Source organism: Quercus lobata, chromosome 2 (assembly GCF_001633185.2).
Source record: "Quercus lobata isolate SW786 chromosome 2, ValleyOak3.0 Primary Assembly, whole genome shotgun sequence".
Taxonomy (NCBI): Eukaryota; Viridiplantae; Streptophyta; class Magnoliopsida; order Fagales; family Fagaceae; genus Quercus; species Quercus lobata.
The window spans coordinates 10268000-10327373 of record NC_044905.1 but is presented as its reverse complement, the minus strand read 5'-3'; the positions used below and the strand labels follow the sequence as shown (position 1 = coordinate 10327373).

Sequence of the window (59374 nt, the reverse complement as noted above, 5' to 3'; positions counted from 1 at the left end):
GGGCGGGGAAAAATGGCCAAGAAACGAGAGCCTCCCAGCCCACCTCCAGGAGAAAGACTCCAGGGGTGTAGGAAAACTTAAACTGGTACGAACACCGTGAAAAACCCACCGCCTATCAACCAAGGCCTAGCCTTCCAAACCCACGCTCTACAAATGATATTGTTAGGGGCCTTTTCACGTGCGAACCCAACACTGTTACGGTCCGCCACGAAACGCGTCCTTACAATATAGATTTTAAAATAGTTTTTGACAATTTTAAAATACTAATAAATATAAAATATTTTCCTGCCCTATCTCCGCTTAAAAGCCACTTCTTATAAATTTAATTCCACCATAGAGCCCAAACCCAAAACCTTTTCAATTAAAACCCTTTTTGAAACTCTGTTTTCACGGTTGCAACTTTCATTCCTCTCTCCCACATTCTGTTTCAGTTTCACCGTTTCATATTTTGTTCCTTCCCTTTCTCCGTCTTTTGTTCTATGGTTTCACACTTATTTCACGCCAGCCTCTCTCCCTTCTAACGACAGCCTCTTTGTCTCCCTTCCTTCCTGTCTTACTCTCCTCACAGTATATAAATATTGACAGAATCAGGATGATTGAGTTGAGGTATCTCTAAATCCCTGTTTCTTTTGTGCTTTGTTCTTTTGCTTGATTTTTTTTTTTCCTTTCACTTTCTAAATCGTTTTTCTTAGGGTGTTGAATTTTTTATTGGTGGGTTTTTTAATTGGAGCTCTTACCTCTTTTGGGTTTGTTCATTTTGAGTTTTTTGATTGTGTCTTATCCTGTGAAAATTTTCTACTTATTGTTAGGTATTGTACATGGTAGATGAAGTGCATTTGTTTTTGGTAAAAAATTGAAGCTGGAAGAGGAAAGCATGGTGGAGAAAAGAAATCGAATATCTTTTATCCATGATTTATTAAAAGAAGGAACAAATATGGAGGTGATAAATATGTTCACAACCTGTGTAATTTTGACCATGTTAATTTCCTCTCAAATGTTTTTTTTTTTCTTTTATGATTTGATCCTCTCAATTTTTTTCTTTTTCTTTTATGATCTGATAGATAACAGTAACTCAGCAAAGATTGGTATATTGCTAAGTTCGTGTTGACTAGTAATGTATAAAAGATGAGTTTATGAATTGAATGGTAAATAACAACTGATTAGCATGAATATTGGTATGCATGTTAAGGCTTAAGAATATATAAAACATGTAATCCAAAATTTTAAAATACAAATTCAATAACAAATTATTAGATAGTGTAACATTATTTAGAGTTATACCAGTCATATATATATATATATATATATATTTTGTAGGACCTATTTGAAAAATAGGTAGCTAAAATCAAAGGGATTTTATTTATTTATTTATTTATTTCGTTTTTGGTGGAAAGGGCTTATATATCTCATTTTATACCCTTATAGCACTCTCATCAAGTGTGCTAAATGTGCTAAATGCTATAATATTTGGCATTTGGCACATCAAACTCCAAAATATGAGCTTCATCAGGTGTTCTATATGTGCCATTTTTTTGAAACATGCTACAATACGCTCTCAAATTTGAGAGCATACTGTTCACCTTTACTATAATTTATATTACTTTTTTATTCTTGCTGGGCCCACTGCCTCTATCTCCTCATCTCCTCTTTCTTCCCCCTGTCTCCTCATTCCTTCATCGAAATGTATCTGCTCTCTCTCTCACTTCATTTCTTTGCTCTCTCTTTCTCTCTCTACTCCACGTCACTGCCTCCCTCTCCAACGAAACTCAGGCCGGAGCATCAAGCCACGCCACGCCACACGAACCCGATCTACACTCTTAGATCGCCGTCCACCAACACAGCCACACAACCCGATGAAACTCAGGCCGGAACATCAAGCCACGCCACGCCACACCACACGAACCCGATCTACACTCTCAAATCGCCATCCACCAACACAGCCACATAATCCGACGAAACTCAGGCCGGAGCATCAAGCCACGCCACGCCACGCCACATGAACCCAATCTACACTCTCAGATCGCTATCCACCAACACAGCCACACAAACCAGATCGCCGTCCACCAACACAGCCACATAAACCTGATCCACACTCTCAGATCGCCATCCACCAACACGGCCACACAAACCCGACCCACCACATCCACAACAACCCATGGCCTGATCACCACGCCACGCCGCCGAGCTTGTCGTGCCATCCACCATGTCATCGGAACCTCCCACCATCAGATTTCTCTTAATCGGCCTGAAGTGGTGGGTTTTTGGGTTTGTTTGATTTAGGATATGGGTTTGTTTGATTTGGTTGTGTTTTTTGTCGTGCCGATCTCTCTGGTTGTGTTTTTATTTTTATTTATTTTTTTATTTTTTATTAATTGAGGTGGCGTTGGTGGATGTGGGTTTGTGCCGGTGGTGGTTGTCGGTGTTGTTGCAGTAGTGGTGGTTGTGCTGTTGTTGTTGACGATGAGGATGAGGATGATAGGGAGTAATTAATATATTATTTTAATGTGTAGTAAATATTATTTTAATGTATAGAATTGAAGTATAGAACATCTAATAAATGGCATATTGTAAAATAATGTGTTAAAATGATAAAGTAAATTTTTAATGTGTTAAAATGATATTTTTTATGAGAGAGCTGATAGAAATGCTCTTAACTGGCTGCAAAAGGCCACTAAAGTAGAGGTCTCTTGGGCCCTCTCCGGTACAAGAAAAGTTATCTAAATTATTAATGATTGCCCACTCTCTTTTTCAGTTTGTCAATATATACATCCCAAGTCTCTGTGGAAGGACAGCAGAAGTAAATTCCAATATTGACCAATAAAGTGGAAGATGAAAGAACATGAAACATAAGGCTAAAGTAACGAGTAAGGAATTTATCAAAAAAAAAAAAAAACAGTAACGAGTAAGGAAGGCATTATTGTATGGGCCAGCCAGGCCCCAAAGCTCCTATTTAGTATTGACAAACGGAAAGGATACTCAGTTTCACTCTAGGATGGCCCATGTGATAGCAGTAAAGAGGACTGGATAATGGATAATGATAAGGAAAATGCTAGGGACGCAAGTCACACAACAGGTCCTATAACTATTGTCACAACTCAATTATTGTATAATAGATCACAACTCGCTACATGTGAATTGTGACAAAAGTTGTGAGACTTTATATATCTCTAGCATTACTCTTATGATAAATGCTAATAGAAATAAATAATGTTCAGGAACACACATTTCTTTACCAAACTAATTGCAAGTTTGTAACCCAAGCTAGTTGCATTAGGGAAGGCCATCATTTTAGTGTCCCTATGATATTCCAATTTGATTGATTGTGTGATATGTGTGAATGTGTAATGAGTCCCACATCGAGTAGTTTTTAGGTAGATTTGGGTTTTATTAACAACTACAAGGAGCCTTAATTGTAACTAATCTTTTTGAAGTATAGCACAGATGTGGCTAATACTTTTCCTTGGGTTGTTACATATGGTATTAGAGCCGACCCAGTAATCACAATTTGATTGATTATATAATATGTGTGAGAGTGTGATGAGTCCCACATCAGGTATTCACTAGGTAAATCTAAGGACATTAGGGATTTAAGTGGGAGAGATTGTGATGCCCCAATTTGATTGATTGTGTGAATGTGTGATGAGTCCCACATTGAGTATTTACTGAGTAGATCTAGCGTTTTTACTTAGGTCATTATATATGGTATCAGAGCCATGCTCTAGCCGAAAGTATGGGCCCCACATGCGAGGACGTGTGTGCCCATAAAGGCATGCCCTAGCCGGAAGTATGGGCCCCACATGCGAGGACGTGTGTGCCCATAAGGGAGGTAGGAGGTCTTGCATTTCATGAAATCTCACATCATCTAAGGAAGCACATGTGGATGTACTTATAAAGAATGACCTTTCTTTAATATGCAGATGCCTTTTCCAACAGTGAGAGAGAACAAAACTGTGAGGGGTATAGGTCCCAAAGCGGACAATATCTACACAGTTGGGGCGAAGTCATTACAGTCCCACTTCTATTCTCAATGTAAGAAGAAAAAGACATTACAGGCAGGGCCTCCCTATGCTAGTTACAGTTGGATTTAAGAGGGCTTAAGATTGCTACAGTACACAAATCTCTTAATGGAGCTGAAGACTTCAACTGGGTTATATTATAATTCTGTATTGAACAACTAGTTATTAAAGCATTTTGAATATATTTATTTGATGAGAAAATAGGCTGGATGTGGCTGAATTGGGCTTGAAAGTAAGCCACAAACCTATTTAGATGTCAAGATTTTGGGGTTGTGCCTGACATACTGTTGTTAATATCTTTGTAGATATATCATATCAGGCCATCCATGATCCAACACAAAATTTCAGCAACCAAATCAGATTGTCTATTAGTTAAGTCCATGTTCGGCAAAAGGCAGTTGCTAAGGAGCAGCGGTGAAATGGCAATTTCCCCCTATTTCCATTGAAGTAGTAAGGAAAAAGATGTTTTGTTAATAGGAAGGAGAGTGTTTACTAGTACAAATCTTTAAGATGGCAATGTAGTATCATACATTAATAAGTGAAATGTAACTTACAATTCAGTGGAAGCGCTTGTGTCTTTACACAATAATCGCTCTTGAAGCATATATTTTACTAATACTCAATACCAATTGTGCTTAACTATTACCTTTTACTACCCATAAATAATTTCTTATATCGCCAAAGAATCACAGATTATTTGTAGCTTGGCATAAAACAAGGAATAATTTTTGGTCACCAATCCCTTACTGAACCTTGCCCATCCACCACAAAGTACTTGCAGAAGCATATTTTCCAGAAAAAGGAAAAATATTGCCTAGATGAGATACCCCTATCTATATGTAACTCGTTGAATCCCGCATTAATCATGATATTGAAAGTTCTTCTCCTGTAATATTACCATTCTTGTTCTTCATTTCACGCTTAATTGCTTCTTGTCATATGCAGGCTATGATAATTTCACCAGAAAGTTTCTACCTGCTTTTTACAGTGTTCTCATCTCCTTGAATTGGTTTCGGTGCCTGTACTCGCTGAAGAACAAGTAGCTTCCACTGATAATCGCTTCAACATGGCAGGACATGGATCCGCCCCAAAGGTAGTATTTGATATGGTAACCAAGCAACTCTCCTGCCCCATGCATTTCTGTGAAATACATGACGTTAAGAGATGTTAGTACAATTTTTTTTAACAGAAGATTTGCAAGTTTATAAAACCACAACTAGATCACATATATTACAGAAAAAAATAAAGATTGCAGTTGAGGAAGTGCCTTTTTTACAACTTCAAGAGAGTTTGGTGCATGGCAGGTTCCCTTTTGGAAACTTCCACAAGTTCCGGAAGGAGTCCCAAAACTTGCAAATTTAATAGTTGAAATGGACTCTCCTGCTGCACAGCGCAAGTGAACCTTGGCCTGGTGAAGCATTTTTGGTTCACCATGGCCCTCAGTACTAAAATTCTCAATAGTTGGGTGGTGCTCAGATGTATCAGCACAAACACGTGTCACTGATCTCCGCACAAGAGAAATCTTTGATACATCCCCACCAAGTTCCTCAAAAACTACCAACAAATTTTGTGTTGGCTTTAACCAGGACCTTGGAACATGATACCTGAATAATACATAACGTAAGTTAAAGAAGTATGAAGAAATGTCTAATGAACCAAGCTCAGCTTGCCTTTTGCCCAAATTGCGATCTTTGAGGGCAGGTATAAAGATTTAATTGCTATGTTAAATGTTTTGATAAGCAGCAACTAAGAATCTAATACCATCTTTGGGTTGGTTGGTCACAACCAAGTTGGCATTTTGTGGGCCTGAATGTCCCAGAGTAGCTACAAGTATTGCAATCGCCTTTTGCATACGCCATCCAGTATCTTCCTATGCTCTGTCCATTGATCCACACTTGACCCTTTCCCATGCTCCGCATGTCTAAAGCCAGTGGCTCATTTCCTTTAGGTGCATTGATATAAGCCTGCAATTACCAATTTATTTAGCTTCTAACTGAACTTGTCTGTAAAACTAAATATTTTGTCTTGTTCCTCCTCCTCCCCTCCCCCCACCCCCACCCCCCTTTTTTTTAAATATATATTTTGTTGTTCTCCTACCTTATACCATGTCAGAGGCTGATGGCTTTGCGTAGCTAGTGATCCTCGGATCCAATCAACAGACGAGGCTCCATTAGGAGAGACCAAATTCATTGCCTCTCCTTTTAGGCCAACCTGTATACAGAAGATACTGTGAGACTAAAACTTTTGGGATCAAGACAAAACATTAACAAATAACTGAATAAGATGTTCCTGCATTTGTGTTCATATAACTGCTCTGTCTGACCTGGTAGGACCATTTCTGCCATGATAAGTCTCTTTGCCCCTTGTCAAGACCATGTAGCAACACTGGACCAAGGATTCCTGTTTTCCATGTCTCATAATGGAATCCAACATTCTTCAACAACACAGAAATTTAGAAGTCAGTACCTGAAATAACTTAATGGCTTATGCTTTTGCCATGTTAATGATCTAGTTGGGTCAAGTCCGGAAGAGCTTCTGCAGCCCCATGTTAAATGACCCGAAGATTAGGAGAATGGACCAGTTAACTTGCAGTTTGACAAATGATTAAACTGCCAGATTTGCATTTGGACAAAGTCATGGATGGGGCACTAACCGGTAATCCCACAGCTATACTGAGTAGTGCAATTTTATTTGTTCCAGCATGCAGGTTGACGGATCCAGTAAATGTGAATTGCCTCTGCTCCCTGGTCCCAAAGGTCGACCCTGTAACAAGTTATAACACGACATTACCAAACTAAATTTTCTGGTGTGAGAGTATGCAGGTACTAAATTTGAAGTACTAGTCCACTAGCAAAAGACAATATTTCATTTTGGCTGGGCTTCAAGTCAATTACTAAGGTTAAATTTAACAAACCTGAATATTGCCCATTGATGAATACGTGAACAGCATGCCCAGCTGACTGCACGCTAAGAGTGGGCTTTTGTCCTCGCAGAAATGATTCTGACGGATTAACGTCAACACTGAAATGACATCCAAACTAGAAAATTATACAAAGCTTTTTCAATATTAATTAAAAAAGGCCAAAATCAAGAATAGATCACATTGGCAGTCAGAACATGTGCACTCTAGGTGAATCTCTGTACAGTGTAAAGAGTAAATTGAGTATATGTTAAAGAGTAAATTGAGTATATGTTAGTAGGCCAGAAAGTGTAGGGAAGACTTTTAAATATAAAATTGTTTCTGCAAGCCCTGCAACGCTTGAGCTATCTTCCATTTCATCTCTCTCCCCCGTTCCAACCCTCAATTTCTCACCAATTCCTTATTCATTGTGTTACACAACCAATCTATAGTAATGAAGAGCCAAACTAAACGCACTTATATGGATTGTGGAAGCCACAGTCAGGTCACATTGTAATTTCACAAAATATTAATAAAACTTAGAGATAGGAAATAAATGCCCATTCTCCCTTTTTCTTTTAATTTAAGATGTTCTTTCATGATACCTTGGGAATTTCTTAATTCACTAATGTGAAAACATTATTTAGGGCTTTGAGATCCATTAAACTACTAATTGACAAATTAGGGGATAAGTATTCATGAATTGGATGATGTAGCAGCTCACCTGGTTATGTACCATAGATAGTCACTCGAGTCTCTGGTAACATTTACTTGCTCCAAGAGTCCAACAGTTGTCATTGATGACTGGTCCACTAGAGAAGAAATATCTTCACCATAAGTCTCCCATGAGAGCAATTCAGAATCGGTAGGCAACATTTGCATCTGTGAAGTTTGAACTCCCACCTTTTTGACAGGACAATTGTATCAGTCCTTTGTCCGAAAAAACAAAGCATAAAATAACCTACTCCAACACATTAGTTGTTTTTCCTTCTGACATGGATTGAGATGAAAGCAAGAACTTTACTTACCCTTGCAGTATTAAATACAGCGTTTCTGCAGTCAGGAAGGATGCTAATTGACCAAGGAGGCAAATCGTAATGCATGTTATTGAATAGTATCCTAGCAGCAGAAGTTGTGTGGTAGTTTGCAAGAAAAGCTGCACACCGTCCTCTCCCTGAAGAGAATACATGAGCCTGGGAGATGACCATAATTGAGTTAAGCATTTCCATTGCCAAAGTTAGTATTGACATGGATTTTCCAGCTAAGAGAAATAGCTGACCTGCTGATAGGTTCCTAAAGAAGTAACAACAGGATCTGAAGAAACTAAAGCCTGTTCACATAGCTTAATAGCTCGATGAAGCTCCTTCAAATGACCATATTTTGGTTGCCTGATCAAACCTAAACACAGTCATAGTTAGTTGTGACTAAGAGTTACAAAATATAAATTGACATTACCAAAGTGCTATTTTCACAGGGAAGGAATCAGGATCCAAAAAGTAATGAACTCAAAGCAGGATAGAATATAGAAGTCTTGTTTGAATGCAAGATGTGGCAACATATTCTGAACAATATTTGGAACTCATTTGAATTCTTGGACTAATGTCACAATGAATTTGAGTTCAGGGAAACACATTCATTTGGGAAAACATGAAAAGAATTATTTGGTGTAGTTTGGAAACCTTAGAAATCACTTGCAAAATACATAATTAATCCATGGGTTTGTGGGTCATTAATGAAATTTCTTGCTAGGCATGCCTACATGGTGAATACATTTAAAGCATCACAAAAATCTTAAGAAAATTTATCATGATGAATTTGAGCTCAGCTTTCTCACCATACTCATCAATTGGGGCATCATAGTCATAACTTGTTGTAATGAATGGACCTCCAGCAGTGCGTCCAAAGTTTGTTCCTCCGTGATACTGTCACAAGCCAGAAGTCATTGACTAAGACCTCAAATTTAGTGACAGGAAAAACTAGTCCTTTTTAAAACAGAGAACTGATTCACACAAGATAACAAACCATGTAGTAGTTTATGTATGAGCCACCCTTTTGTATGAAACGAGCAACACCAAATGCCAAATCTTGAACTGGTCGTTGGTGAATTGTGCCACCAAACTCTGTGAACCTAATCATTAAGAGAGGGAGAGCGGGGAAATCAGAGGAGTATGTTTGCATTCATACTGTCAGCTTCAAATGTACCCAAAGCACTTATTTACCAGCCACTCCAAGCCTCAGTCCACATGGTAGGTTTGTAAGCTTTATTGGGAGAGAAAGCATCACAGTAAAAACCGTTACACGCATTTATCTGTAGTCAAGATATGGAGAGACCAAACTCAGAATTTTCAGATGAGTTAAAAGGATTAGTTATGCAAGAAATTTTAACTGCAAGTTAATCTTCAAGATTTAAAACTATTCCAAAAGTCTATAATACTATAGCCAAATTTCAAAGTAACAATGGAATAGGTAGGTCCAGCATGTAAGAAGAAAAGGAGAGCTCACCACAGGGTCTGGGGCATCGTCTTCCTTGCACATCACCCATGGGACTCCTGTATTCAATCCAACAGCCATCTTTGCCGCCCAATTTATATACGCATGGCCAGCAGCTCCAAGTGCCTTGCTTTCAGGCCCATACTCGTTCTCAATCTATGCAAAGCAGAAGAAGAATATACTGCAAATCAGTTCATACAAGAACCATTCACTGCTATCAATGCCAAATCCATTGTTGGCCAAAACTCAAAAGTTGCTACTGCCTACCACACATATCTTGACATCCATCAAAACAGATACACAGGACCTAAAACTTTACAAGGCCATATGTCAAGAAGCCATACCTGCGAAAGGATAATGGGACCGCCTTGCGAAGCAAATAGCCTTTCATTCTTCATCATCTGGACAATCTTCTGGGTGAACCCTTGCATTGCCGTCTTCATGAAAAAACATTTACACAATTTTAATTATTAAACCAACATGAGCGTCATAATTGTTACTATGTTCCTTTCTTCTTCTTTTTTCACTTCAATTTGACATATCAGATTAGGCCTCGAATTTTCAGGAAACAACTGAGGGAAGTAGAGGAAGAAAAACCTTGAAAGGCTCATTATCTGTTCTGAAGCTCATACCAGGAACATACTTCAACCAAACAGGGAATCCCCTATATCAAATAGAAAATGACAGCCAAATCAACCACTCATACAAACTTTGGAAAAAAAAAAAAATCTAACATCAAGCATTTAGTTTGCCATAAAGATAGAAAACATGTTACACATTTAGATCTAGCCAAAACAATAAAATAAAACAAAAGTGGAAGTTAGGTACCCAAAATTCCATTCTGCACAAACATAAGGTCCAATGCGGAGATGAGCATAGAGCCCTACTTTCTGCACTGTCTTAATGAACCGTACCAGATCATTCCTGCCCTCAAAATTATACTAAAAGCCAAGTTCACACAAAAAGGAAAAGGCTTAGAACTAAAAGTTCAAAACATATGAAGTGTAAAGTGAAGAGAAGAGACCAAAACAAAGTGGAAGTAAGAAATGGTGCAGATCAAGAATGGTACATTGCCAGGAGAAGGTTCATGAACATTCCAAAACACATAAGTGTCTATGACATCCAAGCCTCCATCTTTAGCCTTCTGAATAAGGTCTTCCCACATCTAAAAAATTACAAAACCCATTACACAAAAAGTCCAAACAGTCACAAAAATCCACAAACAAACCACTTCTTTTAGATGAATTCAAAGAAAAAAAGAAAGGTTAGGGATATACTTCAGGAGTGCTTCTGGGATAGTGAATGGAACCAGAGATGAGAATTCTTCTTTGGCCATTGATGAGAATAGCCTTCTTATCGTAGGTGACACTGCATTGTGTCAGCTCAGAACCATGATACAAGACCATTAAAAGCAAGATCAGTAGCTTGGAAACCGAGTGAGTTTCCATATCTTCTCTCTTTCTCTCTCTCTTTCAAACTATGTGGATTGAAAATTTTGAAAGCGGAGCTCAGAGTGGCGAAATGTGTGTGGTGTGGGGAACAGAGTGAGATAAAGAAGCTCTGAGACTGAGCTTCTGTGATCTAGCTACTTCTACTGTGCAACAATGGCAACACTTTGGGCTTCTCCTACTTCATTAAATATTACTGCTGTGAGCTCAGTACAAGTAGTGAAGTACAACTTTTAAATGTTAAAGTTTAAAAATAAAATAAGGTAAAATTGAACATTTGTGAGTTGTAACTCAATATATCATTTTTGTTTTAAAATTTCTTCTTTATATTATATTATTATCAAATAAATTTCATGAAACAGATAATGATATGTCATGAATTCTGTTATCACATGAACAAGTTTCCATCTATCATAATGATAAATATATTTTTGAAACAATATAAAATCTAAAGCAAAACATTTTTATGCATAATAATAAGTTTCAAATGAAAGTCAAAATGGGGAACTAAATATATAATTGAACCATAAAATAATGGTTATTTATTAGCCCCTTTTTTTTTTTTCAAAAATAATTACAATATATAGCTAATTTTATAGCTGAACTATTTTCTTCATAAACTCTCAAATCCTTTATGTACGATGAGATGTTAATTCAGACATATAACCCTTGGTAATTGTTATCTATTAATTAAAATTAACAAAAGTGAAATTCGAATCATAAACACCTTGCACCATATGGGACTAATATTATTGGATTATAGCTCTAACTCAACAATTAAAAAGTTCTTAAAAATTGTTGACAAGTGCTAATCACTAGAGATATTTAATGCATGCTTTTTCGCATGGTGCAAAATCATTGAAACTGATGTTTGTATGTGTCCACCTAACAGAGGACAAAATGGGTGACCCAAAAGATGTTTGAGATATTTCATCGTTTGTACATCTATATACACACAATTTTCTTCTAATCAGACTAATTGGAGCCTGGAGGATTAGATTTAAATGTTAGTGGGATAATGACGGCGTGTTTGGAATTGTTGAAAAAAAGTTTTACTTTATGTTTTGTCTTAGCCTTTTATAGATAAACAAATTTTTAGCTTTTTTTTTTTTTTTTATTTAACATAAAAGTTAATAAAACTTATATTTTTTCTACAAACACTTCGCAAATAAATTACAAAAAATAAGTAATTTTCAAATTAACACTAAGAGCATTCGCATCTAGTGCAATTTTTTTTTTTTTGTTTATTTTAGTATAAAAACCTACATTTTTTAATTTATATACTCACTTTTCAAAATATCCAACATTAAATTATTTATTTTACACTATATTTCATTAAAATATTATTTTCTTACCAAAATTTTTTTTTATTATCTCCAGTCATATCTCTCTCTTCCTCACGAGGTGAAGTAAATTTTGCCAATAGATTGATTGATATATGTAGTTTTTAAATTTAAATAGGTAAATTTGACCCCAACATTAAATTATCTATTTTATATTATATTTTATTAAAATATTATTTTCTTTTTTCATTATTATCTCCTGTCATATCTCTCTCTTACTTGAAGTAAATTATGCCAATAGATTAATTGATATATGTAATTTTTAAATTTAAATAGGTAAATTTGACACATTTTTCTATTACATACAGTTTGACGTGACTTTCCTAAAGGTCGTAAACCGGAACCCATTGTGTAAAGTTGTATTGTTTGCATATGCCATCATCCCTATCGTGTAAAATTGTTTTTCGTTATGACAAATTTTTAATCTTTCGTGATCAAGTTTGTCCAGCCTTGTCTGTGCCTCATGGCCATGGGGTTGCTGCCATGTGATGAGTCTTCCACCCTTTTGTTTTTTAACCTCTTCAATCTTCATTCATTCTTGGATCAACGACATCTGGACCTGTCATTCATTCACCACGTTCTGTTGTTTTTTTCTTTTTAGTTTTTTTAAGTGTTCTTTCTCTTTCGGTTTGGAATTAACTGATGGTGTCTCTTGTATTTACACTCACGGGCTTCACTTAGTCTTATATGCTTGGAGATATGTAGGACTATATATATACCGCAAAAATGTTTTAAATTTTTTTCATTATATAAGTGTATTTTTTGGATAATGTGATGGGGGCGTTTTTGTATATATTCACGGGACATGCGGAAGATTTTGGAAAAAATTGGATTTCTAATAACAATTAGGTTAGAGTTGTGATGTGTTTTTGTGTTACAACATCTTTCTCTTTCTCTTGTGTGTTCATTTATTTCTATAAAAAAAAAAAAGTTTAAATGTCGGCTAGAATTTCCTCTATTGCTGAGTAAGGCCGACTAAGATCCTCTAGACCAGGTCACAAAAGAGTTAGCGCACTAAAAAAATCAAGTACCTAATACACAATGATAATGTCCTCTTTAGAGGATAACATAGTGAAAGTGAATTTTTGGAGAGAGAGCCTCACTAGAGGTAGCAAAGTTACAATTGTCTTTGGATTTTAAGCTTACAAAAACTAAAAGAGCATTGGCAGCAAGCTCCTTAAAATAAGGTAAGGAAACAAAATAGTGAAGGAAACCCAAAAATTAATCACCCCACATCAGCTTACATATCTCTTCCATGTTTTGGGGTTTTGTTATAGACTACAGTTGTTCCCTATTTTTAGAGTGCATTACTCAAACCCTATTTCATTTATTTATTGTTTTTGTTTCTTGGTAAACTGTAATAAAGAAAATTTGGTATTTTGAACGGTGAGAGATATAATAAAAAAAAATGCATGACAAATTATATTTTAATACAATAAGAGCATCCACAGCAGCTGTGGCATAATTTATGTCATTTTGCCACACCAAAGACTTACTTTATTATTTTACCACATCATTTTACAACATCTTATCTATCAGATATTTTATCATTCAATTCTATACATTAAAATAATATTTACTACACATTAAAATAATATATTATCTCCTCCCTATCATCACCATCATCAACAACAACCCACACCTGCAGATCAACCACCACAGCCCACAACCACCGGCCACCCCCACAGATCAAAAACCAACCACCAATATCAGCCACTGCTACCACCAAAAAAAAAAACCTCAAACAAACACTACACAGCCACAAATCTCACACCCACAACCCGATCTAAGACCATCCCAAATCTCATACCCATCCCAAATCTCACACCTACAACCCGATCAACCTACCACCATCAACCAAAATCAGCCAACCAACAACAATCAAAACAACCAACCACCAAAAGAGAGAGAGAGATCAGCGAGATTGGAGAGTGATAACGATGACGATGACGTCGTGACGATGACGTCGTGACGATGACAATGGCCCTTCTCGTCTTGGACGTCGGCGATGTCGATGGCTTGTGTGCCGTGAGCGGCAAACTCACAAGCTGTGGCCACCGTGAGCGGCAAACTCGCGAGCCTTGCCCATGCTGCTTGCGCCTCCGGTGATAATGGCCACTGTCAAACTGATCTTAAACTAAAGAAGAAAAAAAATCTCACCAAATGTGAAGAGAAAAGAGGGAATCGGTGAGAGAGAAGAGAAAAGAATAAAGTGAAGAGAGAGGAGAGAGAAAAGAGAATAAAAAATTATTAACCCATATACCATTCTTCGTCCGTATCGTTGCAAATTTGCAATGGTACTACATGTGGCAAATTTTATGAGATTTGGTATATCTGATAAAAGGGGTTTTTGGTATTTGGTGTGCCAAATGTGCCAAATAGTTGGCATTTGGCACATTTAGCACATCTGATGGTGATGCTCTAAAAAATGTCAACCAGTTGAGTTATAAATCCCTTGACCTTGATGTTTTGTTGGAAGCAACAAAATGTGCTAATTAGTTGAATTACATGGCTTTTGGTTTGAGACATACACTTATTCATACATGATTTCACAATTAATTGAGATGATAGACTGCGATTAATATGTAAAAAAAAAAAAAAATACTAGTATTTATAATGGAACCATGTGAAAATGATATTGACCCAATTAATTTCAATTATTATATCAATGAGTGAGAAAGGAGTTTGTGCCTAGGTTAAGTGGGTAACTCTTTTTGTTTTGGACAAATAAACAAGACTAATTCAAAAAGGGACATGATCAATTAACCACATGTACCTCCCTAATTGAAATGAGTTTGTACCTAGGGTGAGTGGGTAACTCTTTTGTTTTGGTTAGGAGTCTGGCGTGAGTGAAAAAGTAAAGTGGTTAGACAGAATAAGAAAAATAGGTTCTTATCATAATAGGGAAACCAATATAGGTCAATTATTTATACGAATACACTAAAAGATGTCAACTAGTTGAATTACAAATTCCTTGACCTTGATGTCTTTGTTAGAAACAACAAAATGTGCCAACCAATTGAGTTACATGATTCTTGGCTAGAGACATACACTTATTTACAAGATTTTACAATTAATTGAAATGATAAATTATAATTAATATGTTAAAAAAAAAAAAAAAATTGTGCTTACGATAGAACCATATGAAAATGATATTGACCCAATTAGTTACAATTGATTATATCAATGAGTGAAAAAAGAGTTTGTACCTTGGGTAAGTAGGTAACTCCCTTTGTTTTGGGCAAATAAACAAAGGCTAATACCAAAAAGGACAAGATGAATCATCCACATGTACCTCCTTAATTGGACGATAATGACCTACCCTCCAAGCCACCTACACCTTACTTGTAGATATCTTTAAAAACACAAAACAAATGTCTGCCTTGTCTCTCTTTAGATCTCCAACAAAGAAAAGGTACACAGGCTGGCCGAAGAGCACAACCCTAAGACAGCGGGGGCCATGCCATTGCTCGAATAATGTGGGATTCTTCTTCTTCTTCTTCGACCGTAGTCCATTATTTGTAGAGCAAACTTCGGATCCTTTTATGTATTTATTACATCTTTCTTTATTTGTCTTCTTTAATTATGAAAGTAAGTTTCTTTACATTTTTTTAGTGCTCTTCCTTCATTCTCACTCCTTTTACTCTCATTCAAGAAATGGTACCCTATGTTAAATTTTTGTCATACTGTAGTCCCTCCTTATCTTTAATTTTTGTCTGATGCGTCATCTAAATTAAATTTGTTTGTTTTTTTTTTTTTAATAGAAATAGGGGTTTATGATATGGATTCATCGACCTAATGCTACGTGACGATAATGAATAATATCACGTTATCACATGTATCATTGGCGTTTTGACGAGGTTATTATCATCGGCAGAATACATTCGTTGAAGTGTCACTATTTGAACTGCTTAACTCCGTCAAGTATCATGTGAAGTAATATAAAGACTCCTACTAGAAAGCCACATTCTTGCGATATGGTGGTAATTAAAATCTCTTTGCTGATTCTTTAAAAAAAAAAAAAAAAACTTTGCCTAAAATTATTGATTTTGGACTATTTTTTATATAATAGTAATGCAATTTTTTAAACAAATTGTATTAGCATAAGAGAGCATTAATTGCAGATTATTTTGCAATTGACCATACCATTGTTTTTGAATTTTAAAATGTCCAGGATCCAGACCATGCCAAGATGACATTGAATTCTATAATTTTTTTTTACTTCACGACAATTCTATAAGGGACTTGTCTTTTTTATTGTTTCATTCAATGCCCAGGAGCAAAAGAAAAAGAAAAAGAAAAGAAAAGATTCCTTCAATTCAAAAAATTAAAATAAGTGACCAAAATCTGAGAGTTGCTGGTCTTTACAACTTGGTGTGTTTTTACGTTTGTGAACACAATGTCGGCATCATTTTTTTAACATGGCATGTACCATTACCAAACCCCTTTTTCAAAAACCAATTAATAGAATTGAAGTGCTTGACAATGAGGCCCATGTACTATCTCTTTCTTTAAATTCTTTACAATATAAAAAATAAAATAAAAGAACAAAACGTGTTGTGAGGGTTTCTTTGAATCTTCCTTTTCCCTTGGTAGTTTGTATTGTGGCCATATTTTTCACCTAATTTTGTTTTGCATGAATGACTTGACTTCCTTTGCTTTATATATCTTTTTCAATCTCATAAAATAAAAAAATAAAAAAAATTCTTTTTCAAGAAGTGAATGACAAAGGAACATGGACAAAGTTTATAGGTGTTAATCAAAAACTTAAAGAATAAATTTACATAAAGTAGATATAAGTACACATCCTCACTTATTATTAGCTGTTGCCCATCACCTAAATGAGTAATTAATGGTGTCAACAAAATTAGCTGGAGCTACTATCTAATATCTATAACTATAAGGTATCTACTGACTACTGGTACCTTCAGTTCACAAAGCAAAAGTAATGCTCAACTTTAAGGACAGCCAATTAATTTGCACTGCAAATCAAATTCATTGACCTTTAAGAAAAAGGAATAATTATTAACAATTTTAGTTATCTAACAACCCTGGAGGTACTTTAATACTGGAATTAATTCATTGACAATGATGTTGGAAAATTTTGCTTTGCTCAGCGATATCTAGAGGCTGTACCTACTAATTAAATCTATGCCATGGCATGTAGAGTAATAATATGAAACAACTCTTTCAAAATAATGTTTACCCAAAAAAAAAAAAAAAAAAAACTCTTTCAAAATAACAAAAATTCTCTAGCAGGCAAACTGGCAAAATCATTATTGACATACATACTTAGTAGTTATAAGACTTGTTTAAATAATTTAATTAATCTTGTGATTTGATACACGTGAAAATGGTCTTCTAAATTGTTTTGACGTCTCTTTTAACTCAATTTGGACGAAATTTTTATCTTTTTTCCCCGACTTGAGGATTCCAACTCCTAAAGTCCTACTAGTTTTTCTAATAGGCCTGTTGTTTTTTCTCTAGTTTTTTGGTTTTGTAAGTTGTAAATTTGTTTTAATAATTAAAAAAAAAAAGGGGGGGGGGGGGGGGAGGAACCTTCTTAATCAAAATTGGGTTTTTTTAAAAAGAAATATTTAACAAAATAAGTGAAAGAAAAATCTATTAGAAAAAAACCCCCAAAAGGTTTGAAAAGATAAATATTTTATAATGTAAACTTGTCAAGGCTACCTGTTTGGGCAATAACGTTTAGAATTTTACGGGTATAAAGTTCAGGGTTTGTTAGGATTTAGGAATTTTAGAGAGTCTTTTTATTTTAGATGAAGGAATAAACTTGAGTAAATTTTGTAATCATTGGCATACAAGAAAAAATTTTATTTTTAATAAAAAATTCTCCTAAAAGGCTTTAAAAGATTTAAAATTTTAGATGTACAGTAAGATATTAAGGCCAAGCTCATTTGTCATCATTGCCCTCCTAATGCCTAAAACTTAAATGGATAAATTTTCTTCTAACCTATTGCTTCTAAAATCATCCATGTATATCACATTACATGATTCATTAAATCATTTAAATAAGTAACTCAACTATTAAGTAGGTTATGTGATTAAATGTATACATGAATAGGCTTTTAAATTGTCGAATTTGGCTTACCTCCATTACTTTTTTAACTGAAAATCTCCTTTTATTTTAAATACACAGTAGTAAGTGAGAGTAAGTTTTAATCTTCACATTTTCTTTAGTTAGTGGGTGATATGACAGTTTCTTATTAAAATAAAAAGATATTTCAGTTAAAAAAGTATTTGAAGTAAACCAAACCCTCAATTGTCCCGTAATGAGTTAAAAGAGAAAATTTTTTCTCTATAATGGTTTAAAAGAAAATCAATCCAATTAAAATTGTTTCCAAGGGTATTTGTTAATTCAGCTTCTGGAGTTGTAAAGTCACCCTTATCATCTTTGCAAATGTTGTGGGGGGTAAAAGACCCGGAAGCCCATGTCAATATTTACATTGGGCCAAGAGTCTAGTCCAAGGAAGAACCCCTCCTCGACCATGGATGTAGTCGAGGACAAAGGGAGCAGCCTACTACTGGTAGTGATACTCCGGGTTATTCCACGAAATAGGGTAAGCACTAAGACAGAAAAGGACAACGGGAAGAATGGAAATATTTAAGGGAAAGCTGCCATTATTACGGTGCTCCGTACCTGACATAGCCATGCCTCTCTGCCTTTACAACCACTCCTAACAACTTTAGGGATGGGCAGATGGGACAAGGAGCAACACAATGAATCTAAAAAGTTAGAGGAGGAAAGGGGGGTATAAAAAGGATGGAAAGGGAGGCAAAGGGGGGACTCTGAAATCCCTACCACTCAATGCGAAATGGAGAAGGCTCCTCGGATTGTGCCGATGACCAATCTTCCTTCATAAACTCAGTTCATTTCAGCTTGATCGTGACAAACACCATATTAACTGTTATACGTGCACTAAAGTCTGGCTCTTCGACCCACTCTCTACAAATTTATTGTACTGGGTTCACTGGTCCAAGATGCAAAACGTGACCCTACAGTCACTATTAAAACTTAAAACTTTGGAAGGTCATAAATTTATCCTCATTTATATGCTTTTTTTTTTTATAAAAAAAATTGGCATTAAATTTGAAAAGCATTCCCTCAATTTATGTCAAAATCAACTGAGTCTTTAACAGGGGCGGAGCCAGAAATTTTGGTTTGGGAGGGCCAAGTTGTGATGTTAATATATTAGTTAAGATAAACCTCTACACACACATATAAATTAATTTACTAAGAAAATTTATCATCTTCTAAATTTTAATGAGTATACAAAAGTTATGTATTCTATTAAACATATACAAAAATTTATTATTTTTTACATGGTTTAATTTGTTAAACCTCTTAAATTATATTATTTTAATATAATTTATCTTTCTTTTAAGAACACCATTGAAATGACTCAAAATTTGGAGAGGCCAACTTCAATTTTTACATGCTACATTTTTTAAAATGTAAATAATATAAATACTATAAAATAATTTTTTAAAATTTTGGGGAGGCCTTGGCCCCCACGGCCCCACCCTTGTGTGTGGCTCCGCCACTGCCCTTTGATGTTCCGATTTGAAATTCTAAATCCTTAGAATTAGGAAAATGTTCCACTTTAGCCTTCTTTCCCACTTTTGTGAGCTGGTCGGGATGGAATTTGCCACGGAATTCACATGACCCAAACACGTGCCCTTATCCATTTTCCACTCATGAAAATAAAGCAAAGGGAAATTCTTGAGTGATATGTCCATTACCAAATGACATTAGAGAAATTGATAAGCCCCACTAAATCGATCAAAGATCAAATTGCACAAGAGGACAAGAACCTTTTGGAGAAAATGGAAGACTAAATCCATTGCTACCAAATTCGAATCAATGAAGGTTATTGCACAATTAGCAACTTAAATATTGTTAGAGAGATAACACCTTAAATAGACTTTAAGTAAAATTTTAATGTAATAGTCTATTGAATTTCCACTCACACGCGTATAATCTCTGCCTCGTGCGAGTTATTAACTAATTATATCTTTGTGAGTTATGAGATAGACTTCTTTGTGGGCCAAAAAACTTTAAAAAAAGAAAAGAAAAAGAAACCTTAAAAAGGCTAGACCAGTTTATTTAGTTTTTTGTTAAAAGTGTAGTAAAATATATTTATACTTTGAAAAATATGGTAAAAAATGAAGTTTTAAAAAGTTATATATAAAAGCTAAAAGTTGAGCTTATAAATTTAAGCCAAACGGACACAGTTTATTTTAATTCAACTTATTTGACTTTTTATATTTATGTGAGCTATAAGTATACTTTGTACTTAAAAAAGTGAAGTTTAAAAAAAAAAGAAAAAAGTGAAGTTAAAAAAAAAATGAATAAACAAAATAAGCTAAAAGATAATAAATAGACACAAAATAAGTCAACTCTAAACTTAAACAAATAGAGTTCTTTTATTTTTAGAAAAACAAATAAAGACTTAAACAAGAGTTTCTCTATATTTAACAATAAAAGACCAAATTAAGAACCCAAAAAAGTATACTACTAACATTTCCCCCCCTTTTTACATGCCTTCTAATATTGAAAATTCAAAATTAAAAAAATCATCTAATTATTTTATTCAAATTAAAATATTTGAATAGTTCATGTTTAGTACATGCAATCAAGATGCCAATAATGAAAATGCAGTCATTCTCTTCTTCAATTGACATTTTGTATGGAATATGGAGGATAGAGGATTGCCTACTTAAAAATTGTTTGAACCCAATAAATTAGTAAAAAAGTTTTATAATCAACTTATTGTGCGACAACTAATAAAACTATTTACGTGAACTTTTATAATCAAATTACCTATTTCTCTTAAAAGTTACCATGGCTTTTGAGTGGAGTTATGGTGTGCCTTTGTGTTAGAACCTCTTTCCCTCTCCCTTGTGTGTGTATGTGTGTTTGTTTCTCAAAATAAAAAAAAGTTACCTATTGAATGCAATATAATTTATTTAATCATACATATGGATGGACTGTTCATATAGCTGAGCTGATCACAAAACTAGACGGCAAGTGAACAAACAGGCCTATGGCATGATTTAATGTTTAAGCAAAAATGTGTCACTCTCCTTTTTAAATAATTTTGTGCCTAAAAGCACAAGCATGAGCATTAGCATCAGAAGATGCTAATGCCATATCTAAGAGCATTTTAGCATAAATGCACCAAATAACCACTGCATCAGAAAATGTCAAAAGGAAGTATTGAAAAAATATTTAGAATTGTGTTACAGTACAATTTTAAAGGTAGAATAGTACTGTAGCACAATTCTAAAACTTATTATATTTGTTTATTCCCTATTTTTTGACTTTCTCTCTCTCCCTTTGTTTCTCTTCTCATTCCTCTCTCCACAACGGCGTCTCTCTCTCATCACATCTCTCTCTCACGGTGGGCTTTTCTGGCGTGGGTCGTGGGTCCGACGTGGAGGTGAGACTGGGAAGTCAGATCGGCGTGGTATGGTGGCGCTGGGTATTTTTGGGTACGTTTTCTGGGTTCATGGGTATGCGGCGACGTGGTATGGTGGTTTGCGGCGGCGTGTTCATGGGTTTCCGATGTGGTTTGCAGCGGCGAGATCGGTTTGTAGCTGGGTTTGTGTAAATTTTGACTTGATTTTTTTTGTGGGTCATCTTTTGGATTCAAAATTTGCTATTTGTTTGATTTGATTTTGGGATGGATTTTTTTTTTGTGGGTTCATGATGGTGGAGTTGGGGGTTGCCGTGGTGGTGGAAGGGGGTGGGGTTTTTATTATGGGTCATATATGGGTTCATGGTGGTGAAGGTGGGGGGTTGCCGTGGGGTGGTGGTGGAAGGGGGTGGGGTTTTTATTATGGGTCATGTGGGTTCATGGTGGTGAAGGTGGGGGGTTGCCGTGGTGATGGTGGTGGCCATGAGTTTCAGGGCTGAGGTTTCTGGGGTTGCCGTGGGGTGGTGGCGTGGTGGAAGGTGGTGGGGTTTTTATTATGGGTCATATGTGGGTTCATGGTGGTGAAGGTGGGGGGTTGCCGTGGTGATGGTGGTGGCCATGGGTTTCGAGGTTGAGGTTTCTAGGGTTGCCGTGAGGTTTCTGGGGTTTATTTGGAAGAGAGCTGAAAATGAGAGAGAGGAGAGAGATGGGAGAGAAAAGATATAATTTTGATATATATTATTTTATTTTGTAAATATATTATTTTAATGAGTAAAAGAGGAAAATAGAAGTTTGGGATGTAGAGGTATTGTAAAATAGGATGGTATAATGGTAAAGTGAGTTTTTAGAATGGTAAAATAGAGTAGCATTAGCATTTTTCAATGCTAATGCTTAAGGGAAAAGCTGGTGGTACACTGGTACATTTTGTTTTTCTTTTTTCTGGGGTTATGTCTGCCTTTTCATTTCCATAAGATTCAAGTGGTGGTGGTGGTTGTTGTTGTTGTTGTTGTTTTTTTTTTTTTTTTTTTTTTTTTTTTTAATTTTAAATATTTTTATTTATTTATGTGGTTTAAGTTGGGACAGGGTGTAACCATGAATTTTTAGGACTAGGAGAGTTAAATTAACTAATTAATTAAGTAAGAAAAAAAAAACTGAACACATTGGAAAAAAGAAAAAAAGAAAAAAAAAGAAGCTAAACAGGCATAGTTTCTAGAAAAGTCTGTGACCGAATTTACCACCAAAATAGTGTATATTTTTGTGTTGTGGTGGTTCTAAATTCCAATGGGATGAGTTTTTTAGCATACATGTGAATTTTTATATGAAAAATTAGATATTTACAATGTCGAACTGTGAATTATGTTATTTCACCTCAAAACCAATTAATGATGATAAATATACACATCTTTTATGACATTTGATGTCACTTTCTTGCTAGTTTTTTTTAAAAATAGTTGTAGAGAGTCAAATCATAGTTACCAAGATATAATTTTTTTTTTTTTTTGCTGAATCCAAGATATAATTATTTTAATTGAATTATTGAAAAGATACGATACCTCCAATTTGATGTTAATCATCACCATTATTTTAAATGAAAAGACAGTGCTTTGCAAAGAAATGATAGATCTAGTATATAGAACAGTGCATTAGAGTTTGAACACTTTTAATTATCAAAGCGAAAAATCAATCAATCCTTTTTATGAAAAAGGAAAATGGGGTCCTCCTAATCTCTATAAGTTACTTTTTTGTTTTGTTTTATGCATAATTTCTTTCTCTCTTCTCCCATATAAAAGGGGTTCAAATTCGAGTTTAGTAATGAGTACTAAATAGTAAGCAATGGTACACCGACACCGTTCATGCGCCGTTTGTTTCTCGTTACTTTCGATGTCTCCCAAGCCCATCAAAAGTCTCCTATTACAATATCTCCGTTCCGTTTACGTCAATACGAACCGTTTCCACTTGTCCAAGACAAGTTTGTTCTTGTTCATTAATTGCTTCATTTCTAAGAATCTCAGGTGTGTCATGTATGAGATCGTCACCAACAACGTAAACAAAATGCCAATTCTCAAATAATATCACAGTCGGTTAAATCACGTGGAATGATTCTTTTCAATTAGGATAGCATACCATATCTTTGGTTTTCTACAGGGTCAATCAGCCTACTGAATTATTCATTATTTGATTAAAGATGGTGACATATATATATATATATATATATATATATATATATATATATATATCTATCCAATCTCCAACATGAAAGATTATGTCTAATTTCTGACGGGAAAGATTATACCATGTAATCGCTACACGTAACCTTTCTCTTATAATGGGTGGACTCTATTGATATGTACGACCCACTTGTTTTGAGAGAGAGGTTACATGTAATGGATGCATAATATATTTTTTTTTTTTTCCAACAACTATGGGTGTGTTTGGATAGAACTTATTTTGCTGAAACTGAAAACGGAAAACTGAAAACACTGTAGCAAAATAATTTTTAAATGTGTGAATAATGCTGTGGGACCCATTTTTAATGAAAAAATTGATAAAAAATGAAATTTGTGGGTCCGTGAACAGTGCATATGTACACTGTTCACTGTAGAAAGTCAACATTTGCGATTACTGTTCATTGAACAGTAACCGCAATACCCAAAACACGTGAAAAAAAAAAAAAAAAAAAGAACAAAACGCAGCTCCGGAAACGCAGAAACTGAATACAAACACACACTATGAGGCCGTTTGGATTCAGCGTTTTCCGCTGAATCCAAGCTGCGTTTTCTGAAATTTTTTTTTTTTTTTTTTTTTTTTTTTTTTTTACTTTAGCCGCACATTTTGACTAAATCAACTGTGAACAGTGTATTTGTGCACTGTTTATGGACCCACAAATTTCACTTTTCAGCAACTTTTCCATTAAAAATGGGTCCCACGATACTATTCACATATTTAAAAATTATTTTGCTACAGTATTTTCAGTTTCAGTAAAAATAAGCTCAATCCAAACGGACCCTATGTCTCATGGCATTGGAATCTTAGTTAGTTGCTTTTTAATTTTTCCCTTTCACACAATTAAACTTCTTTCAGCAAATTAGATTGGGTTACAGATAGACAAGAATTTGCTTATGATCATTGCATAAATTATAAATTTAGGAATGCAAAATTATTAACGATCTATATAATTGTTTTGGTGATATATTGTAGTTAATGTGAACAAAAGTTATGCTATTTCAATCACAATTTATCAAGTCAATATGAGTAAAAAAAATTTGAAATTTTTTTGAGTTAATAACATGGATGTGTTATTTAATAATAAAAAAGTATTAATATAATTTCATGGTATTTCAAATAAGTAGTAAAATTAGTATTGTACACGTGAGCATGTTAGGACTTGTGCTACTCATGATAGTATAGTATATGATAGTATATGGTTTCATGAAACTTGTGTGTTAGGACTACCTCCTACAACCTTCCTAAACATTAACTCTACAAATTTGAAGGAAGGAAAAGATGTAAAAAATTCAAAGGATTTCTCTTATCAATACGTAAAAGGAGGATAATTATGGACCAAAAGACTTCATTTGGAAAAGAAAAAAAGAACAAAAAGATGTGGAAAGAGTATCTGTCTCTTCTTTTATTAGCGGGTTTCGGTTAGTTTAACTTATGATGCCCTTAAATAAGTGACTAAAAATAAAGTTTCGATTACATAAATAAAAAACTCATTGATTTGATTGAAAAGAACAATTATCACAAAGTAGATAACATATGTGCCAATTTTATCATATCTTATATCTATTTGAGAGAGAGAGTCTCCTTGATTAGAAAAAGGCTTACAAGCAAGTCTATTATCTTCTTTTCCATTATTAAATCTCTGAAGACTTGGTGTAATCTAAATACTAAAAGAGTAATGCTACAGACACAAACTATTTTACAACATTTTTACAAACTGCTTATGTGGCTTTAGTAATTTTCAAATAATCATTAACAAACATAAATGTGATGTTAGTGGTGGACTCATATTAGAACTAATAAAAATTTGCCACATCAATAGTTTGTAAAAATGTTGTAAAATAGTTTGTGTCTGTAGCATTACTCATACTAAAATTCATGAGTGCAGATGTTATTGATGTGGTAAAATTCATGATATTATTCAAAAGATTGTCTCGTATGAAACTTGGGGCGGTAATGGAGGGATGCAGTTGATGATAGTTGCTATATATTTACTCTCTCTGCCATAAATATAGATGTGTTATAATTTTTTTTTTTTTTTAATGAACAAAAATGGGTAAGGGGGCAATTAATGTGATAGTCTTACCTGATTGTGACCATAATAGCACCCTACCCGTTGAGTCCAGGGCTCTGCTAGGGTGCAGGGAGACCACAATGAGTTATGGCTTCCCAGCCTCACAAGAGACACAAGTGAACCTTGAGTTGATGAGGGAGATAACCTAAGTGAGTCTATATTCGGACTCGAACCTTAGATCTCACGCTTAGTGCATCTTGTGCATCACCCAAGACCACTAGGCCACACCTCTTAGTGGTTAGATGTGTTATAGTTAGATGTATGGGAATATTGCTAGTTAATTTGATATTCATATATTTAAATGAATAAACTAAAATTAGATAAACCTAGGGGGTTGGCCAAGTTGGTTGGGCTCTTGGTCTCAAAGTGCTTGTATTGGACTCAACTAGGTGTGCTCCTTAGTTTGAGTCCTGCTCCCTACACTTTGAAAAGAATTTCCTAAGTTAGTACTTTACCCCTTCGTGGGCCCACCCGGCACGAACAGTGATTAGTCTCTGGTTGAAAACCTTGAGGAAACATTATAGGAAACCAAAAAAAAAAAAAAAAAAAAATGCTACAAGTGTTTGCCGGCAGTGTCCAAAATGACAAGGTTGGTGATTCTTTCAGCTACAACTTCCTTTTTTTTTTTTTTTTTTTTTTTTTTTTTTTTTTTTTTTTGTGTGTGTGGGGGGTGGGGGGGGTAAATTACATTAAAATCTCTTAAAGCTTATTGAAATGATACTCCCCATAAATTTTTATAATAACACTCCCTTTAAAATTTCTATAAAAGCAATATATATATATATATGTATAGAAGTCCATGCCTTCAAGTGGAATATTTCAATGGTAGAAAAAAATTCCTACCCTAAAAAATAGTGTCATTTATACAAACTTTGGGGAATTGTCATTTTGATAAAAGGGATGCTAGTGTAATTTACTTTTTTTTTTTTAATTATTAATAAATGCATAAATGTATAGATTGAAGCATATGCAAATTCTTACAGGTGTATGCTACTGCCCAAATTGTTGCAAAGATACCTGTGAGCGTGAGCCAGACAGTCTCATATGGACCTTGGGGTGGTAATGGTGGAGTGCAATTTGATGATGGACGCTACACAGGTGTGCGCGAGATTCACTTGGCGCGCACTGGTGGTCTTGTTTCCATTAAAGTTTGTTATGATCTCAATGGCCAAGCTATATGGGGAAACAAGAATGGTAGAAATGGAGGATTAACAGTGGAAAAGGTTAATAAACTAAGCTTAATAACATACGTGGCTAGCTCTAATATTGATTCAGACATATATATACAATGCTTTGGTAGTAATCTGAACTTTTGCTAATTGTGGGTTTGTTGTGGAACAGATAAGATTCGAATACCCGCATGAGGTCTTGACTCACATAAGCGGATACTATCGTTCAGTAATCTTGAGAGGACCTACTATTATCAAATCCATAACATTTCACACTAACAAGAAAAAGTATGGACCTTTTGGAGATGAACAGGGGATCCCATTTTCCTTTGCCTCAAAAGATGGGATTATTGTAGGATTCCATGGGAGAAAAGGATGGTTTGTGGACAGTATTGGAGTCCATGTCTTGGAAGGAAAACTATCACAACCTCGTCCTCTTTCTGAGGTAACTAGTTCTTTGAAGCTTAAGAAAATCAAATTTGAGCATTTTCTATTTGACATGATTGTATGTCACTCATCTAAAATTTTTATCTTATAGCAGGTTGTTTCTGGGCCAGTGCAAGGACCAGGTCCATGTGGACAAGGAGATCTCACGGTTGGAATAGTGAAAAAACCTGCTCCATATGGACCAGTGGGTCTCCGAGCAGGAATGGTGAAAGAACCAGCTCCATGTGGACTAGGGCCATGGGGTGGGGATGGTGGTCAGCCATTTGATGACAAGGTGTTCACTGGGATCAAGAAGATTTTCCTTACCAAGGGTGAAGCCATTTATTCTATTCAGATGGAGTATGATTGCAATGGCCAATCCATTTGGTCAGTTAAACATGGATGTGGCAATGAGGGCACCCCTCATCTGGTACTATGTTACACCTTGCTAATGCTTTACAATAAGAGTAATTTCTATCACACAACATTTTTCACAATTTACAAATATGATAATTTGTGACCAGTCTAACAGTACAGGTGATAGGTCTGCTACCGTCACATTTTTTATTATACATCAATCACAATTCACAACATATTACGTTACTAGTTGTAAAAAATGTTAATGAAAAATTTTGTGTCAATAAACTTTTTGTTACAATTATGGTACTTTTGTCCTCTAATTTATTTGCTTTTTTGTTGTTGTTTGTTGTAATAGTGCTATATATAATTTTCTCTTTATGAAATAACAAACAGATCCAATTTGAGTGCCCGCATGAATTCCTTACTTGCATAAGTGGCTATTACGGCTCTGTTGCTGGAGATGAATGTAGAAAAGTGATCAAGTCTCTCACGTTCTATACAAATAGGAGGAGGTATGGACCATATGGGGAGGAGAGTGGCACATATTTCACTTTCACAAAGGATGAAGGAAAGATAATCGGGTTCCATGGAAGAGCTTCCTCTTTCCTATATGCTATTGGAGTCCATATACAACCCTCGTTGAGTGATCGAGTCTGCAGGGAACCCAAAGGGTGCCCACCACAGTACCAGTTCAATTTTTACCAGTAATGTGTGTGTATGGAGTATGCACTAGAAGCCAAGTGATTGGTCCAAAATAAAATTCTAAGAGTGTTAAAATGAAAAAGACTTACTATGTGGATCAATTATCAACTATTGGAACTTGTAATAAATAAATTTGCTACTTGGATTTTATTTACTCTTTTCTCCTTATTCTCTTTTATTGGTAAGTTGTGATTGGTATGATATCACTTTTACATGAGTCATATTTTAATACTATTTTTAGTGTACATTAATCACAACATAACACATCAATAGTTATTGAAAAAGGTTGTAAATTTTGTGTGTGATTATGAGTACCCAATTTAAGACAACCTTGGCAAATAAAGCATTTAATGATTGAAAAAAAATCTTAGTTAATCAAAATATCTATTTGAAATTCATCCAATGTAATTCATCCATGTCATTTTGGTTTCAACTCCTTATTGCTTTGGGTTTGAGTACAGCCAAAAACATAAAATCTTTGAACTAATATACTCTCCATTTGAAATGTATTTATTTCATGATTCAGATTGACTATTACACATTTAAAAGTATATCTAGTGTTATATCATTTGAAATTTTAAATTATGTGACACTTTGTAGATGGTTAGATATAAGAAACAAATTTTTTAACTATAAAATGCACTTTCTCCTTTTCAAGTTTCCTGGAAGTTTACCAACCAACTTTTAGCCTAATTTGTTGTTAAAATCATCAATTCGATAATAATCCTTTGGATTAAAACTACTTTTGAAATTCATTTTTAACATTTACAAAACGTCCCCATTTCTTTTCTAAAAAATTCGACAGACCTTTTGTCATCGTACATTTTCTTTGGGGCCTGTTTAATTGCTAAGGATTTCCGATTGTGAGAGTTATACTTGTTGAGAGTTTAAACTCATAAGAATTAAATTTTAGATAATTGGCATTTATATTATTCATATATACTTTAAATTTGACTCTTATATCATATTATTTTAGTAACTGAAAAGCAATAATTTGATCATTGTAGATAATTATTTTTAAATGATTGAACATAAATAACATCTTATTTGAATGAAAATAAATATTTTTGTTCTAAAATAAACTTGGAAATCCACTACATTCGATGAAATCTCGCCAAATCTGGCGGATATCCACTAAATCCAATGAAATCTCCGCTGAATCTGGTGAGATCTCACCAAACCACCACTCCTCTTGGTCAACAAGAAGTTGAGTTTTCCTCCACTCAATCTGACTTGTGAACATTCTTATTTGTTACATGATCACCTTTTTTTTATAGAAAAGTTACATGATCACTTAAGTGGTAGAACTTAATTTTGACAATATATATCTACATGCGTGTCTACGGACGCACGCATGGGTGATGTCTTTTTTATTTAAGGCCAATAAAGAATACACATTCAATACATGTGGAGATAGTGTCTTTTTAATCCATGTGCAAAACACGTGATCAAGAGGCCAATAAGGAAAATTCAGTCTTTTTGAAATTTTGATAATGAAAATGCAGGCATTCTCTTCTTCAGCCAACATTTTTCATAGACTATAGAGAATGGAGCCATCCTAAGAATATCTCCATTAGGAGTACGTGTCCCATAAAGAATTATCCTAATTACTAAATTATATTATATTTAGATTTATGTTATATTATATTATATTATTTATTTAATCATAAGAGTGATAGATAAAATCCATCTAATTAAAATGTTATTTGGTGAATAGATGTTAATTTTGGTAAACAGCTTAAAAAGAGCCTTTGTTTTCCATCAAAAAGGTTTTCTAAGGCATAGACCATAGGCTAGAAGAGATTTCCATCATAAATCACTATTTTGCAGAAGCTTTTCGATCTTTTTAAATTACGTGAATAGTAATGCCATGAGGTATATATGCTTTATAGTTTCTTCCACTTTTTTAAATTTCTCATAGGCTTGTGCACCTAAAAATTACTTGAAACCAATATGATTGAACACAAAAGTGACAAAACTACCTGAACAAGGCAAGTGTGCAAACATGCCTATAGGCATATGGTTTAATATCTATGCAGCAAATGTGTCACTCTCTTCTTATTTTTTTTTTTGGTAAACTCACTCTCTTCTTTTAAATAAGTAAATAACGTTGTGCCTAAAAGCACAAACATGAGAACCATCAGGGAAAAAAGCTGGTGGCACTTTTTTTTTTCTCTCCTTTTTATCTGAACCCAATTATTGCCAAGATATTAATTTTTTATTGAATTATTGCCGAGATATGATTCCTTTAGATTGATGTTAAGAATCATCATTATTTCAATGAAAAGACAGTGCTTTGTAAGGAAATGATAGATCGATAGGTGCATTACACGTTAAATTCGTTAATTAACAGAGTTGGAATTCAATCAATCATTTTATGGAAATGAAAAATGAGGTCATGTATGTTTGGCTTTTACTAATATCCACGGTCACAGATATATGATATGGTTACAAGTATGAATACTTTTTTTTTTTTTTTTTTTTTGAGGATCAATACGATGAAATGTTATTAGAAAACTATAAATCTGAAAGTACAAAAGGAATCACATCTGGTGGAACATGCTCCATCCAGACTAACAATGGAAATGCAAATCTTGCTCTCTTTGCTAAGGCATGAGCCACACAATTACCCTGCCTCCTAATATGAGAGAAAGAGAAAGTTCGAATCGAATCGGAAATAGACATTATGTCTTTCACATACTGACCAATTGAGGAGTGACCCACATCACCTGACTTCAATGCCTTGTAAACAATCTCTGAGTCTCCTTCAAATATTGATTGTGCCATGCCCAATTCCACAATGAACTGGACAGCCCTTCTTGCAGCTAGGATTTCCACCAACTCCACTGTATCGGGGTAAGGTATTTTTTCTGAAAGTGCAGCAAGTACTTCGCCATTTCCGTTTCGCACCACCACACCTATCCCTGCCTTTCCCGCCTCTTCAAAAACTGCTCCATCATAGTTGGTTTTATACCCCTCGCCCAGTGGTGGACTCCACTTCGTTGCAGTCGTAGGGGACTTAGCCATTTTTTTCAGAAATTTCAGCTAGAATGCCGAGAGATACTGAGCTGTTGTACTGAAAATTATGCTCTTGTCCAAGCTGGGTTCTTGGAGCCGTATTTTGTTCCGGCGATTCCAAACAAACCAAGCCACTACCGCAAATAATTCCAGCCTCTGTTTTTGTACTCCAATCAGATTAATTAGTTCCTGTACTTCATTAATATTCGGATGCTCTGTTCTAACCCAGCTGAAACATGGGAGCCAAACTTCTTTCAATTCATCACAATTCCATATTGCATGGAGGGTGGTCTCTTGAGCAGAAAGACAGGCGCCACATCTTGTGTCCTCAAGGATTTTTCTTTTCTTCAAATTCACTTTTGTAGGTAGTGCGTCGGAGCATACTCGCCATAGAAAAGTTTTGATTTTGTTTGGCACCCGTATCTTCCATAGACGTTTCCAGAAGGCTTTCTAGATTGAGGCATCTGAGGCCGATGCTTCCATCATGTTTTCCTCCACACACAACTGTTTGTACCCAGATTTCACTGAATACTCCCCATTTGTACAGCCCGGCCATATTAACACATCCTGCTGGTTTGTCAAGCACAAAGGAATGGTCATTATGCGTTGGGCTTCAAAGGGGAGGAAATGTTGAGATATCAGATCCTGATCCCAAGTTCCTGTGTCCTGGGATATAAGAGCCGACACCTTTGCCCCTTCTAGCTCAGGTACCCGTGGAGAAACTATTTTGGATGACCCTCCGCCTGGAAGCCAATTGTCACAGTACAGACTTATATTGTTGCCATCACCAATTCTCCACTTCATTCCTCCAGAAATTACCTTCCTGGCTTTCATTATACTTTGCCATGCATATGACCCCGATGAAGTTGTAGCTTCCAAGACCGAACCATTTGGAAAATATTTGGCCTTGAAGACACGGAAGAAGAGAGAATTCTGATCCCGTAGTAGCCTCCATACCTGCTTAGCTAGCATAGCATCGTTGAATTTTTCCAGACTCTTGAATCCCATGCCTCCCTCCACCTTTGGTTTGCAAAGAATTTCCCATTTTTTCCAATGGATCTTTCTTTGTTCCCCCTTCTGCCCCCAATAGAATTTTCGGATCATAGCCTCAATCTCATTGCATAAACTCACCAGTAATTTGAAGCAGCTCATTACGAAGGATGGAATTGCTTGCACTACCGCCTTCAATAGGATTTCTCTACCCACTTGGGATAGTAGTTTTTCTCTCCACCCTTGTATTTTATTCCAAACCCTTTCCTTTATGTATCTTAGACTCTCCTTTTTACTTCTTCCTACCACCGCCGGCAAGCCAAGATATTTTTCATACTCTTTTACTTCCGGAACCCCCAAGAAATCTGAAATCTCTTGCCTTCTAGCAACATTTACGGCCTTGCTAAAAAATATAGAGGTTTTCTCCCGGTTGAGCTTTTGACCTGAAGCACGTTCATATAAGGATAGAATGGCTTAGATTTCATGTAAGTCCGACATGGTAGCTCTACAGAACACCAAGCTATCATCTGCAAAAAATAAATGTGAGATTTTTGGGCCATTTTTGCATAAAGAAAAGCCCCTTATTTTGTCATTATGGGCTGCCCTTTGAAGCAACCTATTCAACCCCTCCGAACATAGCAAAAAGAGATAGGGTGACAAGGGGTTGCCTTGTCTAATTCCCCTAGTAGGTCTTATATCTCCCTTTGGCTCTCCGTTCACTAAAATCAAATAAGACATAGTGCTAATACACTCAAAAATAAGAGACCTCCACTTTTCACAAAAACCCATTTTCTCCATGATCATCATCAAAAACTTCCATTCAACTCTGTCATACGCCTTGCTCATATCTAACTTCATAGCCATAAAGCCATTCTTTTTAAATTTTTGTGATTTCATATGATGTAGGGTTTCAAAGGCCACCAATATATTATCAGATATAGCTTTACTAGATTGAAAGGCAGTTTGAGATTCCGAAATAACACATGGTAATAATTTCTTAAGTCTATTTGCAAGGACTTTAGAAATAATCTTGTAAAAAGTATTACAAAGAGCTATAGGGCGAAATTCAGAAACTTTTACCGGGCTCTTGACCTTCGGAATGAGTGTGATGAAGGTTCGATTAATGGAAGAAGGGATCGTACCAGAATTAAGGCAAGTTAGGACTGCCTCTGTCACATCATCACCTACAGTTGGCCAAAAATGTTGGAAGAATAATGGGGGCATCCCATCCGGACCAAGTGCTTTTAGAGGATCCATCTGCTTTATGGCTAATTCCACTTCACTTCTTTGATATGGGGCAGCAAGTTCATCATTCATCTCTTCTGTAATCACCAATGGAGTTGCTTCTAAAGCTTCCTCAATCAAATCCGGAGAGGATGAGGTAAATAAATTGGTGTAGAATGCTATCAATATATTTGCTATCTCCCCTTCTTCTTCACACCTTTCCCCAACCAGATTTTCGATCACTTCAATTCTGTTTCTTCGATATCTATGTGTAGCTTGGCTATGGAAAAATCTAGTGTTTCCGTCCCCTTCATGTAACCATAGGGTGCGTGATCTTTGCCGCCACATTTTTTCCTCCTTGGATAGAAGATCATTGATCTCCCTCTTAAGCCGAAATACCCTACTCATGGATTTCCCAACAATAGTTGCATCTTCAGCCTTACGTAGCTGCACCTTTTTTTCCTTTAATTGCCGACTTATATTTCCAATAGCCAGCCTACTCCACCATGTCAGTTTGGATTGACAGCGCCCTATTTTGCCTTCAACCCGAGCCATGGCATGCCCAGTGGTTTCGTGTACCCATGCTTCTTCAACTACGTCCTTGCATCCTTCTTCCCCCATCCACATGTGTTCAAACCGCCATGGTTTCTGTCGGATTTTTGGTATCCCATTCAAACAAATAAGAATAGGTTTATGATCCGATGAGCCACACTCCAAGTGCATCACTTTAGTGGCAGGAAATTTTTCGATCCACTCCATCGTTGCTACCGCTCTATCAAGTCTTTCCCAAATAGTGAAACCATCCGGATGGCCATTACACCATGTGTATTTGCCTCTCACAAAACCAAGATCTCTGAATCCACACTCATCAAGGACATCCCTAAAATCACCCATTTGTCTTTCTGTCCTCAGTCTTCCTCCTTTTTTTTCATGACTGCGTGTAATTTCATTGAAATCACCTGCACATAACCAAGGGATCGCATTCCTATTCTTTAGTCTCCGTAGGCAAGTCCATGATATATGATGATTCTGTGTTTCTGGCTCCCCATAAAACCCCGTAAACCTCCATTCATCCTCCTTTCCTTTGTTCAAAATGCCATCGATATGGTTTGGAGAAAAGGTGCCTAAAGAAAAATCGACATCCTTTTTCCAAAAAATTACAATACCTCCTCCTCTTGTTTCCCGACATACTTCGATCATACCACCAAGTTTCAACTTAACACGTATCTCTGCTAGCCTTGCTTTATCAAGCCATGTTTCGGTTAAGAACACGACTGAGGGATCTTGTGCCCGAATCAAATCCCTAAGCTCTTGTTCTGTCTGGAGGTTCCCAAGCCCCCGACAGTTCCAACATAGGAGATTCATTGCTCTTGGCGGGGCTGACACTCAGCCTCCACCACTGGTAAATTCGTTTTGATCTTCGAAGGAGCCAACCTTCTTTTCTTCTACCCCTCACACCCATCCACTTCCATAAAAGACTGTTTGATGCTATGCTCAATCCCTCCTTTTCCTTCATCATTCAAATCTTTGGCCTTTCTAGTTATCCTAATCCATGTTCTTGTAGCATTTTGCCCACTGCGTGCACTGCCAGAAGTTTGTCCACACACATCGGGTTGGAGTATTGCCTTAGTAATATTAGGGCTTCCACTTAAGTTTGGCACGTGCTCAACACCCTTTTCTGTTGCAAACCCAGCGCCGCCTTCATTTTTTCCCTCCTTATTATGCTGCCCATCCAGATCAGCCCTTTTATTAGCATCATTAACTCCCCTTATTTCATCCCCTAAAAATCCGATCCCATTTAATTCTCTGTCTATCTCCAAAATCTGCTCATCTAATAAAGCTCCTTTAATTCCGTGATTGTCTCCCTTAGCCATTTCAGCACTTAATGATTCTGGTGCAATCAATGAACCCATAATTTGCTCCTCTGCTTCTTCTGTAACTGTCTCCGCCCCCTGCACTGGTTCTGTAACGTTTGCCCCTGTTTCTGACGCCGGCGATGAATATTTCCCAGGCACCGGTTTGGTTAGCTTTGACTGCTTTCCCTTTTTATCTTCGTAAAACCCCGGCACCACCACCACTGTCTTACGACTCGCCGGAGCGAAGGCTGCTCTAATCCACGCTCCATACATCCGATCGTTTTCTTTAAGCGTGCCTTCACTCTCCAGCCATCTATCACAATCTTTGTCCAAGTGATCCAAACACCCACACCAGTAGCATATGTTAGGGAGACGTTCATATTTGAATGTCACCCAATGATCATCACCGTCTTCTATGGATAGAACTCGTCCCCTGCAAAGAGGTAGAGAAATATCCACTCGCACCCGAACACGGATAAAACTGCCTCGGTCAACCTCCCTATCACTCGCATTGCGATCCACTGTCCCCATTGTATCGCATAAATCCTCAGCTACTCCCCTGTTCAAGAAACCCATCGGAATGTTGTGTACTTGCACCCAAAGCGACACCGTATTTAATGGCATTTCATGTACTGGGACTGCCTTATCCAGTTTCTGTAGAACGACCAAATGTCTATCAAAGCTCCATGGTTCGCTTGCCAATATTTTTTCGACCTCCTCCGGATTGTCAAACACAAACAACAGAATGTGGTCCTCGGCGCAACGGACCTTAAACCCGTTTTTTGAGCGCCAAAGTGGACTGAAAGTTCTGATGACTGCATCGGTATTCAAGGCTCTCTTCGTTAGGAATTTTGCCACTATTGTATGCTCATGTGATGCTCTATCCCTTTTCACTGCTAATTTTCCTCCTTCCCTATCGTTTAGCGATAAGTTTCGCCAGTTGTTCATAAGATTGTCCATCCTAGCTATCAGTGTTTCCCAAACCCCAAAAACAAACAGACCCCACTAGCCCTACAAGTAACTCTGTTACCTTAGGGAACAAACTTCTACCAAAAAGGAACAGCTAATTCTACTGACAAAGAGATAAGAGTTCAAAGTCTCCCTTCTCTATTGACAGAGAAACTATGGACCTCTATTGACAGAGGAACAGCCTATTCAAACTGCTTTTTTCTTTTTCTAGTATGAATACGAGTATATGATATTCTTTGAAAAATTTGGAGTATAATAGGTCAGAGATATGTGTATTAAATACTTATGAAATATATATTTAATATATTTTGTAGTAAATATCAATTTAAGAGCAATAACAAATAATAAAGTGAATCTATGACCACTTAAATGATATATATAATACAAACCAAAATCCAAAAGAGCAAATAAAAGATAAATAAATAAGTGTTTAACATTGAAACCAATATGTAAAAAGTATAAATAAAAATTATTACACGTTTAGGATATCTCTCATTATTGGGGGTTGGATACTTGGATTACAATGGTATTCAAGCCATATCACGGGCATACCTTAAACGTATTGACACTTTAAAAAAAAAATATGGTACAATATATATTCAATATAGGTATATGAGCAAAAATGAAGTATTCATGCATCCTAGAGTTTTTACAGTTTTACTTATGTTTTATAGTTAGTATTTATCAAAAAGATATAATTTTTAGTAACTTTTATATTGATTTATTACCACACCAAAAAAAACTAAAATTTAGTTAATTTCAAATAAACTAAAATTAATATAAAAAATGATATAAAAAGCAATAAATAAATAAATAAATAAACAAACAAAAGTTGTTCATTTCTTTGTTTCTTTCTTTCTTTTCCCATAGCAAGGTTCAAACAATCAAACCCAAGTTTAGTAAATGAGTAAATAGTAAGCAATGGGACACCGTTCATGCGCCGTTTGTTCTCGTTACTATCGAAGTCTCCTAAACCCATTAAATTGGTCCCACTACAATATCTCCGTTCCGTTTACGTCGGACTACGAACCGTTCTACTTGTCCAAGACAAGGTTGTTGTTCTTCAATCTTTCATTACTTTATTTCTCAGATTCTCGAGTGGTGTCATCTGTGATATCGTCACCAACACCAACGTAACAACATGCCAATTCTCAAATAATATCACACTCGCTTGGATCACGTGGAAATGATTCTTTTCAATTAAGATATAAAATACTATTATATCTTTTGTTTATCCATATCCAATCTCCAAATGGCCTGTGGGCTGTGGCCCCATGGCATTGGAATCTTAGTTAGCTGCCTTTTCCCTTTCACATAAATTATCAATCTTTTGGCAAATCAGATAGGGTAATCGAGAGGCAATCATTTGCTTATGGGCATTGCATAAATAATAACTTTATATACACAGAGTTATTAACACTTAAAAAAAAAAAAAATTTGTTATAGTGATATAATTGTTAAGGGTTTTTTTTTTTTTTTTTTTTTTTTGAAGAATATAAAAGTTATGTTATGTTTGAAAATTTTTGAAATTTTATGAGTTATGCTTGAGATGCCATAAATTATACTTCATAACATGATTTGTTATTAATTGTGGGGCCCAATAATTTAAGGGCCAAGCCCAGTTGCTCCTGGAAGATCCGAAGGCCCAATCCGAGGAGAGCTGTGGTCCAAGCTCTACAATACAAAGCCCAAAACAGTTTTTGGGAGGCAGCCGAGGACAGTTTAGTCCTCGGCAGATCCAGAATCCCATCGAAATACAGGGGCAAAACTGGTATAGGGACGAATTTGTAAGGAGATCCAAAATATCTTGGGGAAGTTATCCTTACTACCCTTCCAGATAAGACCCAGCGCCTGACAAAGCCGTACCCTGCAGCTTTATCAAACCATCCCCAACAATTCCGGGATTGGACTGATGGGACAAATGTCAATTTTTGTAAAGATTGACCCTACACGTGGACGAAGGACAACGAATGCAAGCTAGTATAAAATAAGAAAGTAAGTAAATCTGAGGGGGGGCCCATCCCACCTCAAAAAGAGAGAGACTACATGGGGAAGAACCTCTCAACGACTCTGAACTTCACTGAAGAAAGTCCGTCGTTGGGTAACCGGGATAAGGCCTCAATGGTCCTCGGATCAACTCCGAGGAGACCCATGCCATAGGGCGCGACACCTTAGGGCTTAAATGTTCAAGTCCAACTCCTTTTTTTTACATGAATTCCTCTAAAGCCATGATCGGGCATCGCCCCTTGACCAGCGGCTAGCTTTTCAAGCCCACTCTCTACAAATCATATTGTGAGGGACCTTTATTGTGTGAGTCCAAAAATGTTAGTGGGCCGCAAAGAAATCGTGTCCTTACATTAATCATAAAAAAAATATTTCAAATTAACATTTATGGTAATATATGGTATCATGGTATTTCAAAAAAGTGGTAAAATCATGTGGACTCGTGGTACTCATAATAATATAGTATATGATTTTATGGTACTTCTAGTGAACGTGTTAGGATACCCTCTATAACTTTATAAATTTGAAAGAATGGAAGGATGTAAAAAATTCAAAAGAATTCCACTCTTATCAACATGTAAGAGGATGACAATTTTGACCAAAAAGGACTCTTCTTCATTTGAAAAAGTAAAAAGAATAAAAAGAAGTGGAAAGAGTATCAACTGGCCTATGGTTGCAATGCAACATAGTGTTCCATTTGGCAAAAGCTCACCACTGTAATATGGATTATGGTATTGACCCAAATATTCATTCAAAGGTGCTTATTGCCTTATTGAGACCTTTAGGCTTCGGCCATGTGCTACCAAGAATGGTGGCTTTGATTTTTGGAACCAGGACAACAGGTTCAGTTCAATGTATTTTGGGGCTTTAGGCGAATGTGACATTTTCTTATACTTAAATATTTAATTTTTGAAATCTTTTTCATCTAAAATTTTTGCTATTTTTGTTTATTACTAATTTACTAAAAAAATTTTTATCCAAATATCCATTTTAATACTTTAAAGACAAAATAATATCCCTCTAAGATTCAATTAATTTTTCAAGTTTTTTTTTTTTTTCGATCTTTTTCAAATATTTATGAATAAATTAAACATGATCTATAAAAGATTTTTTTTTTTTTTTTTTTTTTTTGAGGAACTGATCTATAAAAGAATTGAGATGCTAAACATGATCTATATGAATATCTTTCCGGTAGGTATTTGTAATTTACAAATAAAACCAAGGTTATTAATTAGATAATTGAGATCCTAAACAGGACCTAGAAGAGGTCCTCATAGACTAAATCATAGAATCGAATCGATGATCATAAGATTTTACTTTATGTGAAAAATAAAGTAAAAAATACTAGTAATAATGATATATTTTAAATAATCATTAAGTTGATCAAAGGAAAAGGGACATAACGCAACTTTCATGTCCTATTTCTAATAATTAAAAAAATATATTATATTTCTTTAACTACTAAATAATCATTAACTTGTTTGGGCAGATTTGATGGAGGGGCTAGAGTTGTATTTTTCTTGGGCCCAATTAGAATTAGACTCTAATATACCTAAAAAATGAAATTATATATGGAGCTGACGCGTGTAACATATATCATCATATATATATATATATATACATGGAACATTTTGTGCAAAGTGAAGTAGCTTTCGGTGGTGATTCTTGATATATTGGGTTTTGTCCTTGATTTCAAAAACAGAACTTAGAATAAAGTTGCGTTTAGTAATTTTGTAATTTAGAGAATAAATTCTTAGTTGACGTTATTTTGGAAAGTAGTGACTGTTTATCATGAAAAAACCATTTTTCTCTATAAATACCTCGAACTCCTTCGGTTAGACTTGCAATACAACTTCCCTCGTCCCATACATCCATTGTAGTGTTTCTTCTCATTATTGGGAAACAATGGTAAGTTGATTGATCTTGCTTTACTTAATTTCCAGCTACCTTTCATTTGGTTCTGTAAAGACGAGGATAACTACTAAAGAATTAATCTTAGGCATTCAGAAATTTTTTTTTCTTATTGTTAGAGAACCAAGCAAGCTAGTCATCTAAAGAAATAGTTAAATCATACTAACAAATTTGTGCAAGTATTTTCCTTTGTTTTACAATTTACATCCTTTCATGCAAATTTCATTGGTTTACAATGAGTGTATACTGAATTGTGATGCAGAATTATGAAGGGTATAACTCATATGAGAAAGGATACGCAAACATGAGACTGGTGGTAGGAGAGAATGATGAGGACTACGCATTTGCTCCTAATAACCGAGTTTTCAATGAATTTGAAACTAAGAATAAGGTGTGTTTTTAAATTTTCTTCTAAATATCATATACCATATGATAAAAGTTACATATTAAAATATGTGATTATGTCATGTGATTCAATGAAAATATATTATAAACCGTTCAATGGTTTTCAAATTGTTATTATGCTCTCGACTTTCATTTGTTTAGGTGGTCAATTTTTTTCAAAAAAAAAAAAAAAAGGTTTTCTTCACAAGCGTATTGGGCAATTGAAAAAGGTCAAACATTCATTTTTTTTTGTTGATTAGGAAAACACTTTCTTTAGGACTGAAAAATATTTTATGCACCTTTTAGGGGTTTTAAAACATTTTCAGCAAAACAAAAACCTCTGATATGACAAAATATCCCAAAATCTCCAACATAGCCAAAATAGTGTTAGAACCTCCATAATGCTACCGAAAATCTTCAATATAACCAAAAATTTCCTTAAAGCCTCTAAAATGATAAAAATACTTTGGAAAATCTCTAAAAGAACCAAAATATCCTAAAAAGTAAAAACTAGTACAATGATATAAATATCTCTAAAATATCCAAAATAAAATTAAACCTTAAAAATAACAAAATACACTAAGAAGTCTTTAAAATGACCAAAATACACTTAAAGTTCTAAAATAATATAATATAAATATCTTTAAAATCTTCAAAATGATGAAAATACTCCCGAACTTACAAAATAACCAAAATAACATTGAAAATTCCAAATTGAGCAAAATACCTTTGAAACATTTAATTTTAACAGGACTAAAATACTCTCCTTAAACCACCAAAATTACAAAAGTACCCCTTATAATTATTGAAATGACAAAAATACCTTCAAAAACTTCAAAAATATGCCTAAAAACTTTGGGAACCAACCCCAAACTTTTCAAAGTCACACGAAAAAAAACTTTTGAATGCCCTTCTATAAATTTCAAGTTTTTGTAACTACGCACATGAATTTGTAAATTTAGTTAATAGTTTTTTTTTTTTTTTTTTTTTTTTTCATTCTTATTTTGATTGTGCTTATTAAAATAATTTTATTTTATTGTATTTTTTAGGCTGATTTATTTGTTCTATAGTAATTTTTAATAACAAATTTATATTACGTTTATAATTTTTCATAATAACCAAATGTCGGAAAATGTTTTATATGTGTTGTGTTTATATATTTGTATAAAGTCGAATCAAATATATGCTTCAGGAGTTTGGCACTACCGAAGCTTTCAAGGGTTATTCAAATATGAGGCAGACTGATGAAAGCATGTTCCAACAAAACAAATATTCAGGCGAATATACTGAAGTTGCTAAGAGTAATTCAAACATGAGGCAGACTAACATGAGGCAGATTGAGGATAATATGTTTCAACAAAACAGATTTTTAGGCGAATATGGTGAAGTTGTCAATGGTAATTCAAACATGAGGCAAACTAACATGAGGCATACTGAGGATTATATGTTCCAACCAAAAAGATTTTTAGGTGAATACGCCGAAGTTGCCAAGGGCTATTCAAATATGAGGCAAATTGAGGATAATATGCTCCCACCAAATAGATTTGTCGGGGAATATGTAACCAATAACAAGGTTGGTGGTATTTTCTGCTGTTGCATTATATATAAATATATATATATATATATAATTCAATAATTGCATTCATATATAGATTAAAATTAAAAAAATATATATAAATTTTTATAGGTTTATACTGGTACTGCCCAAATTGCCAAAGGATCCAAGGTTGTGTCATGTGGACCTTGGGGTGGCCCTGGAGGAATGCAATTTGATGATGGATCATGCTATACAGGCGTGCGAGAGATTCAATTAACACGCTCTGGTGGTCTTTTTTCCATTAAAGTTTGCTATGATCGCAATGGCCAAGCTATATGGGGAAACAAGAATGGTGGCAATGGAGGACTGACATTGGAAAAGGTGAATATCTTAATCTGTTAACACACATGGCTCAAATCTTGATTTAGAGATAAATACAATTAATATTACAACACACTCCTTTTATATAAATATATATATATATATATATATATATATATATTGTGGGCTGCATGTTTAGTAAAGTATGCATACTATACTATATATTGCATATAAATATGTATTTTTTTTAATACAAAATAGACAAAAATACTCTAGCTGAAAATAAATCGTATATATTAAAGGTTTCTTGTATTATACTTATACAAAAATATTTTAACTTAACTAAAATTCAATACTTTTATAAATAGTATAATTAATTGTTTATTTTGGTCAAACGTTATAATATTATATTTAGCAATGAAATTATTAAAATTAAAATTTTTAGTTCCATTTTTTATTATTTATATTAAACATCAACATTTTCATGTATTTATATTTTTCTATACTTTTGATAATTAGATCAGTCTATATATTGGATTAAATTTTTTTTTTTAAAAAAAATTGCTTATAATAACATGAGACAATAATTTTTTTTTTTTTTTTTTGGTAGTAGTAGCTAAATAAGTGCATGAAAAAATTTATCAAACATTATCTCCTTCATTCACCTGTTATATTCCTTAAAAACACAGCTAAAATTTGAAGATAAATATTTACCAAATTTAACTAATTTTTTATTAGTTGAATTTTTATAACATCTTATAAAATTATATCAAGTTAATCTAAGCATGTTATTAAATCGAAATATAATAAAAGAAATAACATAACATATATAACCGTTGTTTTAGTCTTGAGTTTTCAGTTCAAATTTTAAATTTGTAATAATATATAACCGTTGTTTTAGTCTTGAGTTTTTAGTTCAAATTTGAAATTTGTAATATATCTATAGGTATGTTTATTGATGATTTTTTTTTTTAATTTCCATTTTTTATACTGTTTCTTACAATATATTTTGTTTTAATATCTTGAGCCTAATGAAACATGTACATAATTTGCTCTCATACAAATTATGGTGGTTTGTTGTGGATCAGATAAGATTTGAATATCCAAATGAGTTCTTGACTCACATAAGTGGATATTATGGATCATTAATCTTTAGGGGACCTACAATAATCAAATCCATCACATTTCACACTAACATGAAGAAGTATGGACCTTTTGGAGATGAACAAGGGATCCCTTTCTCCTCTGGCTCAAAAGATGGGATTATTGTAGGATTCCATGGGAGACAAGGATGGTTTATTCACAGCATTGGAGTCTATGTTATGGAAGGAAAACCGGCACTACCTCGTCCTCCTATTGACGCATTCAACATGGGTGGCATGAGAATTCCCGAGGTACGTAACTAGTTCTTTGAAACTCAAACAAAATAAAATTTGAGCATTGAAATGTCCTAATCTGATGATAATCTCATTTTAGTCCATTAACATGTTACTATGTTAGTCATCTAAAATCTTTATCTTAAAGCAGGTTGTTTCTGGGCCAATGCAAGGACCAGGTCCATGTGGACAAGGGGTTCTCATGGTTGGAATGGTGAAAAAACCAGCTCCATATGGACCAGTGGGTCTCCCAGCTGGAATGGTGAAAGAACCAGCTCCATGTGGACTAGGGCCATGGGGTGGGGATGGTGGTCAGCCATGGGATGACAAGGTGTTCACTGGGATCAAGAAGATATTCCTTACCAAGGGTGAAGCCATTTATTCTATACAGATAGAGTATGATTGCAATGGCCAATCCATTTGGTCAGTTAAACATGGATGTGGCAATGAGGGCACCCCCTATCAGGTACTATGTCACTTCTTCCTAATGCTTTACACTAAAAGCAAGTTCTGCCACGCTAACATTTTTCACAAATTGTGAATGGGGTAAGTTGTGATTAGACTAACACGTAGGTGATAGATTAACTATTGCCACATTTTTTTTAATATACACCAATCACAATTTACAATAGATCATATTAACAGTTGTAAAAATAGTCAATGAAAATTTTGTTTGCTGTTGCTGTATATAATTTTCTCTTTATGAATAAAAAATAGATCCAGTTTGAGTACCCGCACGAATTCCTTACGAGCGTAAGTGGCTATTACGGCTCGGTTGCTGAAGATGAATGTAGGAAAGTTATCAAGTCTCTCACATTCTATACAAATAGGAGGAGGTATGGACCATACGGGGAGGAGAGTGGCACATATTTCACTTCCACAAAGAATGAAGGAAAGATAATCGGTTTCCATGGAAGAGCTGCCTCTTACCTATATGCCATTGGAGTCCATATACAACCCTTGTTGAATGATCGAGTTAGCAGGGAGCCCAAAGGGTGCCCACCACAGTACCAATTCAATTTTTACCAGTAATGTGTGTGTATGGACTATGGAGTACGCACTAGAAGCCAAGTGATTGGCCCAAAATAATATTCTGAAAGTGTAAAAATGAAAAGACTTACTATGTAACTGACTCAAGTATTGGAACGTGTAATGAATAAATTTACTACTCCGGATTTTATATGCCTTTTATTTTTATTGTCTTTGGTTATATATGTAGAAAATTTTATAACATTTTTCATAATTTAGTAAGGTGGCAAGTTATGTTGTAATATCACTTTTAGAAGAAAATCTTTTATATATGAACCAAGTGTATAAGACATATAAGATACTTTCCTCACTTTTAGATGAGTCACATTTAATTTGACACTATTTTTAGTGTATACTAATCACAACGTAAAACTTGAATAATTGTAAAAAAAAAAAAAAAAAAGTTGTGAATCTTTTGTGTCATTAAATTTATTGTTTATGATTACCATATTTAAGACAACCTTAGTAAATAAAGCATATAATGATTGTGAAAAATCTTAGTTAAGCCGCTCATCTGTTTAATTCTTCCAATGCAATTCATCCATGTCATTTTGATGCAAACTCCTTCTTATATTGGGTTTGAGTACAGCTGAAAATCTAAAAATGTTTGAGATAATCCCTTCTTAAGCTACAATATAAATAATAGTATCACTAACCCTAAAAGGTACGTACACATTCTCATTTTTCTTGAGAAATTTTCCTTTAATTTGCCACTAACTTAAGCATCAGAGAATCTTCCAAATTAGTCCTTCTGCGAGCCTTTATATTTCTTGCAAGTGTTCGTAGATCGAATTCAACCCTGATTAATGACATCATCAACTTTAATCTCTATACTTTCAAAATTGCTTTAAAAAGATCCTAATTGTCATCTAGTGATATAATGGATGAAAAAAAATGTTGATATAACTTCATGCCACATTGTCATAAGCTCTGTGTCATTAAAGTGACATTGAGCTCAAAGATTTTGTTTGTTACGCTAGTTTTTTCCATCTATCATATTGTGCGAAATTTTGAAACTATTTTTAGTATAAGGATGATTTTGAAATCAAAGGTTAATGATCAAAAATATGCAACTTGATCTTTTAAAAAAGAATCTTGAAGTAAACTTCGAAGTTTTAATGTCAATGTTTAATTTATCGTTCTAAGCCCAATCATCAGCTACTTTGTTTTGGTTTATGCATAATTTACCTTTTTTCTTTTTCTTTCCTTTCCCATATAAAAGGTTCAAATACAAATAGTCAAATACTTGTTATAGTTTAGAGGTGAGTAAATAGAAAGCAATGGGACACAGGTTCCTTCGGCGTTTATTTCCCGTTACATTTTTAAGTCTCCTAGGTCCTAATCCTATTTATTAATTTGGTCCCAGTCCCACACTCTCACTAGATCTCCGTTCCGTTTACGTCGGTGGTGCGAGCCGTTCCACACTTCTACGGGTCTCAGTCTCAGGCGTACGTTATCACTGCATCGAGGCAGCAACACCTTGGGAGTTGGGAAGCCAATTCTCAAATATCACACCTTTGGATCACGTGGAATTATACCGCCTTCTTTTCAATTTGGATGCCCTATTTATTTATTTTTTTTCTTGGTTAGTTGTTTGAGTATTGTTATTCAAAATGATGTAAAAACTCAAAAGTATGATTTAAAAATTGTTATGAGAACACGTATTTGAAATATTCATAGTGCAAAAAATGTGTTTAATATTATATTTTTAATTACGTTTTTTCAAAAGTGAAAGACATAATTGTGTATTTGGTATGTGTATGTTTTTTTTTTTTTTAAGTGATAACATATAATCTAATAAGTGGGACCTACAATTTTTAAAATATTTACAAAAATGTCATTGAGCAATATTATTTAAAAATTAAAAACTGGTAAGATGAGTTTTCTATTTTCAATATTTAAATAACCTAAAATGAGCAACATAATTCAAACACTTTTTCATAAAACACCCTTACTAAACGCATTGTTTTTTCTAGGGCCTACAATTTTCAATGTTTAAACATTGAAAATTGTTGTTCAAACATCCTAACCAAACAGGATATGAGGTTTTTAGTTATTAGGCTTACTTCTTTTAGTTTGAAATAAGACACTTACCTTCCATAAAATGTAAACTATATACAAACCTCTTTAAATGACTGAAAAAAATACTTTCAAAATTCTTGAATTCCTATTTTACTCCCCCACTTAAAGTGTCATTTACACTCATAATAGGAAATTCGAATTCGAGATTTTTTTTAAAAACGTTTAAAAAAAAAATCTGTTTAGTCTATGTAAATATTAAATAATTTTTATTTTATGAAAGGTGAGTGTCTTAGACTCTTATTCCAAGTTAAATGGGGGTTGAGTATAATAACAAATAATTGAAGCTCAGTGTAATTTTCCTTAAATATATGTAACCACTCTCTTACATAGAATGGACCCATGCTTCCGTTACACCATATACCATCTTTAAGATGATGAATTCCATCAACCAAAAAAAATTAAGGCTGCATTTGGTTCGATGTAAATCGAATTCTGAGTGTAAAATGAATGTAGGGGAAAATATTTTCAAGTGTTTGGTTGCATTCCAAAAAATGCTTTGAAAAATATTTTCTAGTGTTTACTTGTGTTCCTGAAAATGCTCTAAAAAACCCCATTTTTATCATGTTTCTTACATTTTCTTAAGATCCAAACATATATTATTACAGAGAATCAAAATATATAAACAATCAAAGAAACAAAAATCAAAACAAAAAAATCAAAATCCCAAGACCAATCGTGAGAGAGGGACTTAAGTGATAGAGAGAGAGAGATTGGTTCATGGGTGACTTGGTGGTGGCGATGGTAGTGGCAACATGGACACGGTGGGTCGATCTAAAGGTGGCGGCTCAATCTAGGAGTGAGTCACTCATTGGGTGGTCTGATCTAGGAGTGGGTTGCTCACACGGTGGACAAATCGGCTCACGGGTGGGTTGCTCATGGCTGTCCGATTGGCTCAGGGGTGGGTTGTTCACTGGGTCAATGACGATGTGGGATGGGTCGCCGGAGTGGGATGAGTCGCCTGAGTGGGATGGGTCGGTGAGGATGAAGGATGGGTTGACGAAGTACCCTCGCTCGATTTGAGGGATGGGTCTTCTTTATCTGGGTGTGAGCCCGGCGAGGATGTGCTTCAGGTGGATTGTGCTTGTTTGTGTTTCTAGATCACTCTCTGTACTCTCTCTCTCTCTCTCTCTCTCTCTCTCTCTCTCTCTCTCTTCGGGTGTTTGTGAGTCCAGAAATCATTTGAAGGTAAAATAAAAGTGTAATTGGTTTTCATGCGTGAGGTTCTCTATTTTACGGCCAACTGAAATTCATTTTCAGTTTGATCGAATTTTCATGCGCACCCAAGCACCCTCAAGAGTGTAAAACGTTTTCCTGATTTCCTTTACCACCGAAACAATCGTTTTCCTGATAATTGAAGATATAGAAAAATAGGCGTGTGTCAAAGATGGGCTAGCAGTTCAGAATTCAAAATAAAAAGTGAAGGCGAGCTTCAAAGATGGACCAGCGCTTCAGAATTTCAAAGGCGGGCCATTCTCAATTCATTCTTGGCCCATGTATGCCCATCCACGTTTTACTGTGAATTTATATTTCTAGTCCGTGCGATTGCATTGCAGTAGCATTGTTGGCTTGCATACTCTTTTTCTTTTAACGATAAATTAAAGACGCCGCTTTTATTTTTTCCCACATTTGTTAATATGGTTTTGTAGTGATAGGTAAGTATAAATATAAAACAAAAGAAGTGTTCAATATATATATATATATATATATATATATATATATATAATAAAAGAAGCATTGTATCAAAAAAATAAATAAATAAATAAAAGAAGCATCAATGATAATAGGTTGACTGGGCATAGGAACGACCATCGGTCAGGGCCCATGAGTTATCGACCCATATAAAAGTTTTATATGTTGCTTCAATGATAACTTACACTTGAACATATACAAATTTTAATGTTGCTTCAATTTTACCTTATAACCGAGTGACATTGTCAGATTATTTATAAAAAAAAAAAAAAATCTAATACTGCTCCTCCTCCTTTATTTGTCAGAACTAAGAAGACGTGACTATGGTTGATTGGCACTCAGTGCTAACGGGTTTATTTGGACTAGGGTCAAGCCATACGATCCTGAGTCATCGATATGTTCGGTGGTTTGGGTTTGGCTGTACTTGGGCCATATATTACCCCATATAAGGATCAATTGGATAAGGATGAACCTAAGTTGACCCACATTAAGATCTGAACAAAATAACATATCTTTGATGGCATCTAATCAATTTGATGAAATAAGACCCGTTGATTCTATGAGATTGACAACAAATTAACTCTTACCAAAGAGGAACTTGATTCTATCAATTTGAAAAGGATTCATGTAATAATTCAGATTAAATTTTATAAATTTAAAGGTAACTAAAAAAATATTCGAAAACTTGAAATCAACACAAAAAATAATTATGAAATATTTGGTCAAAGCCAATTTAGGATCAAAGTCCATGGTCAAAATCAATCGATTATCAAACTCGCCACGTGATAAGTTGTGGCAAAAATTGTGTGATTATTTGTAGTCTTAGCATTTTCTTTGTTGACGCACCCCAGACTTACTTGATTAGTGATGCGGCATAATGTGTTGACATGGCATTGGCTAGGGTCTCTGATGGCACAGCATGATTGACGTGTTAGAACCATGTGGTGACACTTGGCGGAAGGCTTGTGGCTGACGCGTGCAGGAGCATGTTGGCGCTTGGCTTGGTAGACAAAATTTTTAGGGGACATATTCAGGTTCAGGGTGCCTGTGATCGAGGTCGGTTTAGGTTGATTAGTTCGGACAGTCAGTATAAAGTATTATTATATTTACTGAACCAAATTAATGTTCTAAGTTGCTAACACTCGACAAGAATTCGGATTCTGTCTGGAGATAAAATACAGAGGCAAAAGGTATCAGTAAGTGAAAGTAGGAATTCTTTTCTGCCAAGATGAAACAATTTGATCTACGGAAAAACATATATATATACACACACATATAGGTGGTGCCGTTTGGACCATAAATGCATGGAACATTTTCTGGAAATTAAAGTTAGATACTTTCTGTGGTGATTCTTGATAGATTGGGTTCTCTCTTTTCATCTCAATAATGGAAAATGGAATAAGCTCCTTCCACTACATAATATTTAAATAACCAATTTCCTCTATAAAGATCTTCCTCTCCATCTGTTTCGCTTGCAATTAATACAAGTTCCACATTCTTGTCACTTCCATTCTCTGTTGTTTCTTCTCATTCTTGGAAAACAATAATGGTAAGTTGATTGATCTTGCTTTACTTACTTTTCCAGCTACCTTTCATTTAGTTCTGAAAGAAGCATTCTTTGGCACTCACAATTTTTTTTTCTTACTTTTGAGAACCAAAAAAGCTAATCTTCTAAGTAATTTGTCAAGTTACACTAACATTTTTATGCATGCATGTGTTCTTCTTGGTTTTAATTCCTTTCATGCATATCTTTTTTGGCTAAAAATGATTGCAAACTGAATATTGTGGTGCTGCAGAATTGTGATGGATATGAGAAAAGCCACATTTCAGTTTTGGACCATGGGGAGGCCAATGTGGTGGGCGCTGGGATGATGGAGTTTACTGCACTATAAGGCAACTGATAATCAGCCATGGAGCTGCAATCGATTCCATCCAGATTGAGTATGACACCAGGGGTTGCTCAGTGTTGTCGGAGAAGCATGGTAGGAGTGGTGGTACCAAAACAGATAAGGTCAATCTTATCACTCGACTAAAATAGAATGTTTTGTTTTCAAATATATAAATAATTTATGATCAAATCTCAACTATATATTAAGGGAATCAATTAGTGTTAAACCTAATGATGAGCAATTATCATAGAGCATACACATGGTGAAATTTTTTTGTGATGATACACAATTTTATAAATTTTTATTGGTTTAATATTTTGAATATTTGTCCATTAGATATTTTCATCTATATAATATTTAAAAATTAAAAGTTTAAAAGGTAACATTTATTATTACTACGCTTCTTTTGAGTCACATTAACATCACATTTTGGTTCATTTTGGTCAATTTTAGTCCACTTAGGTCCATTTGGTCAACTTAGGTATATTTGGTCCAATTCAGTCCACTTAGGTCTATTTAGATCCATTCGCTCCAATTGATATATTTTGGTCCACTTTGGTATATTTGATCCATTTTTGACTAATTAGACCTTAAATTGATTCTTATTTGTAGGTTGTCTTTTTCAGTTTTTGACTCAAAAATTCATTTATTTTCTTAATTTTTGGGTTGAAATTTATGAAATTTTATTCTATTTGAGTCAAACTCTTTAATTTTGGGCTAAAAAATATAAACAAAATAAGCATTAAAAATTAAAAATATAAGCCCTAAAAAAGCAATAAAAATGATAAATATTCAAAAGATAACCTTAAAATTCAAGTTTCAATAATATAGGCATTATAATTATATTTGGAAAGGAAAAAAAATGTTACAATTCTAAACTTATATAATAATTTAAACTTAATGTATCATCTTACATGTATTCCATGGAATGAAAATGTACATTTTTTAATAATATTCTTGAGTATGTTCAAATTAGTCAACCAATTATGGTATATTTAAAAAAAAAAAAATCATCTTAATAACATCTTTTCCATTTATATAAAACAATATATTACTATGTAATATGTATTGTTGTTGAATACAAAATACATTTATATGTTCCATTACATTTTCTCACATATCGCGTGAGTTTGCAACTATTTGTTATTAATATTCATGCCAAATTTACATTAATAATGTTATTTATTATTTGATCTACAATATCATATTTTGTTCTTACTTCTCACACACAATGTTGTTCACCTCTTCAAATTCGGTGTCCATATTTTTAAAGAATGTTTATATTGAATACATGATAGTACATGATGTGTACAGAACTTATACATTGAGAGTGTGAGACAATCAAAGTTCTTTTCATATTGTTTCGGCAGATCAAGCTTGACCATCCAGACGAACATCTGATTTCCATTAGTGGCCACTTTGGTAGCATCATTGAATGGGGTCATCTCATTGTCAGGTCACTCGTGTTAGAAAGTAACAGAAAAAGATATGGACCTTTTGGTATCCAACAAGGAACTCCATTCACATTTCCTGTGACTGTTGGTAACTGGTAAGGTAGTGGGGTTCCATGGAAGGAGCAGTTTTTACCTTGATTCTATTGGAGTGTATCTGAAGCCTCTCTTGCAGCATAATAATGGAATCAATGAAAAGTCCAAAGGCTATGACATCTTGGTTGGTGTCAGAGAAAAAATGGGTAATATGTTATTTGAAAATGTGGACAATAAGGTGGGTCACATTCTTTTTATTAATCCATTGTAACTTAGACATAAATCGATTTGAATGAACCATACTAATTAAAGATTATGAATCTTTCCAGGTTTATACTACTACTGAAGTTGCTAAAGGTTCCTCATATATTCGACAAACAGCGGCACGAAAAGAAGACTATGCATTCCAACCAAATCGACCTTTTACTGAGATTGAAACCGATGAAAGGTTGAATGACCTTAGCTTCTAGAATAAATAAAAAACACAGGTTCAATGGCTGAATTGTAATGGAACATCCTTACAGGTGTTTATCACAACCGGAGCTGGGAAAGGATCCTCAAACATGAGACATGCAGTAAAGAAAAAGATCGTATGTTTGCACCTAACGTAGTTTTCAATGAATTTGAAACCAAGGACAATGTGACTGTCTGTTATACATACTGAGCTTCAATACCAAAATTTAAATGAACCACATTCATATTGTATTACTTTGCAGGTGTTTATTAGTGCCGAAGCTGAGAAGCATCCTCAAAAATGAGGCAGGCTCGAAGAGAGAAAGAGGACTATTCATTTGTGTCTAACAACCAAGTTTTTAACAATGTTGAAACTATGGACAAGGTGTGTTTTTTATTCTTTGTGTTATGATTTAGTGTTAGAAAGTTCTATGTGACAAATCATGTGTCAAAGAGGGTAGTTATAAGTGCGTTTATAAGTTTACTGTTAAAGTCTATGTAAGGAGCTCCTTGAAGATACTAGTGAACTAAAGGTTCGGTTGAGTGAAAACTGGATTCACTTCAATTAGGCAGAAATTTTGCAAGACTCTCGCTTGACCCTCGCTCAAACTAGATTTGAAAACCTGAATTCTATTTTTTCCTCAAAAATGATTTAAGTTAATCCTTAACCTACTAATAAGTAATAAATACTCTTGGAGGCTCAAATGAGATTTGAAAACTTGAATGCTATTTTTTCTCAAAACTGATTTCAGCTAATCCTTAACCTATTAATAAATACTCTTGGAGGCACAATACAATTTTCTACCTAAGAAGGCTGCTATACAAAGTAGATCTGGAGTGCCCAACAACTAGAAAATCCCCGTATGTTGATTTAATATGGAAGAACCATATTTCTGAATTGAATTCCATTGGAACCACAAAGTTTATCACCTTGTGTCAGTAAGTACACAGACTTGCTAGAGTTCGATCATGGTGTAGACTTGACTGTTTATTATACATACTGGGCTTCAATGCCAAAATTTAAATGAACCACATTCATATTGTATTACTTTGCAGGTGTTTATTAGTGCTGAAGCTGAGAAAGCATCCTCAAAAATGAGGCAGGCTTGAAGAGAGAAAGAGGACTATTCCTTTGTGTCTAACAACCAAGTTTTCAACAATGTTGAAACTACGGACAAGGTGTGTTTTTGATTTTATGTTATGATTTAGTGTTGGAAAGTTCAATGTGATAAATCATGTGTAAAAGAGGGTAGCTATAAGCATGTTTAAGTAATTAGTCATTGTAAGGAGCTATTACGATGGAAGCAAACTGGTTGTCGGCTTGGTTACTTAAAGAGTCTAGTTTCAAAGGTTTTGAAAGTAGGTTTGCAATAAAATTCTTTTACAGTGGACTTCCTCTTGGTGATGAATGTGTGATTTATAATTTTTTTTAAAGGGTAAAAATACTATAAATAGATGTGACAATAAATATAATTGGTTAATGTCAACAACATAATAACTCAATGTCAAACTTACTTTTTCAGTTTTTTGTGATTGATGACACATCAATTTGCAAAGATGATGTACTAAAATTTATAGAATCACTAACATCACTCTCATTGTAAATGTTTTACTATTTTGATTGATCTCATAAATACGTGATAACCAAATTTGATAATTCAAACAATTAGGACTCAAAACCAGATTTTTCATATTCATACATTTGTATAACCTACAAATATGTTTTAGGTGTTTAGCACTGCTCAAGCTGCCAAGGGTTATTCAAACATGAGGCATACTGAGGATAACATGTTAATATCAAACAAAGTTTTTGGGGAATTTGAAACCAAGGACAAGGCCAGTGATTCTTTTTTTTGCCTGTTCTCTTTTATTTTATCATTGCATAAATAGATTAAACTGAACTATATGTGAATTCTTTTAGGTGTATACTACTGCCCAGATTACCAAGGGATCCAAGAGTGTGAGACAAGCTGTATCATATGGACCTTGGGGTGGTAATGGTGGAATGCTTTTTGATGATGGACTCTATACTGGTGTCCGGGAGATTCACGTGACAGGCTCCGGTGGTCTTGTTTCCATTAGAGTTTGTTACGATCTCAATGGTCAAGCCATATGGGGAGACAAGAATGCTGGAAATGGAGGACTGAGATTAGACAAGGTTAATAACTAATCAACATTACATGACTCCAATCTTTGTCTGATAATCTTGATTAAGAGATCTATACAATGCTTTGGTAATAATACACACTTTTGTAACTGTTACCTGTTGTTGAACAGATAACTTTTGACTATCCGCATGAATTCTTGACTAACATAAGCGGATATTATGGATCAATGATCTTAAGGGGACCTACAGTTGTCAAGTCCATCACATTTTACCCTAACAAGAAGTATGGACCATTTGGAGATGAACAAGGGGTCCCTTCTCCTCTGGCTCAAAAGATGGGATTATTGTCGGTTGCCATGGAAGGAAAGGATGGTTTGTGGAGAGTATTGGAGTCCATGTCTTGGAAGGGAAACTGTCACTACCTCGGCCTTCTTATGATGTATTCAACAAGACTGACATCAGAATTTCTGAGGTAAGTACTAAGTACTGAGTACTCCTTTGAAGATTTGAGCATTTTCTCTAATTGTTCTATTCTGCAATTGTCTTCCATAATAATATTGGTCAATTTCGTCCATTTTTAAATGGGACATAGAATGAAGACACATTTCGAACATACTCTGATATCATGACAGACTATCACTATTCACTACTCCCAAAAAATTTGAACCATTAGATAATGATGAATTTAATCATTTAACAAGTATTCTAACAGGTGCAAGGACTAGCTCCATGTGGACCAGGGGTTCTCCCTGCTGGAATGGTGAAAGAGCCAGCTCCATATGGACCAGGGCCATGGGGTGGAGATGGTGGAAAGCCCTGGGATGATGGAGTATTCAGTGGGGTCAAGAAGATTTTCCTAACTAGGGGGGAAGCCATTTATTCTATACAATTTGAGTATGATTGCAATGGCCAATCCATGTGGTCAGTTAAACATGGAGCAAACAAGGAGGGCACCTGCCATGTGGTACTATATATATTTCACTACTTACTAGTGCTTACATATATACTAGTCTTCTCAGTTCTTTGCAAACTTCAACATAGAAATGCTGTATGTAACTTTTTTTTCTTTATGAAAAAACAAACAGGTCCAATTCGAGTACCCACATGAAACCCTTAGCTGCATTAGTGGTTATTATGGCTCTGTTGCTGGAGATGAATGCAAGAAAGCAATAAAATCTCTCACATTTTATAGCAATAGAGGGCGATATGGACCGTATGGGGAGGAGACAGGCACATACTTCACTTCCACAAAGACTGAAGGAAAGATTGTTGGGTTCCATGGAAGAGCTGCATGTTATTTATATGCCATTGGAGTCCATATGCAACATTGGTCGACTGATCGAGTTGAGCAAGGAACTATCAAAACTATGCTCAACAAGATCTTCACCTAACTTTACCACAGTAGCAGTTCATTTTCACTGGTAATATGGTATGTATGGACAACAAACCAAGTGTTGGCCCAAAATAATTTTCCCAAACGTATTAGAATGCAATGAAATGCAGTGACAAAAATAATATAATAATATAGGTTCTCACTGACAAGGAAGTGATTTTATTTGCTTTTTTCTTCTTATTGTCTTTTTATTATTACCACATTTTCAATCAATCATAGCAATATTCTACGACCTGACTTTTGTTTTATAGAATATGAAGTATATGATATAATATTGACACCTTAACACAAAAATTTAAGGTCGTGGGTTCCAGTTAGTTCAACTGGTAAAGTTTCTTGTCATAAAACAAGAGATCTAAGATTCGAATCTTGCTTACATCAAAAACTAATTAGTGTCTTAGCTTGATAATAAAGAGAAATCATTATAGAGCGGGCACTATAGGTTAAAATTCCATCATATTTATAAAATTAAAAAAAAAAAAATCATTTAAGGCCACTTAGAATCATTTGACTGAACTTAAAATTAAGTGGAGCAAAATCAAAAGATGTTATACATCCAAAAAAAAGGGGGGGGGGGGCTGGGGGCTAACATATTCATCCCAACAAATAAATGTAAAAATTAAATTTAAAAAAATTACTGTTCATGTAAGCCCAAGTTAATCCATGGTAAAATTTGTCATCATCTAATCACAAAATCATAATTTAAAATAATTATTAAAAAAAAAAAAATTGTCAGTGCAAGGTACTCTAGGTTTCATCACTCAATCAAAGTCCTATATCTCAAAGAATGTTTCCATCAGATTTATCTACAAACTCTATGGGATTAACTTAAATTTGAAAACTAGAGGGAGGAGGACTTACCAATAAGTTGAGAAGGGAAGGCAGCAATGAGCAGACCAATAGGAGAGATTATTCTAGAACTCGCTTCTCCATACTAGGTCTTGCTTCAACATAGTGTTTTTACTTATTTCCATTTCTATTATAAATAGTCCAATGCTGCATGATACCCCAATTATCAGACTAGAATTTCACCCACTGCTTCAGTATTTTCTTAAACTCTTCCTCATAAAAATGCTTCCATCAAGCCAGGGCAATTGGTTGCAAAGGAAATCCCAATACAGATGCAATGTTTCAGCCAATCTGGAGACAACCCACATGGTATATAGGACAACCAAATGAATCCACCTATTTGTGACATCATGAGATTTTCTTTAGTTGGGCAATAGATATGGCAAAATTTCACACTACCAATGTTGGTTTTCACATGACAAATAAGGGGGTAAGAATTTCTTAAATCCAGATGCTCTGCATAAGAAGCACAAAGAGCAAGTCCTATTTAATTACCATGATTGTCCAAATTTGGAGTAAATTGGATTGTCACTAGGGGCTCATGGTCACTCTGGTGGCTGAATCACTCCAGCATTTCACTTCCAAGAAAACATGAATTATAGATTAGGCATTGATCAAAGCCCTGTGAAGAACCAATTGTGACTAATGAGTGAAAGTGAAAGAGAGGGAGAGGGAGAGGGAATAGTACTTTTGTTTAATTACCAGCAACTCAGCAAGTAGCTTTTGCCAAGGGGAATCTTAGTTTCACCAGTCTCCAATTAATAAAAACAGTCTCAGTAATATTTCAACTCCAAACTCCTTATTAGAATATGACATTTCCTCCAAATCCAAACTAATCAACAGGGTTTCAATCATTTATTTCTCTTGACCTGCTATCATTTAACAGATGGAATCCCAATGTTCAAAAAATCATGAAGTTGAAATCGAGTGTCTTAGTTCTTGCTCAAACTGCACCTGATCATGTTGGTACAGAAAACGAAGTGCACATTTCTGCACCCTCACACCTGGCCAATCACTTCCAAATGAAGCCTTAATGTAACCGCACTGATGGTGCAATATATCCTTAAATGGCTTACCTGGTACGTAGGATACCCAAATAAATTCATCTAGACTAAGTAACCATATGATTTCTTCTTCAGTGGTATGACAAACAAGGATTTGATCATTTATACCAGCCACACGCATTTGAAAACGACAATTTAGGCGGTGAGAAAATTTTGAAAACAAATTGTTAAGGAAGGCAGTTGCATCCCCGTGCATTGAAAAAGATGCCAATTGCTATCACGGAACAAATTTGTTGGTAGGCCAATTGTCACAGAGTGCCCACGACCATGATGAGTGAACCACTCTTGAATTTTATTCGGAGGGAAACAGGAATTGTACAAAGTGCCGGATGAAAGTCCTGGGCGAAAATGGGTAATTACCCATAAAAATCTAACTATTTAGTTAGTTGACGCGGTTTGGAAACATATTGGAATTCTAGCAACTCGAGTTTCAAAGGCTCGATTTTGGGCCTGTAAATTGACTCTTTGAGGCTCGATTTGCATGTTTTACTCGGGTCTGAGTTGGTATTATTTCCACGTGGGATCTACTTGTAAATCGAGTCTTAGAGACTCGATTTACGTTTACAGTAAAAAAAAAAAGATTTGGCCTTTACACCTTCTCACCTCAACAACCACAAAACCACAGCAACAACAGCAATCCCCAGGCCGCGCTGGTGAGGTGAGCTTTCTCTAGATTCTTTCTCTCTTAGGATTGTTGTTGTTGCTGTGGTTTTGTGGTCGTTGAGGTGAGAAGGTGTAAAGGCAAAAAAAAAATTTTTTACTGTAAATGTAAATCGAGTCTCTAAGACTCGATTTACAAGTAGATCACACGTGGAAATAATGCCAACTCAGACCCGAGTAAAACATGCAAATCGAGCGTCAAAGAGTCGATTTATAGGCCCAAAATCGAGCCTTTGAAGCTCGAGTTGCTAGAATTCCAATATGTTTCCAAACCGCGTCAACTAACTAAATAGTTAGATTTTTATGGGTAATTACCCATTTTCGTCAAAGTCCTGCAAAAAAGAATTAGTGTCCAATTAGAGAGATCTGATTGTATTTCTTAGGATAATGCTATTTGCACAATTACTATAGAATTCTTACTAATGGGCCAGATCTATGGAATTGATTGGGAGGGTGTGGATCCTCAATAAGCTCCCCCTGAGAAATGGGCAA

The 59374-nt window shown here is 34.9% G+C and overlaps 4 protein-coding genes and 1 pseudogene across 4 annotated transcripts; 3 read left to right on the top strand and 2 right to left on the bottom strand.

Annotated features, from left to right (window-relative positions):
* Positions 1-4502: 4502 nt before the first annotated feature.
* On the bottom strand, positions 4503-11053 carry LOC115974413 (beta-galactosidase 5-like). Its single transcript, XM_031094779.1, has 19 exons — positions 10683-11053; positions 10475-10570; positions 10234-10346; positions 10003-10069; positions 9750-9842; positions 9418-9561; positions 9135-9223; positions 8938-9043; positions 8750-8837; positions 8195-8313; positions 7944-8108; positions 7640-7818; positions 6931-7037; positions 6670-6779; positions 6340-6450; positions 6114-6227; positions 5778-5980; positions 5284-5620; positions 4503-5156 (listed from the first exon to the last, which is right to left on the bottom strand). The coding sequence occupies exons 1-19, from the start codon at positions 10851-10853 to the stop codon at positions 5010-5012; spliced, it is 2559 nt and encodes an 852-aa protein (XP_030950639.1). The 5' UTR covers positions 10854-11053; the 3' UTR covers positions 4503-5009.
* A 14858-nt stretch (positions 11054-25911) lies between these two features.
* LOC115959090 (jacalin-related lectin 3-like) lies at positions 25912-28677 on the top strand. The gene is made up of 5 exons (XM_031077398.1): positions 25912-26049; positions 26917-27156; positions 27275-27547; positions 27644-27958; positions 28282-28677. Exons 1-5 carry the CDS (start codon positions 25912-25914, stop codon positions 28594-28596), a joined length of 1281 nt encoding a protein of 426 aa, XP_030933258.1. The 3' UTR covers positions 28597-28677.
* Positions 28678-31107: 2430 nt separating this feature from the next.
* On the bottom strand, positions 31108-31617 carry LOC115959085. Its single transcript, XM_031077386.1, has one exon. The coding sequence runs from the start codon at positions 31615-31617 to the stop codon at positions 31108-31110; it is 510 nt and encodes a 169-aa protein (XP_030933246.1).
* Positions 31618-40470: 8853 nt separating this feature from the next.
* Positions 40471-45365, top strand: LOC115974414 (jacalin-related lectin 3-like). The gene is made up of 7 exons (XM_031094780.1): positions 40471-40559; positions 40825-40953; positions 42139-42519; positions 42634-42864; positions 43893-44198; positions 44332-44646; positions 44898-45365. The coding sequence occupies exons 1-7, from the start codon at positions 40557-40559 to the stop codon at positions 45210-45212; spliced, it is 1680 nt and encodes a 559-aa protein (XP_030950640.1). The 5' UTR covers positions 40471-40556; the 3' UTR covers positions 45213-45365.
* A 2643-nt stretch (positions 45366-48008) lies between these two features.
* LOC115959065 lies at positions 48009-57264 on the top strand (annotated as a pseudogene).
* Positions 57265-59374: the final 2110 nt, after the last annotated feature.

Coding starts and splice junctions, on each gene's coding strand:
- LOC115959090 (XM_031077398.1), top strand. CDS start 25,912: ATGGGTAAGGGGGCAATTAATGTGATAGTCTTACCTGATTGTGACCAT. Junction 26,050..26,916: donor CAGCCTCACAAGAGACACAA/GTGAACCTTGAG, acceptor AAATTCTTACAG/GTGTATGCTACTGCCCAAAT. Junction 27,959..28,281: donor ATGAGGGCACCCCTCATCTG/GTACTATGTTAC, acceptor AATAACAAACAG/ATCCAATTTGAGTGCCCGCA.
- LOC115974414 (XM_031094780.1), top strand. Junction 40,954..42,138: donor AATTTGAAACTAAGAATAAG/GTGTGTTTTTAA, acceptor TATATGCTTCAG/GAGTTTGGCACTACCGAAGC. Junction 42,865..43,892: donor GAGGACTGACATTGGAAAAG/GTGAATATCTTA, acceptor GTTGTGGATCAG/ATAAGATTTGAATATCCAAA.
- LOC115959085 (XM_031077386.1), bottom strand. CDS start 31,617: ATGGCTAAGTCCCCTACGACTGCAACGAAGTGGAGTCCACCACTGGGC.
- LOC115974413 (XM_031094779.1), bottom strand. CDS start 10,853: ATGGAAACTCACTCGGTTTCCAAGCTACTGATCTTGCTTTTAATGGTC. Junction 6,780..6,930: donor CATCAATGGGCAATATTCAG/GTTTGTTAAATT, acceptor AACTTGTTACAG/GGTCGACCTTTGGGACCAGG. Junction 5,981..6,113: donor AGCCTCTGACATGGTATAAG/GTAGGAGAACAA, acceptor TGGTAATTGCAG/GCTTATATCAATGCACCTAA.